Genomic DNA, 72,089 nt, shown 5'->3' with positions numbered 1-72,089 from the left:
CAGGCTCTCAATAAAAATCTACCGAAAAAGCAGAGACCTCCAAGGCAGAAATGAACTCAACCACCAAAACACAGCACAAACCACAAATCACATAGCTCACCTATACAGTGTGCCCCTCAACCTAAGCCCCTAAGGCAAAACAGCTTGCCCAATGAACTAATCATAGGTGACTTGATAGTAAGGCACACTGTAGTCCCACTCACTAGGTTGAATAAGGAGAAGGTAACAGTCAGCTGTCTATCAGGTGCCAGAATCCGACACATAACACACGCACTCAGGTCACTCCACAACAAGCATGACTGTCAGTGGCCATGTTGGTATGAATGACCTGAGATGCACCTCTCTGGACTACATGATAAGAGAGATGGAGGAGTTCTTGGATTATGTGGCCCAGGCAGGTATGACCCTAGCCCTGAGCAGCATCCTACCTTCACCCAGAATGATACTGCAGTACAAGCAGAAAATGATTGACTTCAACAATTAGCTAGGGTTTCTGGTGTCATTCTAATGGGATCCAGTATCTCTCTGCTTGGGATGACATGATTGACAGACCTCGATGCTATGCCATAGATGGCCTGCATCTGTCAGCCCTGGGTTTCCGGACACTGGCTAAGGCTCCTGCCACTTCTATAGTGCCTTTTTAGGCAATGTTCCAAAGACCAAATTACCACCATAACAGCTATAAATAAAAGCAGTCTGAGGGTCATGCTGCTCAATGCTAGAAGTCTAAATCTCAAGATGCACTTGTTTAAAGCACTCCTCAAAATAGAGAATATCGACATTTGTGCTGTAACAGATACCTGGTTTAAAGCAGCAGAAAGCACCCCTGTGCTACCAGACTATAACTCATTCCACACCTTTCAGGCACAGAACATGGACCAAAGCTCCAAAGGCAGTGGTGTCTCCATATTCATAAAGGATATGCACACCTCCAGACTAGTAGCCCAGCATAACGCATCTGAGATACTTTGGGTACAACTAACATTGGGAAAGATGGCGATTCAGGTCGTAGCCTGCTATAGGTCCCCAACCATCTCCCAAGACTCTCACTTCACATTCCTAAGCACCCTGGAAACTATTAGAGTCCAACCCAAAACTCTCATACTAGGTGACTTCAACTACCCCTCCATCAACTGGGAAAACTATTCATGTACCAATACACTGGTCAAATGCTTCCTGGAATTCATCAATTGCAATGCCCTGGACCAGCTCATTCTTACCCCCACTAGCAGAAGCAACATCCTTGAACTGGTTATTACTAACATGGGCAACCGTTGCTCTACACTAATAGTCAATTCCTCCCTGGTTAGATTCAACCACAAAATAATCACCATGGAAATCCACATCTCACCCACACACCCCTGCTAAGGTAACCAACATGAAAAACTTCTCCAAAGCTGACTTTGGGCTCCTAAAAAACAGAGGTGGCTAACTTCATGGCACACAGATCAATGGAAAATAGATGCATGACTGCCAAATCATACACCAATGCACTATACGAACACATACATAAATGCATGGAACAAGCCATACCCAACAGAACCAAGACGCTCTCCTCCAAAAAAAGGAAGCCGATCTTGTGGACCCTTCCATTAATAAATTCTACAACAGAAGGAAGAAACTGTTGCAGAAAAATGTGAAGTCCCAAGACTGGAAAAACTCCCTTATTAGCCTCAACAAAACATTGAGATCCCTCATCAAAACCTCTAAAGCCATCTATGAAGGCAGAATTTTGGCAGACACTAAAAACAACCACAAAACCTTCTATAGTTATATCAAAAATCTCCATGGCAATACCCAGGTTTGGTCTGAGTTACTGCACAATGATACCTCCTATACTGAGCCAACCATGACCTTAAGATTAATACCAAAAAATGCGTTGTCATTCCCTTTGGGAAAAACTAAGTTCCCACTAATTACCACATTGATGGGAGTCCACTGAACACTTAAGGCATTATAAGAGATCTGGGGACACAGGTTGACAGCAATCTCTCCTTCGACCACCACATTGCCACTGTGATCAGAAAGTCCTTCTATGTGGCACATCTCTTTACCAAGGGTTTTGCATCCAGGAAGAAAGAGATCATCACCTCTCTCTACTCTTCCCTCATTAGGGAAATCATTGAGTATAATGCCCCATTTGGCATGTACCTCACTAGACACATGCAACAGCTGGAAAGGCCACAAAAGTACCTCACAAAGTGTCATACATGGACAGACTCAAAAAAACTCCAGCTATTCTATGTCTCATATCGTCTACTAAGAGGCGATCTCTGATTGACTTACAAAGCCATGTCTGACCCAACTCTGTTAGAAATGCTACATCTAAAGAAATCCTAATCCCTCAACACCACATGCTCCAGAGACCTCAACCTCATTACCACAAACAACAGAACATGCTGGAGGGACAGGTTCATAACCCAGAGACTATCCATTCTCTGGAATAGACTTCCCATACATGTCAAGCAGAGCACCTCACTGGCCTCTTTAAGAGAAATCTAAATGAGTGGATAGGAAATAAAAAGTTCACCCCGTGGACCACTCCAGTGGCTCTACTTGATAGAGGCACTGGGAACTAACGTCAGACGGCATGATGCCAGGGCACGTCTATGGGCTAGGCTTATAAAGTCACCAGGGTCATTAGGCCAGTACACACATATGAACCTATGAACCTATGAACCCCATTGCTCTCCTCTCTAGCTGCATGCATAGCTAGAGGCAAGGGCATTCAGGCATCTGTACCCTTTATTTCAGCTTTTACAGTGTCTCTGTAAGACACAATAACTTAAGCGGTTAGTTAAGTTACTGTTGTGCTATGTTTACAATTTATTTACACTTTATCACACTCTAATGTGGTTCTTGTATCTTGCATGCATTACTATACTTACAGAGTATTACCCATGACCTAGGTACCTCTACTAGATTTGCCATAGTTTTTGTACTGATATGTAGGATTCGATACCTTCCAGTGCAGCGTGCTGTTGTTTAAATGTGTTTTGATCATTGGTCTACTTTTAAATTGTGAAGCCATTCATACTCCTGTTGCAAATATAAACTTACCTGGCAGTGATTGCCTGCTGCTTTATTCTTATGCTTGGATAGTGTACTCATGAGACTAATATAGGATGTAACACAGTTTGATGAACTGTTACATTATATTTGTTAAGATAGCTTGTTTATCTGAAGCTGTGTGATATGGTGCATACCTTAGAGCAGTGCAATTTACAGAGTGTAATGCAGTTTTTGTGAATGGATACTTTTGCGACATTGTGCATTTGTCCTTTTACAACACCAAATAGTAGCTGTTAAGATTTATTGTTCCATGACTACAATGCCTTACATATTCAGGTGTGTATTTTAGTCTCATGCACTAACTTTTCTCCTAGGATTTTCTGCTGACTTTTGTTTATCACCATTCACTCTATCCTCCCTGAACTAATCATGGTGCAATCCCCCAAATACCACAATATCTATTCCTTCACTTTATCACCCTTGTCTCTGACTACTATGTTTTTCCTCTTCCTGCCAGCTCACGGTTCCTAAAACTTCACCTATAAACTATTAACATGGGCAACAGTAAAGGATTTGAAAACAACTTTTGTCCACTTCATGGTGTGGCTTTCCAGACCCTCAGCCTGACCTTTCAGAGACCAAGACAAGGTGATTAGCCATTATTACTTATTTCAAAAAGGGATCAAAGCATTTCAGGGAGAACAGAAGCTAGACATAATGGACTTCTGCTTTACTAGCCTTATTGTGATTGATAAACTCTGAAAAGTAGCCTAAAAGTAATCTAAAAAGTTGTTTTTCATGTTGTGAGCCACTAGCTTGATCTGTTTGTATTGACCTGCTTCGTAGCTTGCATGAAGCTAGAGGATCCCCCCCCCCCTCCTTACACAGTTTGAAGTTCTAGGGAAATGCCTTTGGGCTCTACTTGTAATAATTGGCTAAAAACTCAAGTATTTTTCCTTTGTGTTGATATTATACTGATAGAGTTTCCAGTGATTTTAATGCTTGATACATTTAGCACTATTTAGCTGTACCTAAGCACTTTAAACCCCAGTTTGACCCTGTTGCTCACTCTGGGACAGCCATTGTTTTGAAACTCTAGGTTTTAGCTCTAAATATTAAGACTTAGCTGCTAAGATCTCTACAGATTGCTTTTCTTGGCTGCACACCTCTCTATCATGGGTCATCCCACTCCATTCCACCCAAGCGACTCCCCTACCGTACCCTCAATTCCCATCCACCTGCACAACTCCAACTTTTATACTTATAAGTACTCCACCCACTCTGTCAAAAGACCCCTGAATTAATTCCTTTTCTCCACCCAGTCTCTGACATATTTGCTCTTAAAGTACTATATCCTTTAGTAACACTACACCCACCTCTCCAACTGTTTCAATTCCTTTTTAGACTGTGCATTTCCTTCTGTAGAGACGAGACACTCCTTCTCAAATTTACCCTTACAGCTAGCAATGTTTTTTGCATTCTGTCTAACCACTCTGTTAATAATCCATACCCTTGCTACAACAGTATCATGTCAAGCTTCTGTACATTATTCCACATCAGAAACCTCCACCACTTCAAACCCATCTCAGCACTGTAACTTTTCAAATATCTGTCCCCATTTATTTCTCTACGCACTTCCCTATCTCTCAGGTCCTAAACTCTTTACCATGACACACACTAAACTCTACCTTATACTTCTTTCATCCAGTTCATCAAAAAAACACAGTACACTATACTCATATCTAATTTCCATATTGCTACAAAGTAGAGACATTCATCCTAACCCAGGACCTTCTACTAGCCTTAACACCAGAACATGTCTTAAAAACCTAAATATAATAACCCTTAACCTCAGAAGCTGATGCAACAAAATATCTCCACTACATGCCTGGATAGACCAGGACAAAACAAACATAATAGCCTTAACAGAAACCTGGTTAAACTCTAACATAAAAGACGATGAAGTAACACCTCCCAATTTTAACATAGCTAGATTAGACTGATCTCAAAAGAAAGGTGGAGAGCTAATTTTGCTTTATCCTAACACACTTAGCATATCAACTTACACTAACAAAATCCCTACTTTCTCTAATGCTAAAATGCTCATATCCTTCCCAAGCCTTAACAGAACCAAACTAATCTGCATCATAGTAGTATCCATTCCCCCAGGACAAAATACATCTGTTCTTGAAGATATACTGTCCTGGACCTCCAAACAATTAAACATGAGACTTTCATCCCGGGAGATATAAACATAGATTGGCATACCATCACTCGATACTTACCCTCAAACAGTATCAACCTCTATGTTTTTTCGCAACTTATCATCAGCCTCACAAGGTGTAAGAAAGACTTTACTCAACAAACTATACTAGACTAGATTCTTGTATCACATCCAACCAATTTTTCTCTTCAGGCACATTCGCTAATTCCATTAGTGACCATCTCCTCACATTTGCTATCAGAGCCAATACATACCAACCCTCCCAAAAAAATTTTAAAATCTTTCTGAAACCTAACTAATTTTAGTCAAGAGAAACTCAGAGATCTACTTAAAAAAATAAATTAAACACCCCTAAAACTTTTTCCTCTCAGTGAAGCAGTGCTATATTTCAATACCACTTTTCTACATATACTGGATAGTCTAGCCCCTGTACGTACTAAATGAACTAAAAAGAATACTTCTCCATGGTTAATCAAAGCATGCAAAAACCTTATTAAACATAGGGACATAGGCTGAGATGTCTGGAAGCAAAACAAAAGTGAGAAAAATCTCTTTCACTTCAAACAATTCCACAAAAATGTGAAAAAAAACAATTGAACAAAGATAAGCAATCATACTGCACTCACTTTCAACTTGAACACAAAACCAATCAGAAAAAATTCTGGACTTATATATCAACCTTATTTAACCCAGGTATGAATAATGAACATTGTCCAACTCCGGATGCACTTCCAACCAAGTAGCTGAAGACTCCAGCAAACACTTTATAAAATATATAGCTGACTTAATCTCAAACACTTCCAAAACCACATCCTCCCCCTCTACTTCCATACCAACCAACAATAATACCTCTTTATCTAGCTCCAGTCCTCTCCACTATATCTGCCATAAACACCACACTAATAACTCAACAACATTTTAATTTCAACCCATACCTACAACTATCATAAAAAGACTATTGCAAAAACTAAAACCCTACTCCACGTCTGCATATAACCTCCTACCTGAATACTATAAACCAGCCGCTGACTCCATTGCATACCCAGTCTGTATTCTAATCAGTATAGCTATATCAGAATAATTAGTTCTTACCATATGGAAAATGTCTCATATTATCCTCATTCACAAAGGAGGAAATTCCACAGAGCTTGGCAATTTCCATCCCATATCCATTCTATCTCACATTTACAAAATTCTAGAAAGTTGTATCCATCAACAGCTAATGCAATACCTACTGCAAAATAACCTACTTACACAGACTCAGCATGGTTTCTGAGTAGGACTAAACTAGAGCACATCCACAGCTTTACTGTCCTTTACTTGCATCATGAACAGGGCTAGAGAAGCAGGAAGCTATGTATTTGCAGTATTTCTTGACCTCTCTAAAGCTTTTGACACTGTTTCTTACCCCTTACCTCTGGATAGACTCTCCAACTTAGGCTTTACCCACTCCATATTACAGTGGTTTCACAGCTACATAGGTGATTGGAAACAAGCCATAAAATAGTTAAATGAACTCTTCTCCTGTCTCTGTAACCTGACAGGAGTCTCACAAGGCTTCATCCTTGGCCCCATACTGTTTAATATATTTACAAACTATATTTCCCCTGGAACTCTCATACCATAAGCAAATGATTCCACTACTGTCTACACCTCTCGCACATGTCTACAACTACTCTCCAACACACAAAAAACTTATACTGCTGTTGAAACTTGGCTTACTAATGCTCAACTATTCCTTAACCTTAAAAAAAAAAAAAAAAAAAAAAAAAAACTTCTGTTCCACCAAAAAAAAAAAACACACTTCTGACATAGATCAATCCAATATACATTCATCAGACAATACAGTTATTGAAATAATATATCATACCAAACTGCTTGGAGTCATTATTGAAAATCAACCGAAATTTGACCTCCACATCCAGAAAAATATTAAGACAACTCACCAGAAACTAGGGATTCTCTATAGAAAGAAACACTTCCTAAGCACTTCAACTAAAGTCACTCTGGCTAAAACTTTCCTTCTCTCCTCCCTACTATATGGTGCCACTATTCTTACTTACTTACAGATTACTATTAGATCCAAAATGGAACAGTGTTACAACAAAGTAGCAAAGTTTGCCACTAAGTCTAAATTCTATATACATCACTGTACACCACTACATGACCTTAATTGGCTTGAACTCCCAAGCCACTTCCATTATATCCAACTATTAAGTGCACACAACTTATTTTACAAACCCTTAGCCTTCCCAGCTCTGAGCAACATAGTCAAACTTTACAAACCTAACAGAACCCTAAGGTCTGAGGACAAAAAACTCCTTATCATCTCCAAAACCTCTAAAAAACAGGACAGTGTCTATATTCTTACTCTGTTGCAAAAGCTTGAAACATACTCCCCCTATCTACCAGAACAATTCCAGACCTAGCAGTCTTCAGACCTTCATTAAAGCAACATCTAAATAACTAAATAATTCATGGCTGTGTACTTGCACTAATGTGATATTTTACTATATATTTTTTGCTCTGTCATTCCTATGCTTATTCCTCTTCATGTTGACCTTATGAACACACCTTAAGTAATACTAACAAAAATTGCTCATTAAAAAAGCTGTCTCTCCTATCCCCTTTTCTTAGACTCTTCCTTTACTCTGCTAACAATTGTTACTTCATGGAATCTTGCTCATTACTACCATTGTCAAAAAATATATTATACTGTTTACTTGTCAGTTTCCTGCTGTTGTTATTAAATTGCTGTGATATCTGCTTGTTTTTTGTCAAAGGAAATTGGAATGCCTGTTTCTTTGCTATGGAACCATAATATATGTGTATTATGTTTCTAGTTTATATTATATCTGTATTTCGAGCTTTTCTCTCCAGGCCTCCACCGAAAATGGATTCTTCTTGACCCAGAAGGACTTTCCCAGAAAACAAATGTCTAATAAATAAATAAAATAAAAAAAATAATATTTCTTTTTCCTGCTCAGTTGTAAATTATTTATTATTTACTTGCTGACTGAGATTGGATTGGTTGTATTACTGTTACTAAAACAGTGCTGTTTGCTCTTAAACTTGTGCAAATGATGGCTAACATTGACCTGCTCACTGTTTTGTTATCTACATTGGTTAAATGTAATCCATGACGCACAGTACTGGGCAAAATCATAGATTCATATTTTACTTTATTTGTTTATTTATTTATTTGGCATATGTTTACTATGAAATCCAACTGGGCATGAATCCCATTTTCAGAGGAGTCCCGAGGAGAAAAGCTCCAACATACATAGTTCAATTATAAACAATATAATATTATCAAATGAAGTGCAGTAGCAAATAGTAAAATCAACATACAGGATAAATAAAGTCAGATCAGAAAATCATACAGTAAATATTAAACAACAATCATAGAATATTGAACACCTAGTAAAGTACAATCGATAGTGATAACCAAAGTTAAAAATGTTAAATGTTTTAAATATGGGCAAAAGACTAAGAGAAAGGAAAGAGATTTTGCTGTTGGTGGAAGATTAGGAAATGGAGTTAAAGTAGGGAGGTATCGGATAAGTAACTGGTACTTTGGCTAATAAGAAAAGGGAGTAAAGGAAGGGGGAAGGCAGAGCAAGGGAAAGAGAAGGAAGAAGGGAAAAGCAGGGAAGAGGGGAGATAAAGGAAGAGAAGGAAGGAATAATGGGTAGTGTCAACCTGGTGTAAGACATGTACAGAGCCAAGAGATAAGGAAAATCTCTTTAGAGATTGTTTGACTATACAACTATATAGCATTGCTTTAATATATGTAGAAATAATATTCCTTACATTGGCTACTGAGTATTGATATAGGAAGTGACTGATAGATTTTTTTTCAGTTTATGGATGTCAAGGAGGTGTTTCTCAGATGAGAGAAGGGGGTGATTAGGGAAGTAATGGTTAAAAATGATGCTAGTTTCTGGGCAGGATGAGGATGTGTATACCATTTTATGAGCAAGGAGGAGATGGGTGAACTTGAAGTAGTGAGAAAACTCAAGTTAGTTTAAATATCTGAGGTCAGAGCAGTGGTGGGAGTTGTATCACTGCAAATCTAGCTACTTTGTTATAGTTAAGATCAAGTTTTGATCTTAGGGAGATCTGAATGTTGGTGAAAATTGGTGAGGCATATAGTAGTGAAGGAAAGAGGTATGTATTGGCTAGAGTAACTCTTAAAGAGTTGGCAAGGAATCTTTTTGATCTATAGAGACTCCTCAGTTTTTGGTGTGTTGTTTTTATGCACTTTGAATATGAAGATCAAATTTCAGTTGATCATCTGCTATGTCATCAAGTACCTTTTTATGAGGTACAACTTCAATTTCAGTATTGTTGAAAGAGGATATTTTGAAGCTGATTTTTATGTGTGCTTGGAATTTGTGGAGATATAAGAACTGTTTTGTTTAATATGGATTTCAGAAAAGCTGATTTTCACTGAGGCAGTTTTCAATAAAGTTGAAAGCCTGCTGAGTGATAGAGTGTAACTGGAAAGAACTATAAGATGAGCAAATGACAGTGGAGTCATGTACATATTGTTTAAGTGTAGCTTTTCAGGAGGATGTATGTAGATCATTTATAAATATGGTAAAAAGCAGAAGGCCAATTACAGAGCATTGTGGGACACCTGTATTAACTTGGATAAATGAGCAAGTAAAGAGCCATTTAACTGATTGTAGCTGATTATATAGGTAGCTAAAGAACCAAGTGACTGTTGTACTGGAAAAGCCTAAAACAGTCATTTTTGACAATAGTTTGGTATGTGAGACTGTAGTGAAAGCTTTAGAGAAATTTAAAAAGAGGGTAGTAACTAAACTGTTGTCATCTATGGCTTTAATGATGTGGTCCTAAAAGGCAGCAACGTCAGTGGTGCTATGATCAGGGTGAGAGCCATGTTGGGTAGAGATTAATAGATTTTCATGTATTAAGTATTGGAAAAGTGGTTTATAAATACATTTTTGTAATATATTGGAAACAGGGGACAAGATTGCTATTGGTCTGAAGTTTATTTCAGTGGAGTTCCCCTTAATGAAGAAGAATTATATACATTTTTTCCAGAGAGATGGAAAATATGACTCACAAATGGATTGATTGATCAAGATATAGATTGGGAGGGCAATAGAGGGAGCACCAATCTTTAGATATTCATATGAGAGATTGTTTATAGAGGGTGAACAGGGCTTAAGTTTGTGTAATGTTTTTATATAGGAAGTAGTGACACATTTAAAGTTAAAATGACATTGTTAGAGCTTTAAAGTTTGTCAGGGGTGGCAGGATTCTGTAGGGAGTCTTGGGTAAGGCTGGATATTGAGTCTATAAAGTGGGAGTTACATTTAGAAGAGGTTATTATGGGTGAGATGTCTGAACAAGGGTTATGGGTACTAGGACTTCTAGGGTGCAATGCTTTCTTGATAGTGGACCAAACTTTTTGGGAGTTGTTTTTTTTGTTATCCTGTGGACTGAGGTAATAATATTTCTTATCATCAGCAACTTGTTTTCTTGTCATGTTTCAAAGTTGTTTGTAGGTGTGTAGGTGAGCTTGAGATTTGTATTGTGCCAGTTTTTTAAAGCCGTGTCTCTCTTATACATTAACTGTCTACTAGAATGAGATAGCCAGGATGATTGGATGAATTTAACTCTATTTTCTTCTTATAGGAGTGAGGCTGTTAAAAATGTCAAGAAATATTGTATTGAATTTTAGAACAGCATTATCCAGTGGTAGAGAATAGTGAATGGCCAATTAATGTTATTAAGGGTGTCAGTAAAAATATTGGAATTGAAATTTGGGAGGTTGCATCAGTCTTTATAAAGGTGCTGTTTGATATTGTGAGTTGCTAGTCTCTGAACATAGGTGGGATGGCGATCACTGAGGGAGTCTGTGAGGGTTTTTGGAGAGTTGTAAAAGTTTAGCTTTGAGGTTAGGATCTAGTCTAGAGAAGTCCTAGTGTTATAATTGTTGTTGAAGTGAGTGTGGGAAGTTATGAGTTGTTTGAAACCATACAGATTGATACTAGTGGATGTCTGATTTGAAGGTTTGCCAGTTAATACTGACATCACCAAGAATTATTATTTCATGAGGAATGGAACTAAATAGCCAGTGTAGGATGTCTTCCAGAATAAGGATATTATTTCCTGGGAAAATATATAGGGTGACTATACATAGCATTTTATGCACATTTAATTTACAGTGAGAGACAAGGATTTCAGCAGAGAGGCATTTATGTAGAGAAATAGAAGAAGGAGAGACAGAGATATGGTTAGAAAACATGATTACTATACCACCACCTTTTTTATCTAATCTGTCAGAGTGGATGTTAGTATAGCCGGGGGGGGGATTTCAGAGTCTTTTATATGTGATTTGAGACAGGTTTCTGCAAGAATAATAATGTCTGTGTAGTAATGAGTGATCCTGGAATGAAATTCAGAGACTTTGCAATACTTTGAATATTCATGGATATGATTTTCAAATTTTTAGTGGATATTGTTACAGTAGAAGAGAGACCGGGTGGAGAAGAGAGGCAATCATGACGTTCATGACCAGGGTTTGGGTGGACATTGCCACATAATATGTTCTTTTTACATTATGCATACACTAGTGAGGGTTTAGGTATGTTAGTATTAAATTTAAATTTTACTTTACATGGGTTTGGAGAAGATTTACTAATTTTATATCTGAAAATGAGATGGGGAGTAAGCCAAATAAGCTAGAAACAATATTTATGTATTTATTTATTTATTTGACATTTGTTAACTGGGCTAGTCCAACTGAGCTATTCCCCTTTTTCAGTGGAGGCCTGGGGAGAAAAAATCCACAAAAGTAAGACAAGATAGATACATAAAGAAATAGTGTGATAGTGAATGTCTGGCAAGTGACATAGGCAGTGTGAATAAGGGAGGGGGGATTGAGAAATAGGAGTAGATGTGTGGATATAAAGATGAAGGGCATATTTGGTGTGTATTAGAAAAAAGAGTATTGAAGACAATGATGGAGAAGATGGTATATGCATGTATAATTACGTTACAGAAAAAAATTAAAGAATAAAAAGAATTAAACAAAATAAAATGAATTAAGAATTAGGCAGGAATTTGAAAAGGTAGGTAGAATATGGGATGCTAAATATGTGGACCAGAGAGAAGACTGAAAGGAGAAGAAAGAGGTCGACTTTAGAGATATAATATATATAAAGAGAAAAAATGTTAAAGAGGAGAGTAATAGGAGGTGATAGTGGGTGTAAACAATGAGATGAAGGCTGAGGAGTGCTGTGGAAAAGAGATATAACTAGATAGGTGGAGCCTCAATGGTAGAGATTTGGATAGTATGATTCAAGTAGTGGGTGTTAGTGACAGATGAGGGGTAGCAGAATGATAGGTTTCTTGGGTAGGAAGAGAAGGAACTGTGCACATGAGGATGAGAAGTTTGTGTAAGTATAAAACTAGGGATAGTGGGGGTGGGTAGAATTTAGGGGTAGGGTAGGGGAGCAGAGTGAGCCAGAGCAAAGTGAGGTCAAATGAAGTGAGGGCAAATGTAGCTGGCTGCAGCAGCTGAAATGGTAAAAAAGTATGGAAGGGGAGAAAAAATATCAGCAGACGTAGAGGTGAGCAAGGTAAGAAGTCGTATATGGAAGAAAGAGTAAAAATGTAATACCACTGGAAGAAATGTTAGGAGAAAGAGCAAGGTAACAAATAATAGCAGAAGGTGCAATGTTACAGAATCATAGTAATTATATGGGGGTTAGCAGAAAGAGTTTCAAAGGAGGCCGTTAACCAAGTGCAGGTGTAGTTAATAAAAAAAGCTGCCTAAGGAGATAGTAAGTACTGCAATTTATTATTTTTGTTATGTTTCAATAAGGGACAGGTCAATATTTACATGTTACAGGCAGAGAAGGCATTGGAAGTTATAGGGAAAGTCAGACAGACTGATTTATACTGCAACAAAGAACACAAAAGGTAAAGTATGGTAAGGTAGATAAAGTGGAGGAGGACTTTTGCATTAGGTATATAGCATAGAATAGAAAAGAAGGATGGGAGCTCAAGAGAAGGCCACATTTTCCAGTATAAAAAAAATTACAAGGAAACTCGTTAGTTCTAGAGGGAGTGTATGTTCTCTACAAATGACCCTGCCTTTTTTATTACAGAAGAATAGGATGGCTATGTCAGACATGACAATAAATAACATACATTATTAATATGCCTCTCTCTCATGGTCCTTATTAAGGTCCTTATTAGGGTAAACCATAGTCTTGGATGTTGTTTGCTGGATAGTGATGATTTGATTGATGCAGTGTTCAGTGTAATAGTTGTGGGAAAGAGATAGTCAAAGTAATACAGAGAGGGTATGGCTACAAATAAGAATAAACAGAGGAAACAATACAAATTAGATAAAGGCAACATTGATATGAGTATAAAACTAAGTTACAGTTGAAATACAATTAGTTGAGGAACAAAGGGTAAAATGGCTCAAAACTCTGAAATACTGTCTGCAGGACTTAAAGCACAACTGCCAGAAGGTAAATTCAGAGGCTGTTTCACATTAGAAACTTATAAAATCATTAATACTTTTCAACTCATTTAACATCTGAATATTATTAAGAATATATTAATGATTATAACAAAAAAAAAAAAAAGCAGAGCAATAACTGTCTACCTGCAAGTCTAGAAGTAATTTACATAAACTGTTATATGCAACCATGGCCGGTCAACCTTCCACCTTAAGTAATACTGATGCTTACACAATACTCATAACATAGCTTAACATCATGCTCTGAGTTAGTTACAAAAAACTAGAAAGGACTTAGTTATGTTGGTTATCAGGTATAAAGAGGACCACTGGAATTAATTAAATTGCTACATAATCATTTAGAGAATGGCTATATAAGAAACAGAACAGTAGAGCCATACAGTCCTTCTTTGAAGAAATTAAGGCATTGTCTCATACCAGAATATTCAGATAACAGAAATATCAAAGTTAGCAAGAATGCAGACCAGCTATACCTGTATATCCAGTGCAAGTTTATCAATTAGATTAAGAAACAACATCAGCTTAATAACATGAAAATACCAAAGTATTTTATATATCTAGTGTGCTCTTGTAGGTAACAGTGTTTGTCTGCTACACTCAAGGAACATTCAAAATACTCAAATTCTAGAATACTGCCATAGCATTAGCACTAATACAGTATCTGTAATGGATTAAGCCTTCAAATCAGAGAACATAACACTAGCCATCCTATAACTGCATGAGCTACATCAAAAGGGGAGTACTAGATGAATGCAAAAAGGTAGAGATGTGTTACAAGTAAAGCACTGAGTAGCTAGAAATGCAACAGCTTTATTCAGTTGTCAGAACATGAGAATGTCATAATACAGCTGCAGTACAGAAAAAAAAAAAAAAAACATTATACAAAAGGAGTAGAGACGTGGCAGAGACTTAAGAACTTAAAAACTTATGCACAGAAATACTGGAAGATGGGCAATGAAGGGAGGCAATAAAATTATCACATTTTCAAAATGGTGACTAAAAGGAAGGAGAGTAGGATAGATGAAGTGGTGGATGCTGGGAAAAGTGTTCAGGACAGGAAGTACACAGGGCTAACTGCGCAGACCAGCTGAAATGGCAAAGTATGAAAGGGGAGAAAAGAAAAAACTTTCTGTAGACTTAGATGTGAGCATGGTAAGAAGTCATATGTGGTAAAAAGAGTGAAAACGTAATGTCACTAGAAAAGCTGTTAGGAGAAAGAGCAAAGTAACAAATAATAGCAGAAGGTGCTATGTTACAGAGTCATAGTAATTATATGGGGGTTAGCAGAAAGAATTTCAAAGCAGGGGGCTAAACCTTGCTGGTGTAGTTAGTAGAAAAGCCTGCCTAAAGAGATACTAAGTACTGCAGTTTATTATTTTTGTTATATTTCAGTAAGGGAAAGGTCACTATTTACATGTTACAGACAATGAATGTATTAGACGTTATAGGGGAAGACAAACAGATTTACACTGCAGCAAAGAAAAAGAAAGGTAAAGTATGGTAAGGTAGGTAAAATGGGGGAGGACTTTTGCAGTGGGTATATAGCGTAGAATAGACAAGAAGGATGGGAGCTCAAGAGAAGGCCATGTCATTCAATATAAAGGAAATTACCAATGAACATGTTACTTCTAGAGGGAGTATATGTTCTCTACAGAAGACCCTGCCCTATTTATTACAGAGAAATAGGATATCTGTTAGACATGATGGTAAATAACAAACATTATTAATATGCTTGTCTCTCTCATGGTCCCTATTATGGTCCTTATTAGGGTAAACCTCTGTCTTGGATGCTGTTTGCTGGGCAATGATGGTTTGATTGATGCCAATTCAGTGTGATAGCTGAATGAAAGAAATAGTCAAATTAAGACAGAGGGGGGTTTGGATTATTAATATGCCTCTCTCTCGTGGTCCTTATTAGGGTCCTTATTAGCATAAACCTCTGTCTTAGATGTTGTTTGCTGGACAATGATGGCTTGATTGATACCAGTTCAGTGCAATAGTTGATGGAAAGAGATAGTCAAAGTAAGACAGAGAGGGTTTGGTGAATAGAAACACTGGAAGACAGGCACTGAAGGCAGGCAATTATATTATCCCATGTTCAAAATGGTGAATAAATGACTCATGACTTACTGCTGACATTACTCTAGAGTTGAGACATGTTTCATCTTATTGAGAAATAAGTATTTGCATATGAAAGTAATTGCTGAGAAAAATAATTCACAGGCTCAACACTTTCCTTACATAATACTGCAGCTGCAAGTCGTGTCATTGAGGATTGACTCTATCTAATGGTTACAGAGCACAACCATTACATAGCTAATTAAAGGCTAATGACTTTGACAGGCATCAGTTTTAATATTTGTATGAGCTTAAGATCTTAGTTTTCTGGTTAGGTAATAACTGTATGTGCTATCCTATGCCTATTAGTCAGAGCTGTGCCATATTGTGCATGACAGTGCCAGCTGCAGCTGGTGGCTCTTTCTAAGCCTCCTCATCTTTAACTGCTTGCACTGTTGACCCTGCATGTGGTCCTGCGAACTGTAGTCATGGGGATTGTTGTTCTTGTTGAAACTGTTTTGCAAGAATTATATTGTGAAACATGGCACAGGCTGTGAGTATTTTGGCAGAGGTGACTGGGTCGTACTTCAGGGCACCTCCTGATGTGTTCAGACAATGGAACCTTTATTTGAGCAAGCCAAATAACCATTCTATTCCTCTTCCTAGTTTGAGCATGGGGATCATTGTTTTTTTGCTCACTGGGGTTGTATGGGTTTTTCATGGATGTCATGAGCCAAAGTTCTAGTGCATAATCTGCATCCCCCGCTAGATGCCATAGTGGGTGCCCTTGGGTAGAGGTCACAGATGATGCCGTATGTGTAAGTCATAGATCTTCCAGGGTTACCTGCACACATTTTGTAGATGATCCCTTGGGTATTACAGATAACCAGACAGTTAATGAAACTGTTTGATAAACCTCCTTCTCTGCTCACTGTGCTGGTGCGGTCTTGTGGTAGACCACCAGACTCCCATGTATAGATGTGTGCGTTTGAGGCTTGCAGGCCCAAACTATTCTATCTGTAGAATTGGTGGTATAGTGGTGAGCATAGCTGCTTTCCAAGCAGTTGACCTGGGTTTAATTCCTGGCCAATGCAAGAATTCTGTATATTTAAACACTCCTCTCAGTTCTGCTGCAAAGATCCTCTGCTTATTACACCCCTGGGATTCCATATCCAGGCCAAGGCTCTTGCCTCCCCCATTGTGCCTTTTTAGGCTATGCCTTAAAGACACATCTTTCAACATAAAAGATCTGCCAAAAAGCAAATTGAAGGTCATGCTGCTTAATGCAAGTAGCCTTAACCTGAAGATACACTGAGTGGAGGCTTTCCTCACACTGGAAGATGCCGATGTCTGTGCAGTCACAAAAACTTGGTTCAGGACTGCGGAGGGCAGCCCTGCCTTACCAGGCAATACCTCATTCCACACATTCTGACCCTGAAATGAGGTTGGGAAAATTAAGGGTGGTGGAATTTCTATCTTCATTAAGGAAAGGCACAGCTCCAGACCTGTTTGCCAGCACGATGCACTGGAATTACTCCAGGTGCAACTGACAGTGGACAAGACACCCATCCAAGTTATAGCCAGCTATAGACCACCCTCCATGACTCAGGACACCCACTCCTCCTACCTGGACCTACTTGACTCCATCAAGGTACTCCCTAACATGCTGATCCTTGGTGATTGCCCCACCATAGAATGGGTGAACTATTCCTGCACTAATGCACTCACCAAATGATTCCTTGACTTCATCAGTTCTAATGCACTAGACCAGTTCATATCATCCCCCACAAGGAGAGATAACATTCTGGACTTGGTTCACACCAACATCGGTGACCGCTGCATGACTCCCATTGTATGTTCTCCTCTGGTGAGATCAGATCATCAGTCTGTATCATTCAAAGTTTCTATCCAACCCAACCCTCCCCAGCCATAACCAGGTTAAAAAACTTCTCAGAAATCTGACAACAACCTCCTAAGGGAGGGAGGGTATCAGTAGCTTTGGGTCTATATTATATTGTCGAAAGCTGACAATATCAAATCTGATATTGTCGACACGACAATAGCGAATATTCAGAATATCGAACGTGTAAACGGAAATCTCCGTAAGTGGAGATTTCCATGTACTTCAATGTAGTGCGGTCTTGGAGTTGGTATATTTAAGTAGCAGATGGCGTGGGGGGTGCAGGGGGACTTGCACCCCTGCCTACACCCTTTAGTTTTTCTTTTATTTTTAAATTATTTATTTTGGAACATTCAATGTTTTAATAGTTCGATCATTAAAGGTCGACCTTTAGTGATTTGAACTATTAAACATTCGATGTTCTAATATAGACCAGTAGCTTCACCCCCCCCTTAGAGAATGCAGACAACTATGATGAATGTTATGCCAATGCAGTAAACAAGCACCTGTACAACTGCATGGACTCAGCCATACCAAACAGAACTAAAACCTGCTCTTCAAGGAAATACAAACCTGTTTTTATCCCCACACCCCCACAGGCCCATTCACCATCCCTGATACTTGTCCTGCACATCACATCTTCATAGATCAGGTGTTAAAGGCTCTATCCAAAGCAAAGAACACAATTTCTATGGGACCTGATAGTATCCCAGTCTGTATTCTGCACCAACGCTAGCAAGAACTAGCTTTGCCATTGAGCACCCTGTTCAACCACAGCCTAAGTTCAGGCTCTATTCTAGCAGAGTGGAGAACTGCTATAGTCATCCCCTTGCACAAAGGTGGTGCCACTACATACCCTGGAAACTATTGCCCCATTAGCTTAAGTCTGATTTGTAAGCCATGGAGTGTATTATTATGGATCTGATAAACAAGGACATAGGCAATCTCCAAGCACTTGACCCCACCTAATTTGGATTTGTCAAGGGTGAATCGTGCCTGTTGAACCTGGTTGACTTCTTTGAGACTGTCACCAAGGTCCTGGATGAGGGGAAAGTCAGTACATACAGCTTACCTTGACTTGGCCAAGGCCTTTGACATAATCCCCCACTAAGGCATCATTGAAAAGCTAACATGACTTGGGGTAATCCTTATCTCATCAGGTGGGTGGCCAGTGGGCTCACCGATAGGACCCACAAGGTCAAAATAGGTGCCTCCAGCTCCAACAGCAGACCTGTCGCTAGTGGTGTTCCCCAGGGATCTGTTCTGAGACCCCTACTATTTGTCATCTACTTCTCAGAGATCCAGGCAAAGACAAAAGGCCTGTGGCTGACCAGGTTTGCAGATGACTGCAAGTTGGATGCTGTCATTGACTAACCAAATGATGTTAACATACTGCAAGAAGGTCTCACAGCAACAAATGACTGGTGCCAAGGTCATGGCCTTAAATTAAATGCAAAAAAAAATGTATTATCATACCATTTGGCAAAAACACGGCCCCTACTGATTACCACATCAAAGGCAACCCCTTAAGCACACAACCTGTGGTGACAGACTTGGGTACTCAGGTTGACAACAATCTCAAATTCGACCATCATGTAGATGCAGTGGTCATAAAAGCCTTTTACTTGGTTCATCTCATAAGTAAAGGGATTGCATCCAGAAAAAGGAGATTATTACCTGTCTGTACTCCTCCCTCACTGGGCCAATAACTGAATATAACACCCCATTTGGTATGTATTTCTCCAAACAACTACACCAACTGGAAAGGCCACAGAAATACCACGCAAAGAGAATCCATGGCCTCCAACACCTGTCATATGCTGACAGGCTGAAATCACAATAACTCTACTTGGTATCATACAGATTGCTCAGAGGTTATCTGTGTCTCACCTACAAGGCAATATCGGACCCTGTCCTACTAGAGATACGCCACATCCATAAGTCTAACTCCTCATATATTACCTACTTAAAAGGCTGAATAAGGTGAAGTCCAAAGACTGGAAAAACTCCCTTATCAGCCTCAACAAAAAGTTGAGATCCCTCATCAAATCCTCTAAAACTAGCTATGAATACAGAATTGCAGCAGATAGTAAAGACAACCACAAGGCCTTCTATAGTTATGTAAAGAATCTCAACGCAATACCCGGATTTGCTCTGAGCTACTGCAAAATGGTACATCCTACACAGAGCCAACAGATATTGGCAATATACTGGCCGACAGATTCAGTGCCAACTTTACCCCCTCTCTCCACCCCAAAAGGACCAATCACAATACCAGTAGATTGCCAGGCACCCAGTATTACTGCTGCACAGGTTAAAACAGCACTGTCCAAGGCCAAGAATACAGCTTCTATGGGACTTAACAATATCCCTGGCTGTGTTCTACATGAACAACAGAGTGAACTGGCACCTCACCTGTGTGCTCTGTTCAATCTACCCAAGCAGCAGAGCCCTCCAAGGCAGAAACACACTCGACCAGCACAACACAACATAATCACGAGATACATAAATCTCGTAAACAGTGTGCTACTCAACCAAAGCCCCTAAGGCAAAACAGCATGCCCAACGCACTAGTCATAGGTAACTCAATAGTGAGATACACTGATGTCCCACTCACTAGGTTGAATAAGGAGAAAGTAACAGTCAGCTGCCTGTCAGGTGCCAGGATCTGACACATAACACATACACTCAGGTCACTCAACAACAGGTACAAATATGACTCTGTCATTATACATGTAGTTGTGAATGACCTGAAACGTACCTCCCTGGACTACATGAAAAGAGACATGGAGGAGCTCTCGGATTGCCAGGCACCCAGAATTACTGCGGCACAGGTTAAAACAGCACTGTCCAAGGCCAAGAATACAGCTTCTATGGGACCTGACAATATCCCTGGTTGTGTTCTACATGAACTACAGAGTGAACTGGCACCTCACCTGTGTGCTCTGTTCAATCACAGCCTCACCTCAGGCGTTGTCCCTGCTGAATGGCGCACTGCTACAGTTATCCCTCTCCACAAAGGATGAGCGACTACAGACCCTGGGAACTATCACCCCATTAGCCTGACAAGTCTGATATGCAAAGCTATAGAATGCATTATCATGGACCTAATAAACAAGGGTATAAGAAATCTCCAAACTCTGGATCCCACACAGTTTGGTTTTGTGAAGGGTAGATCATGCCTGCTCAACTTGGTTCACTTCTTTGAGTCAGTCACCAGAGCTGTGGTTGAAGGCAAAGTGGTTCATACAGCCTACCTTGATCTGGCCAAGGCCTTTGATAACATTCCCCACTCAGGAATCATAGAAAAACTCACTAAGCTAGGCATCATCCCCTACATCACTACGTGGATTACAAACTGGCTCACAGATAGAAACCACAATGTGAAAGCAGCTAACTCCAAGTCAGACTGCAGACCAGTCATGAGTGGAGTCCCACAGGGATCTGTCCTGGGTCCTCTCCTGTTTGGTATCTACTTCTCTGAAGTCCAGGCCAACACAAAGGGACTCTGGCTGACAAGGTTTGCAGATGATTGCAAGTTGGGAGCCATTATTAACTCCCCAAGTGATGTTGACATCCTACAGAAAGGCTTACTGAGACCAATGACTGGTGTCGGAACTATGGCCTTAAGCTCAACGCCAAAAGATGTGTCGTCATCCCCTTTGGGAAAAACCCAGTTCCCATGAATTACCACATCGATGGTAGTCCACTGAACACAGAAGGTGTTATAAGAGATCTGGGAATGCAGGTTGACAGCAACTATGTGACACATCTCATTACTGAGGGTTTTGCATGCAGGAAGAAAGAGGTCATTATCTCCCTCTACTCAGATCTATATCACATAATCAAAGCTTCAAAACATTGAATCTGATATGGTCGAAAGCATATCATCGATGTATTGAATCTTCGAATATGTAAAAAAAAAACAATAAACAAAAAAATTACTTAACTAAATATTTCAAGCAGGGGGGCAAGCTACCCCTGCACCCTACACACACCCAGGTTCTTTAATATACCAACTATGAGATCGCACTACAGTGCAGTAAAGGGAAATCTTCCCTTATGGAGATTTATGTTAAAACATTCGATGTTTCAAAACTTCGATGATATGGTGTCAACCAAATCAGTTTTGAAGTTTTGAAACTTTGATGAAGCAATATAGACCCCTCTACTCTTCCCTCATTAGGCCAGTCATTGAGTACAATGCCCCATTTGGCATGTACCTCACTAGACATCTGCAACAACTGGAGAGGCCTCTAAAGTACCTCACAAAGAGGATCCTAGGCCTTAAACACTTGTTCTATAAGGACAGACTCAAAAAACTCCAACTATTCTCTGTCTCATATCACCTACTTTGAGGCGATCTCTGCTTGACTTACAAAGCCATGCCTGACCTTGAGTAGCATCTCCCAGCTCTGTTAGAAATGCTACATCTAAAGAAATCCCAATCCCTCCACACCACATGCTCCAGAGTCCTCAACCTCATTACCACAATCAACAGAACGTGCTGGAAGGACAGGTTCATAACATAAAGACTGCCTATGCTATGTAATAGATTTCCCATACATGTCAAACAGAGCACCTCACTGGGTCTCTTCAAGAGAAATCTTGATGAGTGGATGGGAAATAGCAAATTCACCCTGGGGATCACTCCAGTGACTCTACTAGACAGAGGCACTGGGAACTAAGGGCGGGTGGCACGATGGCAGGGTAATCCTATGGGCTAGGCTTGTAAAGGCTCTAGGGCCATTAGCCTAGTACACACCTATGAACATAAATCTAATATGTGACATCATGAAAACCTGCTGGAAAGACAGGTTTGTCTCCCAGAGGCTGCCCCGTCTTTGGAATAGACTTCCCATACATGTGAAACAGAGTACCTCACTGACCCTCTTCATGTGCAACCTTGATGAGTGGATGGGAAAACACAAATTTGTCCCAGGGGTTCCACCTGTGTCTCTCTTTGACAGGAGCAACAAGTGATGACTGAGGTTTCTTTTTTGAGGATAAACTCTTGGCTAGGCTTGTAAGGGCCCCAGGGCCACTAGCCTAGTAACCTACTATAATCTTATGATCCTGGGAGGGGCTTTTATTTCTATGCATGTGCAGTTGATCACCACTAAAATCTCAGGGAAGTGTGCTATGGCATAAAACTGTTGAATGTTTGTTGCTATCTCTCTTTGGGTGGTAGACACTAGTCACATAATGTAGCATTGCATTTAGAAAGTGATGTAACAGTCTAGATGCTGAGGCTTATGACATCACTAATATATCCCCTGTGGGCCTCTGAAACATGCTAGTAGCTAATATTTGTAAAGCAACACATATGTTTGTTTCCACTGGGACAGGCTCTCCATGATTTCTCTGAGGTCTCAGGTGAAGGAAGCAGAGGTTGCATATTTCCCCTGTTGTGGTCCATGTTGATAAATACATCAAATATGAGATTTGGGAGATATAAACTGAAAGGTGATTATTTAATACAGCACACAGCGATTGAAACTGTAGACTCATTTAAGGACCTGGGTATATGGGTAGATTCAGCTATGAGTTTTTCTAATCATATCAACCAATTGGCTAATGATAGTTATAGAACTATAGGTTGTATAAAAAGATTTATAAAGTCCAGGAAATCAAACATAATGAAGTCATTGTTTGTTAGTTACATTAGACCCAAACTTAAATATGGAATAACAATATGGAAACCCTATAGGAAAGCAAGCATGAATAAAATGGAAAGAGTACAGCAGAAATACACCAAGGGGATCCATGAATGTGAAAATTTAAGGTATTATGAATGATTAAAATATCTGAACTTGTACAGTGTCTCTTACAGATATCTCAAAGGAGATCTTATTAAAGTATATAGAGCATTTAGACACAACTATCTCTGGGAAGGTTTGGCGTTATCAAAAAGTACTAGAGAATCATCAGACAACCTACGTAGAAGATTCTACAGGAATGAGAAGTGTACTAATTGGTTCTCTGACAGACTAGCTGATGCTTGGAACAGACTACCAAATTACATTAAAGCAAGTACTAGTTTAGATATTTTTAAGAACAGCCTGGACATTTATTATGGGAACAAGTGTTTTGGCATATTAGCAGGCTAGAAGGGCTTTAATGCCCGTGCTTGAAACATTTGTATGTATGTATGTATGTATGTATGTATGTATGTATGATATATCAGATGGGATATAAACATCCTTCTCCTTCTTTGCTCAGTTCTGACAACAGCAGCACTTTGAATTAAAGCGTGTTGGACATACAGTTTAATGATGAAAGACCCCTGACATTCTTTCATAAGTACCTTCTTGGCAGTATTCCAAGAGTTTTGGATTTCATGACAAAAGCGAGTGCACATGATCACTTTATATATTCCTGAACAGCTCTGCCATGTTGGATTGGTAAATCTGCATGGGGTTCATCAACGTATGCTTGCATTAACATATTGTGCAGTTTACCCTTGTTTTGAGACCACTCATGAAGTGCACAGCTATTTAATGAATATCAAACAGTAAGCCATCGTGTGTGCAATTCGCAAATGATAACAGCACTAGATGTAGGCATTCATGAATATGGCACTATATGTTTTCTGATAAAACAGTAAAAAATCACACGATCATTTTGATGTGAAACAGTTTGTTTTCTTATGCTAGTAATTTCAAACTTTGTAAAGCTGGTGAAAATCTCTTCCTTTTCTAATATGTCTTCCACATCTGAAAGGGCCAGTTGTTCACATTGAACATCTTATCCTTCTCTTACAGATTTTCGCATTGTGACATTTTCATCTAACATTTCATCTAGCAATTCAAATTCAGCTACGTCTGCTGACCTCAGCAGTGATATTAGGGATTTCTTATTACCCAGAGAAAGTAGGATGCCTTTAAATGTTTTGTATAGGTATTTGCAGTGTGTCATCTGTGTTGGTACTGCATAAATGTCTTTTTGACCTGTGAATATGCAAGTCATAACATTTTACATAGCATTTTCTTAGATGCATTTCCAGCAATTGTAGCATCCATGTAGCCATTATTTACAATGTCTGGAATATGTAACTTGCCTCATTTCCTTAGCACAAATACATGCTTAATAGTTTTGTTATAGGAAAAAGTTTTGTATAGCAGGATATTCCTAAGCTGATACATTAACGGGGCTTCTATCAGCAGACCGAAGATGCATGTTTTCAAATGCATCTTGGTCGAACTGACAAAACCAAAACTGCAAAATATCGAAGCGGCATGGAAGCAAATTCTTTCTTTGGGAAAGAATTGCACTGTAGTCTCGGATTTGGAATATATAAGTAAGGAGTGTGGGAGGCACATGTTTTAACATGCTTTTTAACAGTGATTTTGGAAAAATTCTGACAGTTTGGTTTTTAAGCTTTGCTTATATAGCAATAACAGTTGGCATGGTTTGCAAACAAAGCCAATAAATCCAGCATTACCAATGACATTATTTAAGAAAAAAATAATTACTTTTCTTAAATAATGGCATTGTATAGCTGCCCTTCTGCAGCTGTCTCGCAGTACATCAGAGCTGTGGGTAAAAGCAATGGAGAAAGCAAGATTTAAGAGGAGATCTTATTCAGGTATATAAGGCATTTAAGGACAACTACCTCTGGGAATGTTTGGGGTTATCAAAAAGTACTAGAGAATCATCAGATAACCTATGTAGAAGATTCTATAGGAATGAGAAGTGCACTAATTGGTTCTCTGACAGAGTAGCTGATGCTTGGAACAGGCTACCAAGTTACATTAAAGCAAGTACTAGTTTAGATATGTTTAAGAACAGCCTGGACATTTATTATGGGAACAAGTGTTTTGGCATATCAGCAAGCTAGAAGGGCTTTAATGCCCATGCTTGAAACATTTGTATGTATGTATGTATGTATGTATGTATGTATGTATGATATATCAGATGGGATATAAACATCCTTCTCCTTCTTTGCTCAGTTCTGGCAACAGCAGCACTTTGAATTAAAGCGTGTTAGACATACAGTTTAATGATGAAAGCAACCCCTGACATTCTTTCATAAGTACCTTCTTGGCAGTATTCCAAGAGTTTTGGATTTCATGACAAAAGCGAGTGCACATGATCACTTTATATATTCCTGAACAGCTCTGCCATGTTGGATTGGTAAATCTGCATGGGGTTCATCAACGTATGCTTGCATTAACATATTGTGCAGTTTACCCTTGTTTTGAGAGCACGCATGAAGTGCACAGCTATTTAATGAATATCAAACAGTAAGCCATCGTGTTTGTAATTTGCAAATGATAACAGCACTAGATGTAGGCATTCATGAATATGGCACCATATGTTTTCTGATAAAACAGTAAAAAATCACATGATCATTTTGATGTGAAACAGTTTGTTTTCTTATGCTAGTAATTTCAAACTTTGTAAAGCTGGTGAAAATCTCTTCCTTTCCTAATATGTCTTCCACATCTGAAAGGGCCAGCTGTTCACATTGAACACCTTATCCTTCTCTTACAGATTTTCGCATTGTGACATTTTCATCTAACACTTCATCTAGCAATTCAAATTCAGCTACGTCTGCTGACCTCAGCAGTGATATTAGGGATTTCTTATTACCCAGAGAACGTAGGATGTCTTTAAATGTTTTGTATAGGTATTTGCAGTGTGTCATCTGTGTTGGTACTGCATAAATTTCTTTTTGACCTGTGACTATGCAAGTCATAACATTTTACATAGCATTATCTTAGATGCATTTCCAGCAATTGTAGCATCCATGTAGCCATTATTTACAGTGTCTGGAATATGTAACTTGCCTCATTTCCTTAGCACAAATACATGCTTAATAGTTTTGTTATAGGAAAAAGTTTTGTATAGCAGGATATTCCTAAGCTGATACATTAACGGGGTTTCTATCAGCAGACCGAAGATGCATGTTTTCGAATGCATCTTGGTCGAACTGACAAAACCAAAACTGCAAAATATCGAAGCGGCATGGAAGTGAATTCTTCTGTGGGAAAGAATTCGCTTGGCCGCTTTGGTACTTTGCCGATTTTGGCACTGTAGTGCGGTCTCGGATTTGGAATATATAAGTAAGGAGTGTGGGAGGGCACATGTTTTAACGTGCTTTTTTTTTTTTTTTTTTTTTTGTTGGAACAGTGATTTTTTTCCCTTGGAAAAAAAATCACTGTTCTGACAGTTTGGTTTTTTAAGCTTTTGCTTATATGGGGTCAATTAATATAGCAATAATCCACGCCTGGGTGTGGGTAATGCTGGATTTACCCACAGTTGGCATGGTTTGGTCACGAGGGCGAAGCCCGAGTGGCCAAACAAAGCCAACCATGGGTAAATCCAGCATTACCCACACCCAGAAGTGGGTTATTGCTGTTATACAATGACATTATTTAATAAAAAAAATAGTTACTTTTCTTAAATAATGGCATTGTATAATGCCTCCTTGCTGCCCTTCCGCAGCTGTCTGGTATTCTGTGGCAGTTCTAATGTACTGCGCATGCGTATGCCTATGCAGTACATCAGAGCTGTGGGTAAAAGCAACGGAGAAAGCAAGATCTATGTTGCTTTTTACTGTTTAGCTATGTTAAATGGGTTTAACATAATGAGACAGCTTTAAAAAAAGCAACGGAGAATCTCTGTTTCTTATTTTAAAGCTGTCTCGCTATGTTAAACCCATTTAACATAGCGAGACAGATTGAAAAACAACGGAGAAAGCAAGATCTCCGTTGCTTTTACAAACTGTTCGCTATGTTAAATGGGTTTAACATAATGAGACAGCTTTAAAATAAGCAACAGAGATCTCCGTTGCTTTTTTTAAACCTGTCTCGCTATGTTAAACTCCTTTAACATAGTGAGACAGTGTTTTAAAAAAGACTTATACTAATGGAAAAAGTTCGGGCAACCAGACCTTTTTCCATTAGTATAAGTCGATTTACAATGTGCACTCTGACCAATCATCGTGCACGTTTTGGAATATTAATGGGGGGGTCATGGTATAATCACTGTTTGCTTACCATTCGGTGATCTAATATAGACCCCATTAATGTAATCTCTATTCTGCAGCAGTAATAATAAAGTTGGTGGCTTGCTTTAAAGTTTTCTGCACATTAACAATTTTTCTGGTGATAAATCTCTCCTTTGAGTGATACTTTCACTCGACAATTGCCAAATAGCTGCCTCTTCTTTAAGCTCTGTTGCCATTTTCTTCGGAATCTTCATGGTTGAATCATTATCTCTACTTGTCCATTACTTCATCTTTAATGTGAATTATTTGTTCTAAGTGTGAACTCCATGAGATAGATAAATATTTAAGCTCTGTTCACAAGCTATGGACCATTGTAAGATTGTACGGCATGATTGTATCAGCTATTCCAGTTCTGTAAAATACGCCGTTGAGAACCGTCAATGCACAGTTACTTGATGCGTTTTTTTATTTCTCTCATTCATGTTGTATGGAATAATAGTCAGCACATACAGGATATTTGTTGCAGTTTTAAGATGTCCAGTTACTGGTAACTTTGTTTCATGCTTCTTCAATGTTTTTCTTTTAGATTTAACTTAAGCATGTACTATACCTTTCAGAATTTTGCACAATTCTGTCTTTTCTGACATTTTGGCCACTAGAGTATAATATATGCTCTTTTTGTATTTAATAACTTTCAAATACAGTTTATGGATTCGTTCTATTATAGAATGTTGTTTGGTTTAGGTATTATCTGAAGATTTGAAGATAAGAACTTGAATATAGCATATCTCATTCCCTGTATGGACAATATGATTTAATATGTTTATGAACTTTTGATGTCTATTCTGCCAAACTTTCATATTTGCTTCCCTGAGTAGTTTATTTTCTCTTCCTTCCTTCTCGATTGCATGTTAAAAGTTCATTCAGTTTTTCTTGTAACACTAGTTAAGGAACTGCCTCATGCTTCATTAAATAAATCTTTCTGGTCTTTCATTTTGTTTGTAATTAAATATAGGAATTTGTTACCGTTTACTTTACATACACTGCACTAGTTAATTCATATCTTCCTAGGTTAAGTAATGCCCTTTACAGTACTGGAAGAGCCTCATGTAATAATTTCTGCAAAAATGCTTTGTACTGGCTTGTGATCTGTTTCTACCAACATTGGTCTTTTGTATATATGTGCATGGAATTTTTAATCCTTACAAAACAGATAGTATTTCCATCTTTATCTTTGCATATTTGTTTGGGGATCTGTAAGAGCTCTCAAACCATATGCTACTGGTCTATCTTTGCATATAAAGATTTCCTAAGTTCATATTGGCTAACATTTGCCTGTCAGATAATTTATTTAGATACATAATAACACATCAAATGTGGTACCTACATTATAAGCTGTTTCAGTGACCAGTTCCAATCACCATTATGGACTAGTGGCTGTCTTAGTGGTATAGAAAATGTATCTAGTATCAATTTACTTATTTATTTAAATTTATTAACTGTGTTAGTGGACTGATTTAAAAAAATGACCATTTGCATTGTGCCCAGGTGAATAAAATAATCTCAAACAATAGAACTTGAAGGATAAAGAAAAAGAAACATTTTGTGTGTACTTACAGGAAATACATCATTTACACAACATATTGGAAATACATACATGCAAAAAAGTGACTGGGGAGAACAGTGAAGGAAGATGTACATGGCATGCAGTCAGAAGTTAATAAAAATATACAACCAAGGACTTGGAGATCACCAATTATTACCCCAGGTAAGAAATTATGTTGGCATGTGTATAGTTAAAGAGTTGGGCAATTAGTGCAAAAAGATGAGGGTTAAAGGACAGATAAGAGTAATGCTCTTAGTCATATTTTTTCCATTCCTAGAAATCTCTTTAAAGCCTGCTTGTCTCACTGGTACTATATGTGTATTGTAGTGTTCCCTTTTTCTGCATGTCATTTCAAGTATTCAGACATATGAGCAATGGACTTCCGAATGGTCACACAAACCTGGAATTATTTTTGCTCAATTTCAGATTATAATGCATTGACCTCTTCAATGAATTGTTTAACCGAATTTCATGTCTCACCTATGGTTGCGGGTCCTAATGTGTACTTGCAAAAGATAGGAGTGAAGGGTGTTCACTCCTGAGAGAGGGAAGCATTCTTACTTGTTGTAACTATCAGCTGACCTAACCAGTGATGCTACCCAGAGCTTAAACCAGATGCTCCCTGAGCAGCGATAGTCCTGAATGATATAAGGGAAGGTAGATGTAAGTAGTCTTAACTAAATGCATAAATCCTGCTTACCATGCAGTCTAGTTACCCTGTGAGTAATGCAAGACTGAGGTAAAGTTCTAAGGTATTTTTTCAGGGAAATTTCAACTTCTGCTGATGGCATATTTACAAGGCACCACTAACTCCCACTGCACGAAGAGCATCTTCACACAAACACATGGCTTATATATGATCAGAAAAAAGCAAGTTTTCTACTAGCCATGCTCAAAGACCAATCAGGTAAGCACACAAGGAGCTTTTCTCCAGCAATTCTCAGCTAAGAAAGGTGAAAATAGCCCTCTCCTGTCATAAGAGTGCAGACTTTGACCCTCTTAATGTAAAACAGTGATGGCAAACCTATGACACGTGTGTCAAAGATGACAAGCCACAACATTTTGGGTGACACACCAGCGTTCACCAACACCTGGGTTACCAAAAAAACTGCTTTTGCATTTGTTGCTTGTGTGAAATGCATTGAACTATTTTGTGCCAGGAGCCAGTTCAACAACACTGCTGCAGATGTAAGGAAGTTATTAACCTCAAAGACTATTTCAGTATACTTTCTCAACAGAGTCTGCAAAGGGTAGTGCTGACACTGTTTTCTGTTCATGGTTACACTTCTACAAAGGGCAAGTAGTCTGCATTTCTAGGATTGTGCTCTTTTACATTCCTCTCAACTGTCCCTCTTAATCCCTGCTAAAACTGGCAACTTTTTATACTTAATAATGACAATAATTAGATTTATAGACTAATTTTACTTCAGAAAATGTATATTAATTCATTTTCATTTTTTTTTCTGACAGTGTCTCAAATTAATAGTACTAGTAGTTTAAAGCTGTCCCTATCTCTTGTTTCTAGATTTGTCCCTGATTCTATTGAGTTTTATCCATAATGTATTGAGAGCCATGCTGTTTTATTTATTCATTTATTTATTTTATTTTATTTTTTTTTTGTTGTGTGGGTGACATGCAAGCAGAGTCAAGTTAGGCATTTTCCAATTTTTTGACACGCTGAACCCAAAAGGTTCCCCATCACTGATGAAAAATGATTGGTTTGGAGCCCATGTGTTAAGGACCCACAGACATATGCCTAATAGTAAGAAACACTAGATACAATGTGTTTCAGTGTAAAAATGCATCCCTCACAGCATTTTTAAAATGCAGCTTTACACTTTAAAGAAGTACAAATAAATAAATAAATAAACAAATAAATAGCACAATAAACGTTCGCAGCATAATGAAGATAAGCAATGTTTCTCAATGTTTCTTTCTGTACAGGGCACTCGCATGGCAAGCAGCTCCGTGCAAATGCATCAAATTTCTACCATTACTGGAAATATAGAAAACTGACTACTGAGGCCTCTGGCCAATAAACTGGCTACACTTAGAGCCCTTTTGTGTGCTTCCCAGCTCAGATAAACCAGGCAAATTCCCACTGTTACTAGATGAATAACTCCAGACCTCCTAACGTAAAAGCACAGTAAAAGAGTGTACGAAATAAAATGCTGCCACAAACTTAAACTGAAAGAAAGGCAATAAGAAATTCAAGATAACAGCAGAGTCTTGAAACAGCTTATAAACGTGTAATTAGTCAGTACTCAATTATGCAGAATTTATAAAGGCACTAAAAAGAAGGTAAGGTGATTATTATGCTCTCTAGCCAATAAAACAACTACATACAGGAATCTCTAGTGTGTATCCCCAACCTATACAGACCAGGCTACTACCAACTGCCACTTGATGGAAAATCCTTTGTCATCTTAATGTAAAAACACAGAAAAGAGCTTGCTAGAGTGCAAAAGGCACTACTTTATCCAACAGCTAGCTAGATAATGAATTCAGAACAAGTAGGTGAGAATGACAGATAAAATGCCCTTGTATTCAAAATAAGCACAAGGAAAGGCAAATAAATAATTCAAGATATCAACTTCAGTAGAGAATGGGAGGGTCTTATGAAGCTGAATTTACACTAAGCATAAAAATCATGAAGTTTAAAAAACAGATCAAGGAATGGTAGGGTAAGTGTGACAAAATAGCCAGCAGGGAGTCATCAGCAATGCTTGTAGTTTTTGCAGGCCTTAAATCTTATAAGGAAAGACAAGCCCACAGATATACTCTCTGTATTTAAGTATCACTCAAGAAGCAAATTAACCAATGAAAAAAGCATGTGAAATATGCAGCCTGGGTATCTTAAGTGTCTATCTAACACATAGAACAAAAACACCAGAACAAGATTTCTCAAAACAGAAAACAAAATGGAACAGGTAAAGGAGAAAGCAATTCTATCAGTTTAAGCAGCTCACAAACAAAAAATAGATTACCCTCCTCACCAGCAGGGAGTTACCAACAGTGCCTGTCATTTTTGCAGACCTTGAGTCTTATCGGGAAAGACAAACCCACAGATATACTCTCTGTATTTAAGTATCACTCAAAAAGCAAATTAACCAATGAAAAAAATCATGTGAAATGTGCACCCTGCATAATTTAAGTGTCTGTTTGCCACATAGAACAAAAACACCAGGCCAAGATTTCTCAAAACAGAAATTGAAATGGATCAGGTAAAACAGAAAGCAGCTGTATCATTTTAAGTAACTTGCAGACAAAAATGAGCCAAATATAAAACCAGGGAAGGAAAAAGACATCTATTGGTGGCAAATATGATAATGACTGAGCTATGTTCATGTTAGAAATAATGTAGTTTTATAGACTAATAACATCTGCTGCTTTATAAAACAATAGAAGAAATTGGTCATATGTACTTGTGCACAAAATGCATACCGAATTGTAATCTGTATCCTTTATTCTTTTTAGAAAAAACACAAGGACAACATCTTATCAGAAAGTCACTCAGTAGTAGCTGTTGCAGGTATTCTCATAGTATGAGATGTAATTGTTTCACAAAAGATTAAACTATCAAATTACTTTGCTTTTCTACCCTTATTGTAAAATCAAGTAACTGCATATCCTTTACAGCAAAAGTCTTCCTCGTGGAGCTCTTTTTCCCTGCCCACACCATCTTTAAATTCCAATTCCTGCTAATCAGCTATCTAGTAAATGACCACAAGCAACATCAATACTGGCATAAGCATATAATCTATCGCAGCTCTAAATGTTTGTGCACAATTTGTTTTCAGTGTTTTATTTATTGTGATAAAACAATCTTTTTTTAGAAATACAACATAAAATGAATTACAGCAAACATACAGTTAAGCCCTCATTTTTGTTTATTGCAATATTTCTTCAGAACAAAAAAGCATGCAACATTTGAAACACCTTCCCCAGAATTCACATCACACAACAATCACAGCAAAAGCAATAAAAAATACTATATATAGCAATATGTACAAAAAAAATGAAAGAACATTTCAATTTGGCATCCTTATTTTTTAGGATGCATTCAATATTCATGGAATCATTTAATTCAGGTGCATGTTTGCTTTCAACTTTCAAGTGTAGCTGTTAAAAGAGTTCTTTATTTTTCAGAAGTATCTCCAAATCACCCCCAGTCATACAATTTAACCTGTTTCAAAACAGAAGAGAAAAACATCAGGTCAACATGGTATGTGTTAACAAATGTAAAGGAATTATTGCCTGCATGTTTTTTTTTTTTTTTCTGAAAGAAAGCATGTTATTTTCTTTATAACAAAGTTGCAGTGCTGTCTTAAATGTAAAGTCTTGTCCTTTAATTATAATCTGTTGTAATTTATCAGATGTGCATAGACTTTTTCAGCTTTTATTCAATTTTCTTAATATGGTGGAAGTGCCTGTTACAGGTGATATGAAAAAAGGACCACCCCTTTTTTGCTCAAGGACTTCATTGCAGTTACCTAATTCATGAGAATCTGATGAAAATCATGTTCTGTCCTTATTTTCATACCAAAATAGGAGACCATACTTAATGCAAGTGAGGCATAAAGTCTTGCATCCTTGGGTATTAAAGCTATTGACTAAGGAATCTATGTCTGTTTCAACACTATAATAATTGCTAGTAAGACTGGGCCTCATTCTGTATTTAAAAGATGAGACTTTAATGTGTTGTATCCTTATGTAAATTATTATTATCCAATGTCTCTTTCATTCCTCCTCATGGTTGGGTCACTGATACGACCCTCGGATCTGACTCAGACACATTCTCACAGACTAGGATCTAAGTTTTGAGCTCCTCCCTCTTTCCACAGTGCTCTGTCCTCTGCCCAACATCCTCAGATCTTGTTTGCCACCAGTAGAGACAGACATAGTTCTTCTCGAGTTTCGAGTGTTCAGTTATTAGTGTGAATCTCTCAGTAGTGTTCATATTTTTTGACAGATAAGTCAAATTTAATTTTGTTTCTCGTCTTTCCTCCCTTTATCCTCCCCTCCTTAGTTTGTGAAGTGTTAGAAGTTAACTTCTACTTTTCTCTTGTGCTGTTTTCGTGCCTTGGCCCACTCTTTTTCTGGCTGTTAGTTCAAAAAAAAAAAAAGGGATTAGAAATTTTGATAAGTAGTGTAGTTACTGTCTTCTCTGAGTGGTGTGCATTTGTTCTTGGTGTAACTAGATAGCTGTATTGCTTCTTTCTGGTGGGTGCTTGTTTGTAGTCATTTTTTTTGCTATGTCTGACAAGCCTGCTGGGTTTAAACATGCTCAGAATGTGGGCACAAAATACTCCAATCTGAATCTCACAGTAGGTGCATATATTGTGTGGGGCCAGAACATCTGCTAACGGCTTGTTTTATTTGTGAGGGATTTAATCCCAGGGGCATTTCCGACTGCAAGAACAAATTAATACTTAAGGGACTCTTACCTGCTTCTGTTGATGTCTCTCCAGTGGCTCAACCCCCCCCACTAAGAGTGTGATCAGGTCTGTTTACCCAAAGAAATGCACTCACAAGTCCTTGAGGGCTTCCTTGGAACCACCCTCTAAATTACCAAAACCTTCACATCCAACAGGGTCTGATCAGAGACCAATTTCAGCTCTAGCAGATGCAAAGCACTCCTCAGATCTGAATGGTATTACATTTGTAGCCAGTTCTCCAAGAACATCCACTTCCTTCAAATCTGAAAGTAAGGAATCAAACCCCAGAATTGTGTGTAAGAGCTGCATCTCCTTACAGACTTTTCCAAATGCTCACTAAACACTCTAGGCCATCATCAGTAGCTTCCTCCAGATCTTCAGGAACCTTTTGGAGGTCAATGTGGACAAGATGATAAGGAAGATCCTCAAGACTCACATGCACATGGGGGTTTTGCCTACTATATCCCTTCTGGGGTCTGTGAGTATTACAATTCCCATGCAGTTTTCTTCTATGATCTGACTTTCAGTATCAGAGTCCAAGGATCATAGCCATCTGAGAGAGCCAGGGTGGGTTCCGAGGAGCCATCCTTCCTCTACTCCGACTGCTGCCCTGACTTCCTTTATTCTGATGTCATCAGATCAAAGCAGGTCTCAGAACTGGGATGTCCCTGTTGGATCTGGGGGGGCAGATTCAGCTCCAACCCTGTCAGAGCCATCTCTTCCACTTGGCACTTGGGCACTGTTGTGTTCAGGTCCGGTTCTACCTAGAAGCCACAGATTGGGGATCCTTATCCTTACTACCTCAGTTGTTTCAGCTCCAGGAGATCTATGGAGGGATTCTCCAGGTCCATCGGCATTCCAAGTTGTAGAAAGGACCTTCTCCAGTTATAGAGATCCAGTGTGTCTGAGATGTGATCTTCCCCGTCACCCATCTTTGGATCAGAGAATTAAGCCTGTCTTACCTGTCCAGGGTCAGCCCATCCAGAAAGCCTTCAGGCTCTTCCCCTAGAGGGAATTCTTTTTTCTTCCGAGACCTCCCATGAACATCCCACAGAGGAGATTCCTCATAAGAAGACATGCAAGAGGAGGCACATTGAATCCTCCTTGGAGTCACTTAACGAAGACATGGATTTTGATGAATGGGAAGGGTCCCCATGATCAACACCAGAGGATGGTTTTTTTGGAGACATTTTAGATGTCCTGAGGCAGAGTGGTGGTTGGTTGGCCCAAACTCATTCCTTGAAGAATCCATGGTTTTGGAGGCTTTCTGGATGGGCCAGTCTACATCCTGGATGCCCGGCAGATGAGCTCATGGATTTAGTGTCTCACCTGGCCTGGAGGAGTCGGACATGATCAAACTGATTTTGAAATGACCAGAGAAGTTCTTGCCCCCCCCCCAAAGACAGACCATACTGGACCAAGGGTATACTGGTAGATGCCATGGTTGTGGCAGCAGTTACCAAGAAGGAGCTAACTGAACAGAGCTCCACTGTCCATCTGACAAATAGGGAGTCCAGGGTGATGGACAGGTTTGGTAAGCGCATTTAAACCTTGGCCATGTTCTAGCCAAGAGTGCTAAACTAACTGGCATACTTTACTCAGTTACAGAGAGAGAACACATCAAGGAACTCTTTGACTCTCTAGCAGAGACCATGTTTGAAGATGACTTCAATAAAATTTCTCCCCAGCTGGCATCTCTTTCTTCCTTGTCAAATTCTTTAATGAGGCTTATTTCCCATTCCACAGAGGGTGCCTCATGGGCAGCCAGCTCAGATATTGCTATTAGAAGGCATGCCTGGATGAGGCTTTGTGAATTTGCGGATGCCTTTAAGGCATCCTTTGTGAACACCTTGTTTGATGACGCCTCTTTTTTTGGTTCATCCACCAAAGATGCGCTAACCCTCAGCGAAGTGGAAGGGAAGACCTTGGCTGCCATTGAGGTGAAGTTTTCAATCCCTCAGTGCACCTTTTACAGAAACCAGTGTAATGGCAAGAACTCAGGTGTCTTCCCTGGATCAACATGGGGATTCTTCCTCCAGAGGCAAAAGAGGAGGAAGTTTCAATAGGAGATGCCACCTCAGGGGCAGAAGGGGACTGCAGAATCAGGGCTTCAGAGAGCCTTACTCTGATAAGTCCTATCAGTGCTCCAGACTTCTCATCTCTGAAGCCAGTAGGGGGTCATTCTTTTGCTGCACCCAGCCACCTGAACTGATCTAACAGAAAACAATTGGGTGCTAAACATTATATCCTGAGATTATTACATCTCCTTTTTCATTCATCCACCAGAGAAACCAAAGAAACTCCCTGATGTTCCACCCAGTCTGAAAGATTATGCAGTACCAGAAATTCAAAAACTACTGCAAAAAAGAGTCATCCAAGAAGTCCCAGCTGAACAAAAAAGGAATTGGAACTTACTCTCACTTCTTTTTAGTGCCAAAGAAAACTGGGTACGTGAGATTCATTCTGGATCTAAGCAAACTGAATGCGTTTGTAAAGAAGGCAAAGTTCCAAATGGTTATGTTTCAGTCCATTTTACTGCTGTGGTGAAAGGATGATTGTATGTGCTTAGTGGACTTATATGACACATACTATCACATCAAAATAGACAGATGCATCAGAAGTCATCTGCTCTTTCAACTGGGAGTCAATCACTACCAATTCAGAGCTCTGCCCTGTGGACTCACCACAGCCCCCAGGGTGTTTACCAAATGCATGGCAGTTGTCAGAGCTCACTTGAGACTGCAAGGATTCCAGGTGTTTCCATATATAGATGACTAGCTCTTCACTGCCCCAACCAGACATTAACTAATTCAGGCCAGGGATTACTTTCTCAAAATTGCCAATTATCTGAGCATCACCATAAACCTGACAAAATCAAACTTATCTTTAGGACAGAGTTTGGAATTCATCAGGGCTCTTTTGAACAAGTCAAATCAGATTACATCTTTACCCCCTCACTGTGTATAGACATTGAGAGACCATGTTTCAGCTGTTTTATACCCACCATTTCCAATGGTAAAGCTGATACTTCAGGCTCTGGGATCTGTGGTGGCCATCATTACTCTAGTTCCATTAGCAAAGGTTCTTCAATGGACCTTGGTGGTTCAATGGTCAATTCTTTACCAGCCTCTATCTGTTCCTATCAAGTTGATTCTGGTTTGCAGAAAATATCTTCAATGGTGGCTTCTGTCAGACAACCTGAAAATTGGCAGGCCATTCCTACTTCTTTCCCCTCAGCCAAAGTGACCACGGATGCTTCCCATTTGGGGGGGGGGGCATTACAAGGAAAATATGGCCCAAGGCATGTGAATGCACATAGAGACCAGATTGCATATCAATGTTCTGGAGATAAGAGCAGTTCTTCTCACATTGGAATCTTTTCAGGACATTCTCCCTATAGAAACTGTTGTGATTCACACAGACACTATGTCAGTGGTCGGGTCTACTTTACATACCCGAAACGTTATTCACCGACACTCCGTTGACCGACACCTAAAGACCGACAGTACTAGATACCGAAACTTTAACGCTTGATGTAATCCGACAATTGCGAACAGCAAATCATATATTCAGCATTATGTATAAGTGTACCATACATCTACAGGGAAGTAGCCTACCATGATCAGTATTTGTGAGCAGTATCACAGTATTGGTGATGTATTTGAGGAGGTTTCACAAATACTGATCATGGTAGGCTACTTCCCTGTAGATGTATGGTACACTTATACATAATGCTGAATATTACGTGATTTGCTGTTAAGTGCAATTGTCGGGATTACGATCGTCGGCGTGTTAAAGTTTCGGTATCTAGTACTGTCGGTCTTTAGGTGTCAGTCAACGGAGTGTCGGTGAATAACGTTTCGGGTAAGTAAAGTAGACCCCAGTGGTCTGGTATATCATCAAGCAAAGATGAAACAACTCTTATCCCTAGTGCAGAGAGGCCATGAGGGTCTGGGAATGAGCAATGTCTTCAGACCATTTTCTACTTGAAACTCACATACCACAGAAGTCCAACATTTGCGCAGAGAAACTCAGCAGGTCCATTCTGACCCCTTATGAGTGGTCCCTCAATCAATACATAGCACACTTGATTTTTAGCCACTGGAGCCAACCGTGCTGTGATCTGTTCACATCCCCTCAGGACAACAAGTGCAGCACATACTTTCCTCTGATACCCCCTGGGGGAGTCGTCAAGAGATGCTGTAGTTCACAATTGGCCCTCTCGTCTCCTCTATGCTTATTCTCTTCTACCCTCGATCCCAAAATGTTTACAAAAAGCAAAATGGTTGAAGACCTTGGTAATCTTCATTGCCCCCTACTTGCCTCAACAGATCTAGTTCCCCTTCCTCTGGTCTCACCTGAAATATACTTCATGGATATTGGAACCCAAACAAGACTGCCCCTTTCACCCATCAGAAGGTTATCATCTCAGTCTACACTCCCTCAAACTGACAGCTTGGTTTCTCCACTTCCAGCAATTATACAAAGTACCAGGCTTGCCTCCCCTCTTTGAGATATTGTACTAGCTTCCCAAAAACTGTCCACCAAGAAAGCATATAGGAGTAAATGGCAGAGATGTGTTTTCTGAGCTTCCAAAGAAAACATTGATCCCTTTTCAGCCCCAATTTCAGCCATTCTTCTCTTCCTCATGTCTCTTTTCAAAGATGGAGCCGGTTTTTCTACAGTCAAACTCTAATCGGCAGCAATTTCAACTTCCATTTAAGAAATCTTTTTCATTCTCCTGCTACATCCAAACTATGTAAGGCCTTCTTGAAGGGAATCTTTCTCCTCAGACCTCCAGTTAACAATCCTTCTCCATTTCTAATTTCTCCAAAACTTTTGGGTTTCTAATACCATGACAGGAATGGACCCCATTCCTAAGTCAAAGTATGATTAAAATTCATGAAATTAGTATTCTTTCAGTATTTGATATCAGCCAGAAGTGCTCTCCACAGCACCTGCAATGTGCCAAGCAGTGACTCCTTCTGCAGTTCATATGCAGTTACATGTACTGGTAACATATCTAAATATGATTGTAGATTGTTTTTTATAAGACCGATTGCTCCTAATACTATTGGAACTGTTTGGATATCTTTCTTCCACATTGCACTCATTTCTGCATGCAACTCCTGATATTGTATTACTTTGTGTCTCTATGTATGCAATACACTGTAGTCATTGGTTGTAGTGATTTCAGTGATAATTGCTACTTTTGACTTTTTTTCATGGACCACTATATCTGGTTTTCTAGCATCTGTCTTTTGAACTGTTGGTCATATATGATCCCATGTGATGAAGACTTCATCATTTTCTATGATGCTTTGTGTCTCATGTTTCCAGTGTTTTTCAGCTACTTCAATATTATAATGTTTGCACAATCCCCAGTGCAACAGTCTTGCAGCATTATTATGCCTTTCAATATACAGTCCTTCTACCATTAGTATATCACAGCCAGTGAAACAGTGTGCGACTATTTCCAATTCTGTTTTAAAAAACCTACATTTGTCTGTTTCTCCTACATGTTCAATGGACTTTGTAAACCAATGTGTACATAGCCCACTATCTTGGGCTGCCAATATTAACCTTTCATATTTTTGTTTGAATTTGCCTCTCCTTACCCATTCCTACATTCAGTCCTGATCATTATGAGGTTCTTTCAGGAGTTTTCTATATTTGCAACAATATTTATGCATTTTCCACATTTCTTGCCTTCTCATCTGATCATTCACCTTATATTCTTTCTTTTGTTTTTTTGGCACATTCATTTGCTGCTTGATTTTTATCTACTTCTGGTTTGATTACCATTCCCGCTTTGCACCAATATGCTTCTTCTAGACAAAGAAGAGAAGTCATCTTAGATTTATTCTCATCATGTTTCAAATCTTTCACTATATTTGGGTCTTGTGAGGTCAGCTGATATGTATGCAGTCCGACAATTGCAGATCTATACATGTAATCAATTTCAAGTAGGCCCATACCTCTTCCAGAATGGGGAATATATAATCTTGTTATGCACTGATTATTATAAATCATTTGATGAGCATGAAGTATCCTTCTTGTTTTCCAGTCTAATCTATCCAACACCTTTTAGGGCTAGTGAATCACTTCATAACTGTAAGTTAGGGCAGGAAGAGCAAACTGGTTTATAACTTGAATTGTGTTCCTAGATGTCAACAATGTTTTCAGGATTAATTTAAGTCTTCTAAAGTATTCCTTATCAAGTTTTATTTGCATTTGTTCATGTTTTATTGCTGATCCTTCATCAATTCCCAACATTCAACTGTACAGATTTTCATAGAAGGTCCAGATTTTTGCCTCATATTTTTGGTCTGTTTCTCATAAAATGGTGATTTTCTGGCAAATAATTGGCAAATTATTGAGGGTTGAAACCAGAAAATAATTAGAGACATTTAAGTTTCAGAATTCATACTATTCTGAAAATTCATACAAGTGCAAAACTTGTTACTCTATCAATTTTCTAAGTTTGTAATAGCAGTGTTTAAAAAGTGTCCCTATTTTTGGGCCTTTGTCTCCTCATTATTGATGGCCTTGTCCAGATTGCTTTCTCTAAGAGGTTGAGAGGCATGATTCCCAAATATTTATACACTGCTCTTGCTCATGTTCCTTTATATCACATTCTTGTTCCAAACTGATGTTTTCTTGGTGCTGGAGCTTTCCTGCCTTTATGGTTGCTTTTGCACATTTATCAAGAGTAAATGACATTCTTCTATCATCTGAAAAAGTTTTGCCCGCTTCCAGTTGTGCTTTCAGTTCCTCATCTGATGAGCTACACAATTTTAAATCATCGACATAGAGAAGAAGAGAAGTCTTTACACTTTATTGTTTTCTGGGTGCTAAATTATAGCGATAACCTAATCTGTTAAGCAGACAGCTTAATGGGTTAAGAGCAAGGCAAAAGAGCAGTGGTGCATGAACTAGTACAGAGGCAACAAGAACCAATAACACAAAAAACTCTGTATAAGGCACTGCTGCCTTATATAGAGTTTTTTGTTTTAAAAGTGCAATGGTCACAGAGAGTCACCCTGGAAAATCCCCCTTTAGATTTTTATCCCTGGAATAATAATTTGTCCTTTATTATGTCTTAACTGCAAAGTGGTTTGCCACTGTTTCATGGTCACTTAATGTAGTCGATCAGTGTAGGGTACATTTTATACATTTTTAAGCACTCTTTTATCCATGAATGTGGGACACTCTCAAATGCTTTTTGTAATCAATTCATGTCATAATTACATTTTTCCCCTTTTTACAGTTCTCCACTATAACTTTATTTAACAACAAATGATCTTTTGTTCCATATGACTTTCTTTTATTACCCTTTTGTTCTATTGCCACAATTGAGTTTTCTTCTAAATTACTATAAACTTTGTTGTCATCAGTTGCAATGTATAGTTTGTACATCATCAGAAGGCAAGTTATTGGTCTATAATTTTCACGGTAGCTTGAAAGTTCAAGTTTTAAGTAGGAGCATTGTGTTTCCTGTTGTTAGCCAGGTTTGTGTCTGTTCAGGGTGCGCAGATGAACAGTTCTTATTCATGGCTAAATCTTTGTGCTAAGATGATAATACTTTTAACCAGACGTTGGGTACTGCATCTGGGCCTGGGGTTTTCCAATTAGAGGCCTTTCTTAACTTTGTTTCAGTCTCTCTGTCTGTTACCTCATCCCATTTCATATCCTGTACATTTGAACTTCTTATTCTTTCTTTTACTTCTTCTGTCCATTTATCATCTTTGTTATATTCCACAGGATCGTCATAAATACTTCTTCAAAATGTATTTATTTCTTCCTTTTTTTGGTGGTCTTTCAATTCCTTTTACCTTGTTTCCCAGTTCTCTATAATTTTTTTTTGGGTCATCAATAAATTGCTTATTTTGCACTTTTCCTTTATATTTATCTGTGTATCTCCTAAGTTTTTCTGCTTGTGCTGATATTTTAGTTTATTGTTTGCTATAGTGCATGATAGATCCTGATGTGTTCTAATACTGTGGATTGCTTTTATCACATCTATCTTTCTGAGTATTTTTGTTGATCTGTTCCCTCTTCTATACTCTTCTAACAGTGACACTTCTTGTCATAATAGCTTTATGGTTTTCTCTGTTTGATACTGTCATGATGGTATTTGATTTCTCCACTTCCTTCCCCTTGCTACATTGTGTTCTTATGGTAGAATTTTATGCATTATTAATTTAGCTGCACAGTAATATATCCTGTTTTCTTCTATTATATTGCATGGGTCTCTACAGTCCTAATTACTGTGTTTATTTGTTTTATCACATGTTTAACTTTTTGGATTTTATTGACATTCTTCATTATATGTCTTTCATTGATCTTAATATGCTTATCTATCCATATTAAATCAAACAACTCTTCTCTTAGCTCATTTTCTTCTAGACTGAGGGCATATTTTTTTTCTGCATTTTCTGTGGGCATTCTATATAACGTTCTATAGCATCTTCCTATGACACATTATCTTCAATTTCATCCTGTGTCATCCATTGCTCTGTCATATGGGAACTCACTAGCCTATTACTCCTCATCATTGACTGCATCAGAATTGCCACAGTTTCCTGTTCATTCCCTTGCTGTCCAGCTTCAAGTGAACATTTATACTGGTTTCCTGTGAAAGACCCCAAAACATCTTCATATGGCAATTGACCAGTTGCTTCCTGTTCCACTAGTTTCTCCTTAATCTGGATGTCTATTGCTCTATCCTGCTGTGGTGCTTTCTAAGTTAGATTTTCTGCACTGAATCCTTCACTTCACAGGTAGTCCGTAACCTCAGTTTCTATTTCTTTAACATGTCCATTGCTAATCTTCTTTTCTACTTTTCCTCTTTGTCTTTTTTTTTGCATTGTAAAGTTTACCATGTCTAGATTCCTTTACCTGTATTTCTCTTCAAATATAAATATCTTTAGTGCTGCTCTTTTTGTATTGATTAGTTTTGCTTTCTCCTTCATATAAATATTACACCACATTAAATCACTTTTTCTTTACCATGTCCATATTTCTTCTTCAGATGTCTACTGATCTTCCTGTATCTCCTTAGTTTGCGGACTTGTTCCACCATGCTGTGATGTAACTTGTGTTAGACCTTCTACACCAAATATTTCACTTTGCAGGCATTCCATGATTTCAACCTCTTTTTTTTAACTTCTACTTTACTAATCTTCTTTTCTACATTACCTCTTTGTGATATTATTTTTTATTGTGAAATGTTCCATATCTGGATGTCATTGCATGTATTTCTCTTCGAATATTTCTGGGGCTGCCATGTTTGCATTGAATAATTTGGCTTTTGACTTTGCATAAATATTACACCATCTCAAATCTCTCTTTCTTTCCCATGTCCATATTTCTTTTTTATACTTTCAAAAATCTTGAGGTTTTGCTGTTTTTATTTTTACACTCCCTCAGATGCTTCTTTTTCTAAACAGATAAAAGTTTATTGGTCTATATGTTTTTTACAAATCTGTTGCTTTAGCAAATACAAATTTTTATTTGAAGCTTCTGACAGTTTTTCTTGTGGAAGTATTTTTCTTTTCTCTAATTTCTCTCAATCTTTTTGTATATCTTGTGTCTGGAAATTCTGGACTTTTTGTGCAATAGTAATGATACATAATTTATTATCTTCAATAGTCCACTCTATCGTCTTTATGGCCCTTTTTTGGCCTATCAGTTTTTGTGATTTTTTTGGGGACTGCAACTTCCTTCTGCAACAGAAGGGGGGGCATCCTCCCCCTGGGCCTGGCCTGGCCCCATTGTAGGAATTCTTCCATATCTTGAGAATTCTACACTATTTTTTCCAGTACTGGCACCAGACTTCCTACCAGGATTGAGCACTTTTTTATCCTGGGTCTTGTGCAACCAGCTATCTTTTTTAACTTTTGATGCACTTCTGTCCATGATATAATAAAATGCAGTCTATGTATCAGTGGAATCTTGGTGAGATTTTGTGAAAAACAGGGTCGTTCTTGTGAAGGTACTCACCAAGACTTGAGGATGATTTCAGTTTCAGCAATGCTACTCTGCTTGCTGTTTATCATCTCTCCATTCATACCCCATGGGATCCACTATGGGCTCTTACTGTTGTCTTATAAGGTCTATCTCAAATGCCCTTTGAACCAGCTAGTGATTGAGACTTGAAGTTTCTTTCTTGGAAGATGGTCTTTCTCATCGCCATTAAGTCAGCAAAAAGGGTCTTGGAAATTCAGGTGCTGTCATCTAAGCCTCCTTACATAATTTTTCATAAAGATAGACTGTCACTTTGTACTAATCCCTCTTTTATAACTAAGGTAGCTACAGACTCTATCCTCAACTAGTCTATACAACTGCCAGTATTCTTTCTGAATTTATCAAACAAGGGGGAATATATGTTTCATTTGCTTGATGTTCATAGACAGTCTGTTTTTATCTAGAACTAAACATTGTCGAAAGACAGACCAACTATTTGTGTAATTTTTGCGGAATCGCCTACATCAGGCAGTTTGTAAAGTTGCTGAATGGATAACAGACTGTATTTCTTTGATTTATTTCAAAAACGGGCTGCACTTGCCTCGTCCTCCTAAGGCCCATTCAACTATGTCTATGTTTATGTCGTCTGACTTTTCTTTCGGAGCATCACTAGAGGGTATTTGTGTTGCATCCACCTGGCTGAAAACTTGTACTTTTGTCATGCATTAGAAATTGGACATTGTTTCCAGAAGCAGGGCTTCATTTGGTTTTGCAGTGCTCTGGCATATCCTTCCTTGAGGACACCCAGCATTCCACTCAGCCATACTGAATACCTCTGTATTTATTTGTTTTGAGGTGAAAATATTGGGGTGCCATGAATATCCGAGTGGCACCTTTAATTTCTGAATTTCCAGGTCTTTCAACCATCACTCCAACTAGCCTTCTATCAACAGTCTGTCATATAAATGTCAAAGTTAGCAATGAAGCTGACAAGATACCATCATCATGCATTTTGAATTTTTTTTCCTTTTTAAATCAATATCTATTCTTTTATGGCAAAATACTTCTTGTTTATACTACCTCAGTACAGGTGTTGCTGGAATCAATTTGAATAATGTCTGCATTTCATAGTGATAGCAGAGTAGGAAGCTTCTGATTACAAAATGTGGAAAAATCCATTGGTATCTTAACTGTGGAGGTGATGTGTTGGGGACAGCCTACAAACAGACAAAGTTTACAAGGCTCTCAACAGAGGAAGCAACATTTATCAGGTAGAAAAAAACATCTTCCAGCCTTTTCCCTCTGCACCTTACTTTTAAAAATACCCACCCGACTCCACGACATCTCGTCTGTCCTCTCCCAGCATGATTGGTGCTTGAACTGGTGTCCGCACTTAAGGACGTCCACTAGATGAGCTTCTGTTTCAAAAATTAATAGAGATAGGTTATTTAAACTGACTGAAAATGTATCACATGGAATGTCCACTGGTTTTAAGCAGTGAGAAAAAGAAATCGTGAAAAAGTATAAACCCACGCTTGCTAAAGATGCTTCAGGTCAAAATGCAGAAACCAGATTAAAATCCTGAAAATATCAACACAGCAGTCCAAATATCTCTGACAAGCATTAAAGTGAGATAGAAATATTTGTAATAACCTAAAAACAACAAAAATATATATACAAATAAACCTTTAAAATTGATAAGCACTTTTGGCAAAATCTACCTTCTTCAGATCGTATTTTGCAAAGGCTACTATTGGTTTAAAAACAAAAAAATGACCAATCACATAATCTCAACTTTGGCACACCTATTTGCATTGGCCAATGATCAATACTTCAAGCTAGAACCAAACAAAAAAACTAGCTAGTAATTCACATCCATTAAGAAGTTTTTTGCAGTCTGATCATAGTCAATAGCAAAAATAACTGCCAATTGGTTTATGTGCAACATTCATGGACTGTTCAATCAATGCAAAAGCTTTGATGTATTGCAAGACATGTATATGTGGAGGCAGGAGTTCACCAATCAAAAAGTGAATCTATAACACACCTATTTCCGCTGGCCAATGCTCAATACTACAAGCTAGAACCAACGAAAAATGCATCTAATAGCTCACATCCAATAGAAGTTTTTTACCATCCAAGCATAACCGATAGCAAGAGTGACTGCCAATTGGTTAAACATAAGATGTTCAGCCAATGTAAAAGCTTCCATAAGTTATAAGGTAAGTATCTGCAGGAGCAGGAGTTCACCAGTCATAAATGAATCTCTAATGTCAAAATAGCCAATATTCAATAAAAGATCTTTGCCAGTCACTGTATGTTTAAACATGTTGATATTGATAGAAGTAACATTTTTAAACATCCAGTGACTGGCAAAGTATACCATTTCAAAATTTCGGCCACATCTGGTGACTTGCTGTGATTGTATGGCATTTTACGTAGGCAAGACTGACAAGCAATTTAAAAACAGGATTTTGCGACATGTAAGAGACATCTCTAAACAAGATATCAACAATAGTCTGGCATGTCATTGTTAAATCCTATCCATCCCATAGTTTTCTTTTTAAAGTAATGGAAATTATTCCCTCTTCTATCAGAGGTGGTGATATTCAAAATCGTATGGAACTGTATGATTTCAAATGGATTGTAAATTTGAGAAGTAACCATCATCCTGGCTTAAATAATATGGTTCCTTTAAAACCGGTGTTAAAAAACAGACACCCCACTCTGAATTGAATTTCTGGAGGTTTTCTTATTTTTTATATTTTTATTTTCATTTTCATCTTTTTTGTTGAGGCTTCAATCCTGTGGCTACACATCATGTAAGATCTTTTATTGACTATACCATGGAAACATTTGATACTATTCATTATATCTTAACAACATATGTTCTCTGTTGGTTGTTAATTATAAGTATTTTCATTATTATTCATCATTGATTTTGATGGAAACAAAAAGAAATGTCACACCAGTGTGTACTGCGATTGGCTATTTCCTGTTTTTTTCCCTATAGGTAAGTCTTCAAAACAGTCATTTGTTTGCTTTACTAACAGAAAACACAGAAAGTACCTAGTTTCAGTGCCTGGTCAGAAAGGTCCAATTAATTGGAAAGTACCCCTCAAGCAATGTTAAGCATCAGTACCGGATGGGTTTCCTGCATGCCACAGCACTACGGACAACTAACCTCTGGTTTCTAGCTGAGGCGCAAATACAGTTCTGATTTTTCAACAATAAATCTGTGTTACAAAGTGACTATTTCATGAAGAATCAACATGAATTATAGTTGATAGAAACCTGTCATCACACACTGAAATCATTAGCACAAGCAACTCAAATTTAGAATATTATGGATGTTGTCTGAATGCATTATAATCACACCATGACATAACCATGGTATAAAAAATCAACTTAAATCAGGGGACTATGCTTGCTTTTTTATCATTAACCTGAATACGCAAGCAAAGGAATGCAGTTCCAACATCAGTGATAAAAATTATGTTTTCTTCCTCTGCTAGCTCATTCTAGTAAATATTACAAGTACTTTATTTATACCATTTATTATGCTTAACTAGATATTCTTAGTTATATCTGGAGCGTTTCTCCCCGGGCCTCCGCTGAAAATAGGCTCTGTCCTAGTCGGACTTTCCCGGTAAACAAATGTTAAATAAAAATTAAAAAAATAATAAAAATAAATAAAAAATATGTTATATTTAGCATCTAAGGTTTACATTTCCGAATCCTAATCTTCTGCTTACTTTGTGTTTCTTGATCATATTTTGGTTGTCTGTTCTTCAGTTTGTGTTTAAAAGTCAGTATCCCACAATTCCATTGGAGTGGGTGGGGTTGCATAATTATGTATGCAAATGTTATGTTAATCAGTGCACAGACTTGTACTTATTTTTCATGAGCCTTTTTCCAGATTTTTGATGTTTCCAGGTTGAGAGGTATGCCAACCAGGAGTTATAAAGCTGGGGACTCTGACCCAGCCGTGAAGAGGAATGAAAGGGACAACATCAGATTTATAAGATATGTACTTACCATAACTTGGCATCTGTGTTGTCCTCTTTCATTCCTCCTCACCTTCCCTCCTAGCCTTTCCCCTACCCTGTATTCTAGAAGACCTGTGGGAAAACTGTTTGAGAACTTGATGTTCCTGGTTTGAGCCTATGACTTCTTTATTCCTTTCAGTATTTACTATGCACTATTAGCTATTGGCTATTTAGTTAGCATACTTGATCTGAGGAGGTTGGACAGAGGACAGAGCATTGTGGGAAGAGAGAGGGGCTTGAGACTTGGATCCTAGTCTGTGAGAATGTGACCAAGTCAGATCCGAGGATTGGATCTGTAACCCAACTGTGAGGAGGCATGAAAGAGGGCAACACTGATGCCAAGTTATGTTAAGTACATAACTTATAAGTTAGCAGGCATCTTTTGTTTTCTGATCTTTGGAGACATAACACCTATCAATATCAAGTATATTACAATCAGTTTTATGCTGTTTATCAGAAAAACATAATATCAAAGCTTCTAGCCAAATCCATTATCTTCATTAAAAATGATCTACATTCATTGAGAGTACCATATGACACTGCAAAAGCTTTCAGAATTTTACTTGGACCCTTTGCTAACATGACTGTTAACAATTTAGTGATAGTATACTTTATTTAGAAACTTCCAAATAAGTTTAAGTAAAAAAGCTTGGTTTATAATCCAAATATCTCAATGCCAGTAAAATTGCATCTTTGTAAATAAGTTGCATATGATCAGCTCTCATGGGATTCCTGAAATGACTTGTATTTTAGATCTCTAAGAAGAATGAAAAAATGTCTAAATTTTTTGATTAAAAAAATCTCTTTGCTGTTATAGTATCAAACAAATTCTCATTTCAAATGTCATAGGCCATTCAAAAACAGAACTAGTGATTTATCTGACATGAATGTGGGTACAATGAGACTTGGATGCATTTTTTTGAGGGGGTGGATCTTGAGTCTCATCCATGTTATTCCCTCAGAAAAGAATGATGGGAAATGGGAGCTGTAACTTGCAGAACCCCTGTATCTGGGAAAGACATATTTGATTCTTATCACCCACAGCCTAAACATTGCTTGGAAGGACATTTTGTAAGTATGTCCTAATACTGTATAAGCAACAGTGGAACTAAAATTGTGACATTTTTGGGTAAGGCCAAAAAATGGAAGATCCCCAGTTGTTGCTAGGGTTATGACCACACTGTCATCAGCTTTTACTTTCTTAAAGAGATTTAAATGATTATGTCACAGCAGGGTTTGACAGTCAGTAGGTACAGGGTAGAAAATAATAAATAAAAAGCTCAAACAATCAAGGGAAATTGTTTGCATCATCCTAGAAATCTAAACATGTATGCTTGACGTTGGGTTGTTCTATAGCTGCTTGAGCCCCAGCTGCTTCACTTCCACTGACCCACAGTCAGGAACTTGAATGTTTTTACCTCTGTCCACTCAGCTGCTGAAACAGGTGCTTGAACTCAAATGTAACTACAGAGATGCAACTGACATAAAGGAAGGATGCAAGTAAATGCTCACCATGGTCCAGGTAAGTGAGAAAGGGGAAATAGGTTAGGAGGGTTTAGGTTTAGGGAGGGATGAGGGAGGTTATGTTTAGGAAGTGATTGGGAGATTAGAATTAAGAAGGTGGTGGGAATTTAGATTTAGGGAACATTAAGGTTAGGGAGAGGAGGAGAGGGAAGAGGGATTTTAGCTTAATAGTCTGAGTAGAGGGAATCAGAAGGTTAAGGTTAGGGAGGGGAGGGAGATTTTTGGCTTAGGAAGCAATCAGAAGATTTGGGTTATGGAGGGGAAGGGGGGTTTAAGTTTAGGGACTGGGTGGGAGATTTTAGGAATAAGGCCAGGGTTTTGGGACAATAGATAGTCTTTCTTAACCTTATGGAGATCAAATTAGTGTGCGTTAGGGCACTTGCTAAAATGAGTGAATGACAGCAGAGAAATGTCACAGGCTAATGATACAAGATCACTTGTATTAGACCCCCAAAGGTGCCTTATCCTGGATTGTCTAAGAGGTGTTTGTGTGGTCCAAATCCAGTTGCATAAATACCTTGTAGTTTGAGTGGTTCAGCTTTACATTTTAGACGTGGCTTAGTGATTCAAGTGGAGCAGTGGTGCAGCAGTAGCATTGTCGCCTTACAGTAAGAGGTTCTCTGATTTGATTTTTGGCTGGATCACTTTCTATGCAGAGTCTGCATGTCCTCCCTGTATTCGTGTGGGTTTCCTCCAATTTCCTCCCATGTTACAAGACATGCATCTGGAGCATTTCTCCATGGGCCGCTGCTGAAAATTGACTTGTTCCAAGTCGAACTTTCCTGGTAAACAAATGTTAAAATAAATAAATCGTTCCCCCCTACACAGCGATACAGCTACCATGGACTTAGATTTTTTTTAATATTGTTGGACACACAGTGGCAGACTTTTGCATATTGGCAGGGTCAGATAGAAAAGTAAAGGGAATATACTTATTCAGAAGAGAAGTTTAGGGAAAGTCACAATATTAGGGAGGAGTATGAAGGAGGACACAATCTGTGCAGCATTTTGAGGAAGATTTATGTGTACTATAGTGTAGAACTGGCATACTTTCTGGCCACTAAAGGAATATTGAAAGCTGACATTCTAAAAGGTAGCAAGAACATGGTTGCAAAACCATTCTATGGTTCTGCAGCCTTCATTTGGTTTGCTGGCAAAAATATATATATATTGTCTTCTGTTTCTCATGCAGTCATGGACTGGCTTCTTTGCTTCCATGAAAAAAAAAATTGAAAGAAAAATAAATCACATTTCATTTACAAGTGATAGAACATCTCATCAATGCCTGCATAATACCAGAGAAATGTATTGCCACTGATATGTTCTGTTCAAAAATATTGACCTGTTTAGGCCAGTAGTATTTCTAAGTCATTATAGTTTTAACAGTTATATAACATGTCTTGCATTTTTGTAAGCCTACTTTGAAACCTGAGTATTGTTATTTTGTTAGATAGAACACCCATATCCACATTCTGCATTGTAAATATCAATTAATTGCAGCTACCTTTTATTAAATATCAATGCATTCTAAATAATTACAATGCCTCTTTATGCCAGTGGTCAGTGTCACTGCTGAAGATTATGAATGCTAGCTCATCTACCCAGGTAACAGACAAAAATAAAATAGTGGATACTTCTTTTTTCATTATTATGTATGACATCCTAGAACAAATGTTTTCCAAGACCTGAGGGGTATTTAACATTTTAGACACATTCAGAATTTAATATTTCATGGGAAAATGAAAGGAAGAGCCTTTCTATCACTTAAATAGAACATTTTCTCATTCAGCTATCCACAGCCCTATTAAACATGTGTACCAGCATTACTTATGCTGGTTTTGGGGAAATGCTGTTACAAATATGGCATTGTTCTCCTGGTATCTGAAAATCTTTAAAAAAAAGCCTTGAATTATATCACACAGTATGGAATATAGTTAGATACCCCTGGCAATGCCAATATTAGAATATGGAAATATACAGTTTATATGGAGATAGAACTCATAGCCTTCAGATTTTCCTGGCATCAGAGGTGAGAGTTTATTCTGCTGAGTTACTGACATAAATGCATATTATTCATGTTCCATCCATATATGTAATTAGTATTTCATTTACCCTTGCCCTTGTGATTTGCCTGTGGATGAAAAGAATCTGAAATGGACCACTCTAATTACCCTGATGACACATTTGGTATTTGCAATCAATGCTCCCCTTTCAACCCTAGTTTTTTCCCTTTTATACATTCATTCAAGTCTGCCTTATATCTGGGGATGCGTTGGGTATACTACAAGATGTCTACATGACCTGTGAGGGGGAGGGTCCTGACAGTCAGGGTGGTTAAGTAAAACCTTAAAAAGAGTGTAAATATACAGTCTATATGTCAGGACAAGCCTGCACTTTCTCTTCAAACATGTTGATACAGGACCCTCATTAAAAGCTACTGATAGATGTCAATTTAAGGATAAATTTCAGCAGGGTAACTTAGTTCCTTTGGGGTCCATTAATTAATGACCCAAAAGGACAGATAAAATGTTATGACAAATCTATGGACTCAAAAATGCACTGGTGGTAATAAGATAGCTGTCTAGTTTGGACTGGGTATCTGTATAGAGGCGGGACAAACTCTGACCCTCCTTATGCTTGCCATTCAAATATCCCTTCCATACCTCTCAACTGTATGGATTTTTACAGAATGTCCAAATTTTGCATCATATTTTTGGTTAGTTTCTCATAAAATTGTAGTTTTCTGGCAAATCAGTGGCAAATTATTGAAGGTTGAACTCAGAAAATGACAAGACAGTTGAGATTCAGACTATGTACCTTCAGAAAATTCATGCTAAAGCAAAACCTGTTATTATATCAATTTTCTAAGTTTGTAGAAGCAATATTTAAAAAGTGTCCCTATTTTTGGTACTTTGTCCCCCCATTTTTGATAGCTTTGTCCAGATTTCTTGCTCTAAGAGATTGAGAGGTATGATACCTTCCCCCTCTGACCTCGTTACTGAACATTCTGCTATATTTAAATGACTGTTCTTTAGTAGCCCATGGCATGGAAACTTAGTTCCATTATATTTCATCTACGCTCTGATATAAATTGGGTCTATATTACATTATTGAAAAACGTGCTCATCGAACACCTATTTGTCAACCAATACACAGCGAAAACACTAATCTCTGAATGGCCACTTCAGCAATTTTTTTCCCAGGAGAAAAAACACTTGGTCATCTTTGGGGATTTGTCCTTTTCTCCACTGTACTAGGATCTCAGAGTTGGTATATTTAGTTAGGGGGGCTGTGGGTCAAAGCCCTCCACTTTATAGGGTTTGAAAGTGTGTTTTGTTTGTGTTTGGCCAAGCAATTGTTTTCCCCTGGGGAAAAAAATTTGCCGAAGTGGCCGTTCGGTGATTAGTTTTCGTTGTTTATTGGTTGATGATTATGTGTTCGAGAACACATTTTTTGATAAAGTAATATAGACCCAATAAATCACCTTGTCACATCTCGCCCATTTTGACCATAACTCAGCTGTCTTAATATTTTAGTAATTCAATGCTTGCTCATATGGCAGCTCTCAAGAAGGAAACAAAAAGTGATAAAGCCAAGTTGTCAGTCACCTTTGACAAGAACTTACATATGACATAGTGGGGTTACTTCATGAGGCATTACCTCATGTACAGACCTCCAGTGTGTGTGTTTGTCTGCCTGCCATGATATAAAGCACTTCTCAATAATACCAAATCCATGCTATGAAGTAGAAAAATATTTTTGCCCCAATACACTGTAAACTGTCACAGTCACAAGCTCTTGTGGCATAATATTACCAAACTATTGAATCCACACCATTCACATCAGCCTAGTTCTTTCTTGCATGCTATTCCAGAAGTAGCAGTCATGCAGGTCTGCATTTTGTTTGCCAAATATGGAGAGATTACTTGTGATTCCAAGACTAGGTTTAATTTGCTAGTCTCCTTAAAGGTCACCTCTCCTTTCAAATCTTTTACTCATTCAGTCCTTCTTCTGGAAGACGTTAAAAAATCCTATGTTTTCTGCAGCTGTTATCAGTAAATGGACTCTCTTTTGAATATGCAAAGATTGGCCAAGCGCTACTGTATACTCCATAGTTACACTCATAGACTGCTGCTCAGTATATTATATGTACATAGGTTCATAGGTAGGTACTAGGCTATTGGCCCAAGGGCCTACATAAGCCTAGCCAACAAGGTTCCTTGGCTTACGCCACCCAAGAAAGTTATTTTCCTGTGCCACTGTCGAACAGAGACACAGAAGTGATCCCCGGGTGTATTTCCTATTTCCCATCAACTCATCAAGATTTTTCTTGAAGAGTGCTAATGAAGAACTTTGCTTGACACAGATGGGTAGCCTGTTCCAGAGTATGGGAAGTCTCTGGGACAGGAATCTACCCCTCCAGCATGTCCTGTTTATTGTGGTGACAAGGTTTAGGTCCCTAGAGCATGTAGCTCGGAGGGATTGGGATTTGTTTAGGTGTAGCATGTCCAACAACTCTGGGTTTGACATAGCTTTATATATTAGGCAGAGATCACCTCGGAGTAGGCAATATGCTACAGAGTGAAGCTGGAGTTTTTTGAGGCAGTCATTGTAGGGCATTTGTTTTAGGCCAGTAATCCTCTTTGTGAGGTACTTCTGTGGCCTTTCCAGCTGCTGCAGATGTCTTGTGAGGTACATTCCAAAATGTACTCTATAATGGGTCTAATGAGTGTCAAGTAGAGGGGAATAATGACCTCTTTTTCCTGGATGAGAACCCTTTTATGATGAGGTGTGCCACATAGAAGGACTTCCTGACTACTGTGGTGATGTGACTATCAAAGGAGAGACTACTGTCCACCTGGGTCCCAAGGTCTCTTATCACACATTCGGTGTTAAGTTGATTGCTGCCTATGTGGTAGTTCATGGCTACAGAGTTTTTACCAAAGGGGATGACACTGCACTTTTTGGCACTGAGCTTGAGGCCATGGCTCTGACACCAGGCATCTGTCTTAGTGAGGCCCTTCTGTAGGATGTCCACATCATTTGGGGACTTGACTATGGCTCCTAGATTGCAGTCATCTGTGAACTTCATTAGCCATAGGCCTTCTTTGTTAGCCTGAACTTCAGGGAAGTAGATACCAAACAGGAGAGGCCCCAGGACGGAACCCTGTGGTACTTCACTTGTCACTGCTTTGAGGTCAGATTTGGAGTCTGCAACTTTTACACTGTGGGTTCTGTCAGTGAGCCAGTTGGTAATCCATCTTGTGATGTAAGGATTTATACCTAGTTTAGTGAGTTTAGCTATAATTCCAGAATGGGGGATGGTGTCGAAAGCCTTGGCGAGGTCAAGATAGGCTTTGTGAACCACCTTACCCTCATCTATGGATTTGGTGACTGCCTCAAAGAAGTCGATCAGGTTCATGAGGCATGATCTGCCTTTCAAAAACCCGAACTGGGTGAGATCCAGAGTTTGGAGGTTACCAATGTCTTTGTTTAAGAGTTCCATGATGATATGTTCCATGGCCTTGCAGATCAGGCTCATCAGGCTAATAAGTTGATAGATCCCGGGATCAGTGGTTTCTCCCCCTTTGTGGAGTGGGATAACTGTTGCTGTGTGCCATTCAGTGGGCACAAAGCCTGATGCGAGGCTGTTATTGAACATGGTGCTTAAGTGGGGAGCCAGTTCGTTCTGAAGTACGTGTAAAACGCAGCCTGTGATGTTGTCTGGTCCCATGGCTGCTGTGTTTCTGGCTTTAGACAGTGCAGCTTTTACCTGTGTAGTTGTTATTACAGGGACTCTGCATTCTTCCTCTATAGATATGGGCCCTTTAGGGGGTAAGGGGGGGGGGGTAAAGTTAGCACTGAACCTATCTGCCAGGATGTTGGCAATATCAGTTGGTTCTGTAATTTTTGTGCCTTTGTGCTGTAACTCAGAGCAGATCTGGGTGTTGCCATCGAGATTCTTGACATAGCTATAGAATGCTTTGTGGTTGTCCTTGGAATTAGCTGTGATTTTGTTTTCGTAGATAGCTTTGGAGGATCTTATAAGGGATCTCAGCTTCTTACTGAGGCTGACCAGGGAGTTCCTCCACTCATAGGATTTTACTCTGCTTTGCAACAGTTTCTTCTTTCTGTTGTACAGTTTGTTTATGGCAGGGGACCACCAGATTGGCTTCCTTTTTTTGGAGGATAGCATCTTGGTTCTGTTTGGGATAGCACAATCCATGCACTCGTGTAAGTACTTATAGAGTGCTTTTGTGTAGGATTCCTCAGATGTAACTCTATTGTCCATCTGCATGGGTGTCATGAAGTTCACTACTTCTGTCTTAAGAAGCATGAAGTTGGCTTTGGAGAAAATTTTTACTGTGGTGTCCTTAATGGAGGGTGGGGGCAGGATGTGGATATCAAGGGTGATTAACTTATGGTCGGATCAGATCAAAGAGGAGTTGACTTCAGATGTGGAACACCGGTCACTCATGTTGGTAATGACTAGGTTTAGGATATTGTTGCCCCTGGTAGGGGTGTGGATAAGTTGATCTAGGGCATTGGAGTTTATGAATTCCAGAAAGAGTTGAACTAAGGAGTTGGTACACGAGTAGTTTTCCCAGTTAATGGTGGGGTAGTAGAAGTCGCCCATTATTAGGGTGTTTGGTTGAACCCTAATATTTTCCAGTGCATCAAGAAAAGAGTAGTGGAAATCCTGGGGCATGGTGGGATCTGTAGCAAGCTACAATTTGGATTGCAGTTTTGTCCAGAGTTAGTTGCACTTGGATAACCTCGGATGAATTATGCTGAACAACTAGTCTGGAGGTGTGGATATCCTTAATGAATATGGACACACCTCCACCTTTGGTGTTTTGGTCCGGGTTACATGGCCAAAAAGTGTGGTATGAGTTATAGCCTGATAGTGCAGGGGTGCTCTCTGGAGCCTTGAACCAGGTCTCAGTCACTGCACAGATATCGATGTTCTCCATTTTAAGGAGAGCCTCGAGTAAGTGCATTTTGAGATTTAGACTTCCAGCATTGAGTAGCATTACCCTCAGTTTTTGCTTGCCTGTTACTGTTATGGTGGTGAATTTGTTATTTGAACCCTGCCTAAAAACGGCACTATAAGGGCAGCAAGAACCTTAGCCACTAACATAAGGTTGGAAATCAAAGTGCAAGGACACATTCTATATACCCTTTCCTTGCAGGCAAAATAGGCTTCCATTAAAGGCAACTGATGGGTGGCAACTTATTGAGTGAATTACACAGCTGTATTCTGCTTCTTTGGGCTCCTGAAATTTAGGAATTTAAGCAACAACATGTTTCTGATAAACTGTAGCATCTCAACAATCCGCAGGTGGTATTCAGTCAACAAGGACTGTGGCAGGGATGTTATATCCCTTCAGCTGTCCTCAGCACCCTCCCTTAACTGTGTCTACCTGCATGCACAGCTAAGCCTTTCCTCTTTACTCAGATAGCAACTCATATCAAAGTATGACTCCTGTACTTACAAGGCCATCTCATGATGATGTGCTTTATTATGTGAATCTTTTAGTGCTTGAAATCACATTTTGTACATGTGTAGCACCAGTCTCTAGAAAACTGCTTCAAAATACCATTTAAATTGAGTTGAAATGCATACTCTTTATAACACTGCAAACAACACAGTCAAGTAAAAAAATACAAATAAATAGGAATGTAATGTTCCATTATCGTATCTTTGACTGCAAGCTGCAAAAACGTTGAGTGAAAAATGTATGTTTCTTTACTAATGCTAAAACGTTTTTCTCAGTCATTGCATACTCTACATCTATGTTGTTGCCTCACAGCAAGAGGTTCCCTTGTTTAATTCTAAGCTGTGGTGGCTTCTGTGGGGAGTCTGCATGTCCTCTCTGTGTTTGCATCGGATTCCTCCGGGTGCTCCAGTTTCCTCCCACATTCTAAAGAGATGCAGTAAGTGGAATTGGACACTCTAAATTTGTCATAGGTATGAGTGTGTGTGTGTGAGTGTGTGTTATGGAAGAACTGCTGTGGCAGGACTAGCCACCTGGTGGTGTGAATCTTGGCTCTAGTTGATTGTCAGTGTTGAAGTGACACCCCGACCCCATGTGTAAACATTTGAAAAAGGGGTTTTGAATGGATGGGTGGGCACAGCCTATGGCATCTTCCTTCAGAACTTTACATTTCCTTAGAACTTTTAACAGCAAATAGTTCTTTTGTTTTTATGATATCAGCAAGTAAAACCTAAAATGCATGGATACAAAACTGTTCAGCACACTTTGGAAAATAATAGCTTAGTACTAAACTGCCTTTGTATGCCTCACTGCAATATTGCATTATCCTGCGAGGAAGCATGTCATCTCTTTGTGAACTGTGCTTCACAAGTATTACTATAATCAGTTAAATGTACATGCCATACAACTATATCAATACATATCATGGTTACTGTTTGTAGGACCAATATTGATTTCACAGCCCACTATATGCATAATGTTAACAATCGACCATGCATAGCAAGCTTTCTTAAAAAATGTACTCTGACCTTTAATCTATAATATGTAACCACAATGATGGGGATTTCGACAAGCTGCTGTAAAGAGTTAACTTCAACAAGCAATTCCAACTTTCATTGAATAAAACACTTTTCTAGTTACATGAGTAATACTGTGACTTGAAATAAATTATATAATCATCCTGAATTATGACAACATTGTCATATTATATCAGCTTAGATGGCTCAAAATATAAATTAGAGCAATTAGAAACAATATTTCAAGGTGCACAGTGCATAGAATCATGGGGTTGACAGCAAAAGCAGGAACAGAGGCCATGAATCAAAAATCTCGTAAGTATAACCACAATAAACAGTTCTGCAACAGTTAGTAACAACATTGAACTTAAATGGATTTTACATATCCAAAGCTGTAAGTAGTACAGAATTTCTAGAAACAAAGCAGTAAGAGGCAAATAAGTATCTGTCACTAAGTAATGTACGGTATTTTGCTAATCTTCTAAATTTCACAACTATACACCAAATAGGCCTTTTTACTGGTTGCTGACCTGATAAACCAATTTGAACTACCTGGGAAATAGCTTACTATGAAAATTAAAGGTGAAACTACTAAATATATCAGTGATGCAGAAGACAGATTCTTTACAGGACTGCAGATGTATTCTTCTTCTGGCTTTTCTCGGTTAGGGGTCACCACAGCAGATCATCTGTCTGCTCATGATTGGCAGTGAGTTTTACGGTGTCCAGCCCGGCACCCAAACTTCCACAGAAGACACACACACTCACACCTAGGGCCAATTTAGAGTGTCCAATCCCCCTACTGCATGTCTTTGGGATGTGGGAGGAAACCCATGCGACGACAGGGAGGACATGCAGACTCTACACAGAAGGCACCCCAGCCGAGAATCGAACCAGAGAACTTTGTGCTGTGAGGCAGCAATGTTAACCACTACACCACCGTGGCCGCCCTAGGACTGCAGATGTATTGATAAATAATATTTGCTCTTTTATTACTTCCCTGTTGGACTTGATGACTGCTTGTCTTTCAATTTTGTCTACTATCTAGGCTACAGAGTTGCTAAAAGGAATTACATTTGCTATGTTCCACAAAAGCAGTAATAACCAGCAGGATGGCCAGTATTGAGGAACAGCAAACCAATCATGGAACATTTGAAGCCTGTCCCCTCTGGTTATTCCCAAATATAACCTTGTAAGATGTTACTTTGCTGGAAAAATAGGCAAAGTCAAAATATTTTGATTCTGAATTTAATAAATAGTACTGTTTGTGCCTTTTTCAAATTCAGTGGCTTTTCTGCATAGTGAAAAGTCTACCCCTGGGATACGATAAATTCTATGTAGGCTTTGTGCGAAGCCTACATGGAGTTTACATGTTTGCACAGTAATGAGCGGTGAGCAGCAGCACTCACTGCATATTCATGCTGCATATCACATGGAGATGAGAGGTTTTGTGGCCATGTAAGTGAACATGGATAGCAATCCTGTTTAAATCACAGCACTGAAGGTCTATGGTTTTGCATGGAATGCCACAGTGATCACCAGGACTTCACAGGTAGTTCTCAATCTCTTACTGCAAGACATCTGGACAAAGGCCAACATAATGAGGGGACAATGGCCCAGAAATAGGGACATATATGACATATTTGCTCTTTAGAAATGTGCTAGAATAACCAGGGGGTTGTGTTAAGATACATGTTCTGAAGGATTTAAAGTCTGAAACTCAAATGAATATAATTATTGAGTCACAGCAGTACTGAGACCATCCCAGTGATATGTCGGAAAACCACAAATTTGATAAGGGACATACCAAAACATATGAAGGCAAAAATCTGGGCATTCTGTGAAAATTTGGACAGTTAAGCAGTATGATTGTTATGTATATGGCCCATAGTACAGGACAATAGCTCTCAAACTCTTAGCACAAAAAATATGGACAAAGCCAAAAAGAATGAGGGGACAAAGCCCCAAAAATAGGAACACATTTTAAATATTACTCTTATAAACTTAGAAAAGTTGCTAGAATGAAAGGTTTTGTCTTATAATGTGTTTTCTGAAGGATATGAAGCCTGAAACTAAAATGCCTGTTATTATTGAATGAATTCAGTCTTTGCTGATTTGCCACAAAATATTAGAAAACCACAAATTTTATGAGGAGCAGACTTAAAATATGAGGCAAAAATCTGAACTTTCTGCTAAAATCTTGACAGTTGAGAGGCATGTACATGACTGTATATCTACAGTGCAGGTTATTGTGAAATCCCATTCCTGGCATTCTGTGTTGAAGTTGTGTAAATGATCTGTAAGGGTACATGGACGGACACGTAAAATAAACACTCGGGAGGATCAAGATGTTGGCTGGACTATAAGCAGCATGCAGCCTGTACTCCGCATTGCAAAATGTAGCCTATCAACCTTTGCAAATAGAACACGGCTGTTTTGGCATCAAAACTTTATAAGCTTAATCTCTCTTCACCTTGTGGCATTTCACTCTTCCTTTGGATAATCCCTGTAAACAAGTCAGAAATCACTGGTTAAACTTACCAGGGTGTAGGAAGTTGGGCCACTCAAATATGAAATGGTACTTCCAGCCTGTAAGTGAAGAATAGGGTAAGCTTTATCACAAAATCTTAAACTGTTGCTTTTCAAGCAAATAAAGGACTGAGCTCTTAAAACTAATAAATAAATAAAATAGGCTACATCAGCAAAAATGCTGAATGCTACAGAACAATTGGATACACAAATTACCAAAATCAAACTCTCAGCAGTTACATCTCCTGAGAAAAGATCATCTTCAAGCATGCCCAAACCTCAAAACAAGAAGAAGATTAATAAAAGCTACAAGTAAAAATAAAACTGACCAGCTCTTTGCCCTAGATGACCTAAAGAAAACACTTCAACTACTACAGGAAGCCATTCAACAGCTTTCTGACCAAGTGAAAGCATTTGGTGCTACAATAAATCAAATTGCTACCAAATTTGAAATTGCAGAAGCAAAGACTATGGAAAATGAAAAGAAAATTGAGCATCTTCAAAAAGACTGTCAATCTAACAATCAAAGTGCCCATGACCTGCAAAATAAATTACTGAATCCTGAAGCAATAAGCAGGTGCAATAATATACTGATTCGTGGACTATCTTAAATGTATGAATAACCTAAGCTAATGGAAACTCTGCATCAACTCTTCGGATGCCTCTTGGTAAATCAAGTCGAAGTCAACCGTGTTGTTATTGAAAGGGCACATTGAGCAGCTTCAACAGCTTCCACTACTGATAGACCATGACAGATTTATGTTAAACTTTTAAACTATCAGGATTTTTATAAGATTCTTTCTGCAGCCAAGAAGAAATGTACTCTTAACTGGAATAATAATAAAATCACCTTTGCTCAAGATTTACCTATCCAAATTAAGCAAGACCAAAAATAACTGCCATCATTTTGTTCATACTTAATCTCTAACAAAATCTAGTTTCAAATGAAATATCCTGCAGCTATGACTTTTCAAAATAAAGGTATTACATATACTACTGGTCCATTCAAAGAAGCCAAACAGACATTTATAAGTGCCTTTTATTACTCCCCTGGTACAAATGGGTAAAAGTGTTATATTTAAAGCAAACATGTATGTATGCCACCCTTTCTGTCAATGATCTTACATAATAATAAGTTTAAGTGGAGATTGGATGTCAGGCTATTTAAACTTAACGGTTTAACAAAAGTGTGAAAATTGTTAAATAGCAACATGGTTTTTATCTAATATGCAAACAAACAATATATTTGGTCTATGTTCTTCTTCTGATCCTAATATCTATTCAGCGGACAGCTTTCAGTTGTAAATGGTAGCTCAGGCTGCTCCCTATCCATTCATTAAGGAAGTTTTTCAGTGAAGGCTCATCAAATAAATTTTATGAGGAAGTATGAAGAAGCAAATATATATTTCAGTCTTTTAACTTGTATATTGATACAAACCATTTTCCTTTTCTAGCTAGCCATCTAACCTTTCAGTAAGGCTATAACTACTTAATTTCTAAGCCAAATTGCTAAAATTCTGTTTTCTCTTTTTGGTAACTATGGCTCAAGCTGCAGCATATATTATAGTAGCAGAATATGGCAAAGTATAGTGACGTAAGACAGATATGTTTTACTTATCCCATGTGAAAGTATTTTTTATCATGACTGTTAATATAAATGTGTTTTTGTGTAAAGGATATCTACTAATTCAATCCACTATGTTAACCTTTGCATTTTTTTCTTTACCTAATCCTGTTCTTACTTTTTACTGGTGTTGGATAGATGTGGTTAGGCATGTTTTTTGAAAGGAGGAGTTAAATGCCATCTTCCCGTACTGCTAATTTTATTATCACTTATGCATTTAAGATTCATGACAAATTTAGAGTTGGTGTCTTATTACCAATGACATTTAAGATCTTAAATGTGGATAACTGATTCATGGAATGTTAAGGACCACCATTTTTTCATTTAGTTTTTAAATCAAAAGCAGAAATTTGTTTGTACAAGAAACACATATGCTCTCAAAGTAATGGGATCAAATTACAAAGAAAAAAATGGATAAGTGCTATTGTAGAATCAGGTAGCAAATCAAATTACTGGGAAGTAGCCATTATAATCAAAAATATTTCCAAGATTCAATAATGCATTATAATTCAGATTCTTAAGGAAGGTGGGTCACATAATTATAAAAAAATTTTCTGAAAAAAACAGTACTACTACTAAGTATTTACACACCCTGTTCCAAGCCGTATCAATTCATAATGACAATATATATTACTATATTGTTGGAGGTGACTGGAATGCAGTTGCTGACCCTAGTGTGGACAGAAGCAGCAAAAATAAATTATATGGTACCCATACTTCTACAGCAACTGCAGATCTGAAGTCAGATTTTACTTTATTTGACCCATTTAATTTTCAAAAAAACAATTCCCTATCATTAAAGTTGACCTATTACTCACATTGTCATAAATCTTGGGCTATTTTACCTACTACTCACATTGCTGTGCATTTTGGGCATTGTTAGACTTTTTTCTGATATCTGAGGTATTTCTAAAAACTGAATATACTTTTTCTATAGCATCCAGATACCTTTCTGATTACTCTAAAATTGCTCTGACTGTTAACTGTTCTAATATCAATAAAACAAGTAATATTGTCTACAACTAGATATTAAATCCTAATCTTCTTCAAAAAGTGGAAATTAAAAATTAAATTAATTGCTTATTCGATACTTTCTTAGATAGTGCCTCTAAATCTCAAATCTCAATTGATATCCAATGGGCTGGTCTTGAAACCCAGCACAGACCCCATCAAAATTTCTAGCAAGACTCATAAATATAAACAAAACTGTTCCCTTAATAACAAAAGTCATGTTTCAGGATAACATTATAAAACTTGAAAGGAAATTATGAAGATCTTTGTTCATATCTACATTCATTTATATGGAGAACACAGCCTTACTTATTTTCCACAAGAGTTAAATCAGTGGGTGAACTGCCTAACTTTTCCAAAAATCACCCAAGACCAGGAAATTACACTTACTACACTGTTTAACCTACAAGAAATTTTATAAATAATCAAACATCTCAAAACTGGTAAGTCACATGGTCTAGGTGGCCTTATAGTAGAGTTCTATAAACCTTTTTCTCAATCCATCTCAAAATTTCTATTGTATATATTTAAATATACATATGTGATAATGGTATATCAGAGCTTTATCTTAATGACTCTAAAATTAGTTTTATTCCATAACCCAAGTGAGACATTAAAAATCTTATAAATTATAAGCCAATATCTCTTGTAAATGTTGACATTAAAATATTTGCTTTGATACTTGCTAATAGATTAAAAGTCACTCTACCAAACATAATCTCTCCTTACCAATCTGGATTTATGCAAGCTAGACAAATTTGTGACAATAAATTAACATTAGATACCTTAATTATACTTTCTAAACAGTACAACATATCACTTTTCTCATTTATGGTGGATGCCTTGAAAGCTTTTGGTTGTGTGAATAAAGATTTTATATTCACAATCTTGCTGTGCTTTGGATTTCCACTCTCTTTTATTAACTTAATTAAAATTCTTTATTATAATGCATATACATCTTTATATACCAATAAACGTCTCTACAATTAAAATAAGGAATGGCACAAAACAGGGCTATCCTCTTTCACCATATTTATTTAACCTCTATACAGAAGCATTGTTTCTTTGCATAACACAAAAATCTTTCCAACTTATATCAGTCATCTGTAATAATTTCATACCTCTAACAGCTTTTGCCAATGATTTAAATGTATATTTTATACTACCTCAGATAGATCTGCCAAAAAATTATATAATATTGATATTTTTCAAAAATCTGTAATTACAATTTAAACCTATTTAAATTGGCTATTTTCTCTTGATATTAACTATAGATTCCCTAGTCTCTACCCTAAATCAGAAATTAAGATTAAAAAAATCTTTAAAGTACCTAAGTATAACTTTTCATCATAACCCTACTTCTTTTTTTCAAAGACAATCTAGCAAAAGTGTGGTCTAGAACTGAAAATATGCAATATGCAGATGATTCCTCTCTTATTTGCCCTGTCCCTACCCCTAAAGAACTTTACAGAAAATGCAAAAATCTCTCCAGGACATTGAAAACTATCTCTCCAGCCATCAACTCATCCTAAACCCAAACAAGACTAAGCTAATGATTTTCGCAAACAAATCATCCAAGCTCAGCTCTCTACCTCTCTCTAGTTACTCCTCTAATGGTACAAAAATTGAACCTAAAACCAAACCAAACTCCTAAGAGCTACCATAGACGATAGACTAAAATTTGATATACACATCTCCCCAACAATTAAAAAAGTCCACACCAAATTTAGTGCCAAACTGTTCCTTACACATGAAGCCAGACTAACTACAGCTAGCTCTCACTTACTAGCTACCCTCCTCTATTTTTCTATTATCTTCACAAACCTATGCAAGGCTGACCTAAATAACCTAGAGTCCTACTATAACAAAATAGCTAAGTTTGCCACCAATCATTCCCATAAAACTCACCATTGCTTTACTCTTCAACAGCTCAACTAGCTCGAACTTCCCAACCTTTTAACATCAAACCAACTGACCATTGCCTATAAAATCATATACAACCCCAGTAACTGCCCTGCACTTTCAAGCCTGATCCAACCTAACTCTAACTGCAGGTCCCTTAGGTCCTCCAACAGGGCATTGCTAAGAGTTAGCCAGTCCCACAACTATCATGGCAGCTCCCTCTATTCCCATAAAATAGTTAAGTACTGGAATACTCTTCCTAAGCACATCCAAAAGGATCCCAACATGTCCTCATTAAAAAAAGCCTAAAAGAGTATATAAATAGCAACAGCCTCTGTCAGTGTATTACTCCTGGCTAGCTTCCATCTCCTATTTCCTCACAAACCCCTCCTCATATACCTCTTTTCAGTTCCTTTAAACTGCTACTGCTTTTACTCCCATTTTTTTGTCCATTTTTTTTACTCTGAATTGCATATTTCTGTTAGAATACGTTTATCTCTGTTCTACATTATAGTATTTGGCTTTTTGACCAAATGTTCTTATGTATTTTGTTAATTGCATTTTTGCTAATACTGATTTACAAAACTACACTTTTTATTCTTCTTTCACATTATATTTTGTTAATTAGCATATTTTGCTAATATTCATGTTCATAATATGTTAGACTCGTAACTAATTCTACTTTACTGGAGTTTTTCTCCTCAGGTATTCTCTGAAAATGGGCTACTTGTCCAGTAAGACACTACCTGGTTAACAGATGTAAGTAAATAAATAAATAATAAATAAATAAAATGACATCACTAAATGGAATAAATTAAATTTTCCTCTATCTACAGTCTGTATCATTAAAATCAATATACTTCCATGGTTACTATTTCAGTTTAACTCATCTAGGCTAATAGTACATTTTAATTTTTTTCAGAATATCATGACCAAATTATCCAAGTTTCTATGATCCACAAAATCTGTCAGGACTGGATATGAAAAATTAATTTAACCCAAGAATCACAGAGGTCTGGGTCATCCAAAATTTAAACTATATTACAATTTAATAAATTCTAATAGACTGGTTATATCAGAATACAACCCTAAATCAAACTCATGGATTCCCATATGGGTAAAGATCTGATATAATTATGTATGGAAACTCCAGTATAACCCTAAAACACTACCCTTTATCAAAGAAGAAAACAGTAAAAGTCTCAAAATTCATACATTTTTAATGCACAATATAAAAAAAATTACAAAGCCTAGTTAGGTCAATCGGTCTAAAAAATTAATTTATGTTCCTGCAACCAGTTAACTTAACCCATAGATTAACAGTGAATAATCAAAGCCTAAAGTTTTCTAATTACCCTTTTCTTAAAGATAAATGTGTGTTAGACCTGTATTTTTATATAAATCTATCAATTAGCAGTTCAATCTATCAATTAGAAGTGATAATTCAGTAAAGGTGTTTAAATTTACCAGATAATTCTTCTGTCATGTTAAGACAAACAAGAGAACTAATATCAACATGTTTAAATGAATCTAATATCAACAATGATAATATATCTTTATGTAAATAGTTATGGAAGGCCTTCATATTGAAATAGATGATATCTAGTACATACAAATTATTCCCATCTCTAAAATATCAAAACTCAATTATTTTCTCTAATTATTGGCCCAACCTAAATGCATAAATTACTTACAATCAACAAACTCAGTCTCTAAATCTAATTTCAAAATTAGTACATATGAAAAAACTCCTATACATACAGTTCATGACAGCTAATAATGCGTATCTAACTCCAGTCAATCTTAATAAGTTCTATTCCTCAATATCACTGGACTACTCATTTTGTAAATTTCAAAAAGCTGACATTTCATATATTATGGAACTGTAAAAGTTCTTACAAATGATGGTTTGAAGAAGTCTAGCATTAGACAAAAGCGCTTACTGAATTACCTGTTTGGTAGTACGTTAAAGAGTACTTCTTGATTGATTCTTGATATTTTTTTTTCTTGTTTATTGTTTCTGTATATTTTATATAAATGATGATGCTCCCTGAAAGTTAAATTAGAGAAGATGGGTTATAAGAAATCTATTCTGTCTTGGGGATTTATAATACTACATATTCCTCTACCTAGTTTAAACCAACAAGATATCTATATCTTAATTACGTTACTTTTGTTGATTCCACTTTTTATTACCCAAAACGGGCTGGATAGGCCAACAATTTAATGAGAGGGTTTTAAACAAATGGCTATTAAATATATCATATTAGATGTTCATATTATGAATGATATTGGAAAAAATGTTTTAATTGTATCTTGTAACAAATTTTTAAATTGTATTTTAAAGTTAATTAAATTTACCGATCAATTCTCTAAACTCTTAATTAGGACATTTTCTTAGGAGGCTTTCGTATTTTTTTGTATATCTTATTGTTATTCTGTTAAATCTTCTCCCTATGAATAACCTTCTCTGGCAAGTGACATTTATTTATTTATTGTGTACATAGCTTTCTGTATATACTGTTTGAGTTATTGTTCTGCATAGATTATAAGTTCTTATTATCATTGTTATTAAAAGTTTAAATATCAAATAAAGATAATGGAAAAAAATAAACACTCGGAAAGTGTATGTATTGAATAGGGACACACAGAAGAATTATAGGAATTATCACAGGGAAAGAGGACAGGCAAAACAACATAATGTACAGCAGATGAGGGCATGTCAATGGAAGATGGTTGTAGCAGCAACACCAATCTCATATCAATCTAGTACAGTAGGGACTGCACCATGAAAATGTGTATTATGTGACTGTGACACAAGGCGACATGACAATGAGGTGGATGTATGTGTAATATAAGCATCCTTATATGAATAATGCAGAGGGCAGCTATCAAGGATGTTACATACATTTAGTGTAGAGAACATACTGTGAAGATGTGCAAACTGATTTGCCTGAATATGAGGGTAATCTCAGCAGAGGTTTCCAGCAAGTTGGACACAGGTAATGGCTCATGGACAACATTAAAGGAAGAAAACAGTCATGGACAATATCAAAATAATACCACCAGTAATCCCATGCCTGTGATATAATGTGATTTAGAGTCATCAGAGATGTTTCTGCACAAACACACTTGTACAAGTATTATGATACATCCATAATCTGTGATGGTAATCACACACCTTGTTTGGCAATATAACATCTGCTGGAGGTGTTAGGATGGACATTGATATACCTGTATGCAACATTATGATCAGTACAGGCTAGTTGAACAGGTAGCAGCCATATATCTGGTGTAACAACTTGTTGGGGGTTCTGCACCCTAAGACAGTAATGCTTATGCCACAAAAGTATACCGTGGTATGGTAAATAAGATGTGTGACAACTTATTGTAACAAATGTGGTACACTTCAGGTACACATTACTGGAAGATGTGTAGGGAAATACATGAAGAAGGGTGCATTGTACTCAGTTACTGGTGTGATGATGGCTGTGAACTATGTAGGTTTTATGGCCTTTTATGTGGATGCCCTTACATACAAGGGAGTAATCAGCACTTTGAACACATGGAAGTCGATGTTCCCCTTATCATCTTCCCAAGGACACAGGTCACATACCTATTGGTCCGATTATGTGTGATGTCCACATTATACATGGGTTGTGTGCTTGTTTTCCTGACATAACAACCCCCCCATGTTTTCTTGTCATTGCAGGTGTTGTCATGGCTGTGGCCGAAATCTTTGATGTGTGCTAATACTGTCCATATTATAATAATATCACAGTTGGAGTCAATGATTGCCCACAATCTGTAGTCCTTCAGGCAGCTGTTATGTCATCTGTGACGTCCATCACACAAATAATGGATAGGAAAGGGCCTAGCAGACAGCTTTGATGTATGGACCTGATCACTGGACCTGCGATACAGGTCACTTCACACATGTCAACGTATTTAGATGCCATGTATGTGATACAGTGGTCTACTCACTTGGTGATATATGAAATAAGTCCAAAAAGATGGCAAAATAATACTCTATATCCCAGAAGGTTTATTGTTTGTTAGCACTTTCGTACAACAAATGAAATGCACTTCATCAGACACACCAATCACAAAAATCACTCCCTTTAAATAATCGTGCTTGTTGTTAAAAATGACATCAATTAACATTTAAAGTTACACTCAATTAAAATTAAAATTATAAAAATAATAATATAATAATATAGGAACCAGATGTAACTGGCTAACAGCTCAAAACCATTTACTCTAAAACCTTATTAAACACTTAATAAACATATATACTTATACAAATTTATGTATCTTTTATACATATACTTATATGAAAACACTTGTCAGGTAAAAACACCAGTGCTTGACCTATCACCTTTCTAAAGCCTTTAATTTTAGTAGGCACTTAATGGAACAAAATTCATTAAGTCCTGGAAAAATGTAAGCATTAGTCCGCAGTTGCAACAACGACTCTTGTGTTTCCAATTTCAATTCCCAATGGGCCACCCCTGATATTCCTATTAACTTGTTTAATGATAGTAAACTCAAAGGTGTGTGTATGATGTTCATTTACATGTTTCCAAAAGTCCAAAATACCGCTCTCTCTGGTAAATGCTCTTATAAAAACAACAGGTTTATATAAATAGTAAAACGTAACACAAGAGCAAAGTAAGGCTCAATTCTCGTATTTAAAACTGGATGGTTTATTAAGAAAAAACAAACAAAATAGTGGATAAGCGCTTTCGCTATATGGTAGCTTCATCAGATCACAATGCACATTAAAATGAACTGTTAAAATACTAAAAACATATAATGAATACATTCAAATGAACCAATCATCATCTTCCATTAATTAGTTCATTTTACATTTAAAGCAGCAATCTATAAACTAAAATATATATAACAATGCATTCATTATGGCTGCTGAGCAAATAAAAACATCCTTATATTCAAATCTTGTCATCTAAAACAAGGTAAATAAATAGAAAATAAAATGCTCAGATATAATATGTGATATAAGAACTCATGACAGATAGAACACTTCTGCATATTTATATTTTTATGTGTCTACGTTGTCTAAGCACAGGTTTAATAGAAACCTTGTCATTTAGTCCTGAGCCTCTATCTGCTTTCAGTAAGATAATCCAATTATTTTCCTTTTCCTCTGTATATGTCACTATATTACCTCCTCATATATTAGGCTCAGTTACTTCTAATACCCTGAATTGGAACTCATGTTGGATATTGTGTAAAACAGTGTGCTTGGCTAAAGCATTCTGTACATTACTTTTTCTAATATTATAAATGTGTTCCCTTATCCTATCGCGTAGTGGGCGATTCGTCTTTCCCACATAAAACAATGAACACATTTTACATACTGCCAAACAGACAACATTAGGTGTCATACAGTTTGCACGTGTTGTAATATAAAATGTTTTTCCATTATCTGGATGAATAAATACTGTATTACTATCAATATAGCAGCAAAAGTTGCAGTGGCCACATTTTTCTGTATGTCCTGAATTGATATACTGTGTATCTCTCTTAGAATAACATAGAAGCCTTTTTAAATTGCTTCTGTTTCTATATATGAATGATGGTTCTTCACCAACTATCCTATGAATATCTTCGTCAACTTTAAATATCCCAATGCTTACAAATAATACTTTTGACTTCAAATAAATCTGTTGTATATCTAGTTGCAAATTTAACATTCAGGAGTGTTGGAGATGCATTAGTTTTAGTAACATCTTGTACTGGACCAAAATAGGGTCTGCCTTTAACATCACGTAAATTAAAGACTTGACTAGTGTATTGTTCTATTTCATTAATTTTATAACCCCTATCCTTTAGTCTATTCCGTAGACATGATAAATCTTTTTCTAAACCTGCTTCTGATGGATTTAACCTAGAGCATCTTAAAGATTGTCATTTAATTATATTTTTAAAAATATGTGGCGGATGCATACTTGTCCTATGTAGCAACATACATATTGCTATGGCAAGGTTTCCGATATACCCCTGTGTTAATAAGTCCACTATGCAATCTTTCTACAAAAACATCTAAGAACATCACTTTCTCATAAGAGTATTGCATGGTAAATTTCAAACAATTTGTCAAGTTATTCATAATATTTAAAAACTTTTCAAGGTTATCTATTATACCATTCCATAGAAAAAAAGACATTTTTTTTACATAATTTACGTGATGTTAAAGGCAGACCCTATTTTGGTCCA

This window comes from Protopterus annectens, chromosome 8.part0, assembly GCF_019279795.1.
Source record: "Protopterus annectens isolate FY-2018-M chromosome 8.part0, PAN1.0, whole genome shotgun sequence".
NCBI classification, from domain to species: domain Eukaryota; kingdom Metazoa; phylum Chordata; order Ceratodontiformes; family Protopteridae; genus Protopterus; species Protopterus annectens.
Note: the sequence above shows the minus strand (reverse complement) of the source record.